Consider the following 72,089-nt stretch of genomic DNA (forward strand, 5'->3'; position numbering starts at 1 on the left):
TCACAGATGCTACACCTTCCACTGACCACTGAACCTGATTGCAAAGGGCAGGGAACTTGGCATCTTACTGGGGGTTTGCCCTACAGGTCCCATCTATCCCAGCCAGCGTGACCCGTGCTCAGGGATTATGGGAGTTGTGGCCCAAAGCATCTGGAGAGCACCAGGTTGTATCTTCTTGGGCAGAGGGCAACCTATAAATCTCCCCCTAAAGTCCAAAACACTGTTTGCATAGTATAGCATGTACTAATTATGTTTCTCGCTCTCCTTCCAGCCCCAAGTCCCTTTCTATCGAGAAGGTCATTTTCATGCTTATCTTATTTTCTTCCCTCGCTCTTACATCCCCTGTTCCTACTAATAATTTAAATGTAATCCGCGTACATTAAAAGTGTGTAATGCAATACCCCTTAGAGCATAATCCTGTTAAAATAAAATGAATATAAATGAAGAAGCAGATTGCACCATGTGGATCCCTACATTTGAGCACCAACCTCTCCCTCTTTGCATCGCATGCTCTGTGCAGAAAAGGAGGAGGCTGTTGCTGTAAGATACTTCGTATCTTTATTGAGTCAGTCAATGCAAACAAAGGGCCTTGCTAGACGAGGCCTTAGCACGCTTTGAGACCCGGTTTCCCTGCTGTGCGTCCAGATGACGCACAGGGGAATCTGGGCCCAGGCCACACTGAAGCCTGCCTTAACGTGCCATAAGCTAATTCGCTTATGGCGTGCCTTTTCCGCAGCCCCGGCCTGAGGCCGGGGCTGCGGAACGTCTAGCAAGGTCCGTGGCTTTTTGCGGCTACTCGAGCAGGGAAAAGCCACGGACTGGGCACAGCGCTCAGCGCTGTGCCCATCGGGCCGGGGGGATCCCAGGGGGGGAGATAGGGGGGAAGGCCGGACCGGCAGGAGAGGGAGATGGTGGAGGACGACACGGGACAGTGAGGGAGAGGGAGGACGGGCGACACGGGACAGTGAGGGAGAGGGAGGACAGGCAACACAAGACAGCGAGAGAGATGGCGGAGGACGACACGGGACAGCGAGGGAGAGGGAGGACGGGCAACACGGGGGACGGGGACGGGGAGGGAGGGCGAGGAAAGAGTGGGCAGGAGGCATGGGAAGGGATCAGGACCGGATGGGGGGGTTGAAGTAAAAAAAAGTCTCTTACTTTCTCCAGAGTCTTCGGGCGCACGTGGCCCCTTTAACAAAACAAAAAAAATGGCCGATGCTGCAGGGCTTCCGGAGTCCCTGCACATCGGCCGTCTAGGAGGCGGGGCAGCACTTGTTAAAGTTAGCGTGCCATCGCCCCGCCTCCAGGCCAGCTCAACCAGCCTGGTCTAGCAAGGCCCAAAGTCTGGGTTGATGCTAGTTGCAATTGATGAGAAATTCACATATGAATGCCAATTTACCAAATTTGGAATGTCCAAACCTACAAATGAACTGGAATGCAGTTATGGTGATAAACAGTGATCGTTTTTATCTCAATTTTATTATTGTTAGCTGCCATGAGCACTATTTTGGTGGGAAGGTGGGATGCAAATGAAATCAATATTCACACTTTTCTTTATTTTGTAATGCAGTTCTCAAATCAGAAACTGCATTAAAGTGTGTATGCTAAGGAAAAGGGCACACAAAAAGTGTATATTAGGGGAAATCACTTGCTAACACTGTATATATTAGGAAACGGCTTTAAAATATGCATATGAGAAAATGTGTGAATTTTAGAGATGTGTAAATCAGCAAAACCTGGGTTTGCTGTAGTTTGCTGAATTCCATCTCAAAACTTGTTCTGACTCTAGTATATATCAGATTGCGAGCTTTGTATTTTTTTCTTTTTCCATGAAAATCCATTTGTATCTATTCAAATATACGCATCAATTGCGCAAATTTTGAAATTAATGCATTCTTTCTCTATGATTAAAGTGTATTTGTGCACATTTTTGAAACATACTTATTTTGAAATGTAAGTATTGTTGAAATTTATGCATGCTGTTGAACACTTTGGGTGGGGGTGGGGGTCTGTGAAGCACATTGCAAGCTGAAAAAGTGCAAGGAATGGAAATGCTGTTTGAGTTTGGCTCGACGGATCCTTGTGGTGCCCCTGATGCAGCACACATTCATGAGCTGAGTGGCGGCTCAGTTCCCGAACCTCGAGAAATGTCTGCCTTTTAAAAATGTTTTTCATGAATTTAAAGCCACCGTTTTGCGCAAATCACGATTTCTATAAATATTTATACCTGCGATTTTGCGTGAAAACCGTGTGCTTGCTTGACTCATAACATGACAAGTCGGGCAAGCTCAGGCATGCATGAGCCAGACTCTGGGGGGCAAACAGGTGAAAACCTAATGAGCTCTACCCCACAAACAGATTCCTCTGTCATCCTTAAAATGTAAAGGCTTCAACTTTAGAGAGTGTCTAATTTCAGATTCAGTCCAGAAGGTGCGAACAAAGTAAATTCTAATCAAAAATAAACAGAAACAAATTTCATATATCCCTACCCTTAATTATTTGCAAAGTGTTCTGCCCTTACCTGGAGATGCCATGTTTATTTGTACATGAGAATGGATTGATCCTTTCAAACTAGATCTGAATTATGGAGTATAAACATATGAATATAGCTCATATTCAAATAGACATGGTATCTCTCAGTGTAAGCTTTGCATGACAGTGAGGCATGGGAAGACAGTGAAAAGTGGGGGACCACTGCCATGCCAAGTAGAGCTTTGGCAATTGGGCGGTATAGAAATGCAGTAAATAAATAAATAGTTTGGACAAAGCAGTCAGTTCTCAGTCCATGTCGGTCTGTCTGGTTCCATTTTCAAATCGAACTGATCTTTTAAAAACATACTCATGCCTGAAAACCTGCATTATTTTTTAGGGGTGTGCACAGACCCCCCGCTCCGCTTCACTTCCAGATCTGCGATTTACGGATCGAGCCGCTTCACCCCGCCCCCGCTCCGCCCATGTCCGCTCCGCTCCGCTCGGAGCTCCGGATCCGGATCGGAGCTCCGTTTCCCCCCCATAGGCTTGCATTGAAAGCTAAAAAAGTGAACAACTTTTTTTCTGTTCAAGTTAGAAACTTCACATTTGGCACCATGACACCTCATGGGGGTATACACATGCATGCCAAGTTTCAAGGGAATCCCATCATCCCCTGATTTTTGGGGATTTTTTGAAAATCGGGCACCCAATTCAGACCCCTTGGGATAGTTCCGTCAATTTGCATGTTAGAAACCTCAAACTCGGCACCATGATAGCTTATCCACATGTCTACATGGACGGCAAGTTTCAAGCCAATCCCATCATCCTCTGATTTTTGGGGAATTTATGAAAATCGGGCACCCCATTCACACCCCTTTCCATAGCTCTGTCATTTTGCATGTTAGAAACCTCAAACTTGGCACCATGAAAGCTAATCCATGTGTCTAATCCTACTGTATGTAGGGAAATGGGACAAGAAGTGTGTGTATGCTTTGCCCAAACAGGATTTGAAATGCTCAATCAGTGGCTGTTGCACTTCACAAACAGTGCAATCCTATGGGCGAAAACCGCCGTTTGACCCGCGCTGTCCCTGTTTGTTGACCCGATTTTTAAAAAAATATAGCACGTGACCCGAACGACGCAGAGAGGGGAGAGTAGTCTCAAAATGACCCCCATCCACGACTGTCTAAGCACAAGAACGATAGCTTCAAAAACAACCCAGTTATCTATGGGCGAAATATTTCAAGATGGCGATCGGAGCGCTCCGCGGAAAGAGAAGCGCTCCGAAAATGGTCGCTTCTCTTCGCCTTTCTTCTAGGGGTCCGTGGTCCGCTTCTACTCCGCCTCTGGGCAAGGCGGAGCAGGCCAATTCGCTCCTGCTTCTGCGCTTCTAATAGGAGCGGAGCACATGCCTATTATTTTTGAACACACAAAAATGAGTGTTTTTGTACAATTCCCCCCCCCCCTAAAATATACACTTTGGATGCTGAACGAGCACCTCAGTTTATTTCCTTATTTGTGACATTTGTATATAGCTGAAAGTAATAAAATCCCTGAGATTCAGAATACGATTCAGAAATGGCCTGGAGGAGGGTCAACAAACAGAAGCTTAATCCTGACAAGGCAGTTATCCTGTGGATCAGTGATTCCATAGTTCAGGGAGATGGTATTCAGCCACTTCTGGATGGTGCTGCATTTCCCCTAAGGGAGGAGTTTCTCCTAATGCGGGTATTCCTCAATCCAGTTATATTTTGCAGCATAGATTGCCTTTCACCAGCTGAGACCTCTTCTGAACAGTGATAGTCTGGCCTGAGCTATCCGTATTCATCCTGACATGATTACTGACATGATAACATCCTGTCTGGATTACTGCAATTTAAAATATTTACAGCTGGCCTCTGAAAACAATACAGAAGTTTAAGCTAGTGCAAAATGCAGTGGCAAGAGGTTTGATAGGCACTGCTCAGACAGATTGCATCTCAACAGTCTTAAAAGACCTTCACTGGCTGCCTATTCACTTCATAGAATCATAGAATAGTAGAGTTGGAAGGGGCCTATAAGGCCATCAAGTCCAACTCCCTGCTCAATGCAGGAATCCAACTTAAAGTGTACCTGACAGATGGCTTTCCAGGTGTCTCTTGAATGCCTCTAGGGTGGGAGAGCCCACGACCTCCCTAGGTAACTGGTTGCTAGGTACTGCTCTAACAATCAGGAAGTTTTTCCAGACGTCCAGCCGGAACTCTGGGATGATCGAGAAGATATCCTGGCCCTCCTCTGTGTGACAACCTTTCAAGTATTTGAAGAGTGCTATCATGTCTCCCCTCAGTCTTCTCTTCTCAAGGCTAAACATGCCCAGTTCTTCAAGGCCCAATCCAAGTGTAGGTGTTCACTTTAAATGACTTAGAACCCAAGTACTTGCTGGAGTGCCTCTTCTGATACCAACTCACTGCATGCTAAGGTCGTTGACCAATGCCCTTCTCCAACTACCTGCACCAGGAAAGATGTTTTTCAGAAGAAACATCCCAGTTATTGAATTCTCACCGTCACCACCACCACCACCCTTTAGGCACCAGGCAAGACCATTTTAAAAAATTATTTACCCAGGCATTTTCAAACATGTTTATTATCTTCAGTATTTCTCTGGCTTGTAACTGCTTGTTTGGGATGTATTTATTTTCATTTTACTTGTTTTCACTTTTGCCAGCTACCATGAAATCATTGATAAAAGGGAGTAGATAGATGTTTCAAAAAGGTGATAAATATTACAACATTTAAGAAATCTGTGGAGTTGGAAGTAACATGTTGTTTGACACCAACAGGGAATTTGGGCAAGTTCAGCTTGTTGTGCAGGGTGACTAAAGCTGCAGTTCTTCACATTCCTTCTGCCCAACTAATTGAAGGCACACAAATTCTCTCCTTCTTTGCAATCTCCTGACTGTGCTTGAATTTCGGGAAGGAAAGTTCAGGCAGAAATCCATAATATCCAGCCCCTGAGTTGTACTAAACCATGCCCCCAATAGGTGTCTTAAAACTAGACCCCTCTGAAAATTCTGCATCCTATTTGTGGGAAGAAAAATTCAGAGGACAATTTCACCAAATTTCTCCAGGGGGAGAAGAAATTCTCCAACTGTTTCTCACAAGTAGAGTTCATTATTGGGAGGGGCTGTAGCACAACGTCTTTCTCCTTTCCATACATCTATGGTGTAGACATGCCCAGAGTGGCCACTATATAAATCTAATTGAAGTGTGGGAAGCTGAGGAAGCTACAAGCTGCCAGAGAGATGATTGTACAATGAAAGACAGGGCAGTTGTGCACACTCTTCAGCCACCTTTTAAGTAGGCATGTGCTCCGCTCCGATTAGAAGCGCAGAAGCAGGAGCGAATTGGCCTGCTCCGCCTTGCCCAGAGGCGGAGTAGAGGCGGACCGCGGACCCCTAGAAGCAAGGCGAAGAGAAGCGACCATTTTTCGGAGCTCCTCTTTCAGGCGGACCGCTCCGATCGCCACCTTGAAACATTTCGCCCATAAGATTGCATTGCGGAAAAGAATCACAGATAACTGGGTTGTTTTTGAAGCTATTGTTCTGAAAATTCTTGTGCACAGAGAGTCGTGGATGGGGGTCATTTTGAGACTACTCTCACCTCTCTGTGTGGTGCGGGTCACGCGCTAGAATTTTTTAAAAAATCGGCGGGAAAAATACCTTTTCCGAAGGGCTGAGGGGCAGAGTCAACTCCCGGTCATGATCACATGATCCCAAAGTTGGAGGAGGGGATAGGCAAAACGGGTAACTTGGGATTCTGGGAAACTTCTCTTTCTTAATCTGAATGGACTTTTCCCAGTGTTTTTTAAAACAGTAGCCCCACCAAATGCACAAACACAACCTGAAATCATATACTAAGCCAATAATAAGAGATAGAAACACAGCACTGCTACCCACCCTAACTTTGGGGAACAACTGAAAAGATGTGGTGCAAGGGGATGAGCTCCCCTAGGGCATCCCATGTGGATGTGCCCCCACTCTCTCCTGTACTTGGAAGGCCATCAGAGCCTTCCAAAGAGAGTAACCCGGTGGAGCAATGCCTATCATGAGTTGAAGTGAGCGGTCTACTTCTCTTAGTGGTGGAGCAATGCCTATCATGAGTTGAAGTGAGCGGTATACTTCTCTTAGTGGTGGAGCGATGCCTATCATGAGTTGAAGTGAGCGTTTACTCCTCAGAGCTGTTGGTGAAACAATGGCTTTCATGAGTTGAACTAGCAGCTGCTTCCCCCTCCCTTGGGCACGTCCCCCTATTGCTGGTAAAAGACAGATATAGCCTTTTTAAAAAAGTTCTTCTTGTTGTTTATTCAGCAACACTGCTGCTTTTAATTCCACCCCTCCTTCGTTTATTTATTTATTTATTCCATTTTATATGCATTACTGGCTTATTCTTGGCTCACTTCCTTATGCCCCCAGAAATGTCTGCTGCCTGCCTGCCTTCCCTCCCTCCTCCCCTGCCCATCTCGCAGGGATGTTGTGTGTGTCTGGCTTTGACTCAGGGGAGAAGTCCTTCCTGCGCTCACTTAGAGTTTTGGAAGTTCCAAATCCATTTTTCAAGTTTGGAAGAAGATTCGTTTAAGTTGATCTCTACTCCCCAATTCATGGCATGTTGGGATTTCCTTTGAAATGGCCCCATTAAGCTGTCTGCAGGTTTAAGCCCCGCCAAAAATCAGGGGATGATGGGACTGCCTTGAGTCTTGGGTGCGTGTATCCCTGGATAAGCTTTCATGGTGGTGAGTTTGAGGTTTCTAACGTGCAAATTGACGGAGCTATGGAAAGGGGTGTGAATGGGGTGCCCGATTTTCCTAAATTCCCCAAAAATCAGGGGATGATGGGACTGCCTTGAGTCTCGGCGTGCGTATGTATCCCTGGATAAGCTTTCATGGTGGTGAGTTTGAGGTTTCTAACGTGCAAATTGACGGAGCTATGGAAAGGGGTGTGAATGGGGTGTCGGATTTTCCTAAATTCCCCCAAAATCAGGGGATGATGGGACTGCCTTGAGTCTCGGCGTGCGTATGTATCCCTGGATAAGCTTTCATGGTGGCTAGTTTGAGGTTTCTAACGTGCAAATTGACGGAGCTATGGAAAGGGGTGTGAATGGAGTGTTGGATTTTCCTAAATTCCCCAAAAATCAGGGGATGATGGGACTGCCTTGAGTCTCGGCATGCGTATGTATCCCTGGATAAGCTTTCATGGTGGCGAGTTTGAGGTTTCTAACGTGCAAATTGACGGAGCTATGGAAAGGGGTGTGAATGGGGTGCCCGATTTTCATAAATTCCCCAAAAATCAGGGGATGATGGGATTGTCCTGAAACTTGGCGTGCATGTGTATACCTCCATGAGGTGTCATGGTGCCAAACTTGAGGTTTCTAACTTTCACAGAAAAAAAGTTGTATACTTTTTTAGCTTAATGCAAGCCTATGGGGGGGGGGAAAACGGAGCTCCGATCCGGATCCGGAGCTCCGATCGGAGCGGAGCGGACATAGGCGGAGTGGGGGCGGGGCAGAGCGGCCCGATCCGCAAATCGCAGATCTGGAAGAGAAGCGGAGAGGGGGGTCCGTGCACACCCCTACTTTTAAGTAAGGTAAGGTAAGCACAAGAACCATGAAGCAAATCTATGGGAAGCTATCCGAAATTTCTTTTCCTTTGAATTTCTTTTCAAAGGCAATTTATTTTCTATCGAATTGAATGAGAATGATCGTAAAAAATGTGGGAGAAATGTTCAGCACAGCACTACTTAAAACAGTAGGTAAGTGCAACAAAAGGTATGCAGGTCGACCCCCTCTGCCCTCCTCCACAATTCAAAGACATCCTGTGAGGCAGGTTGTGAGGCAGGGCCTTCAATAATATCCCAAACATTCCTCACGCCTTACCCATATAATGCAAATTATGCTGTGTCACAAGCAGAGCTGAGGACAGGACTGAACTATTCTAAAGATGTCCTTACTTCAGGACAGGGAATATGTTTAATAAAACAAACCCAGATTTCTGCAGCTGGTGAGATGTATCATATGGAACAGTGGAATGATGAAAACTACCCAGAGGTGTCATCCAAAGTGACCTGGAGGGGGTAAAAATCCTTCTTTGTACCAAATGATTCTATGCAAATTCAACCCACCTCTTACTTTCATTCCTGGGAGGGAAAGTTTTCCGATAAATTTATCGTCAAACATACACCCCTTTCTATTTTATTTCCACATATAGAGTGCAAGCCAGAGAAAGGCCATTTAGTGCTCACTGAAATAAATGTGATTTAGGCGCTTGCTTGAGTACTTTATTTTCCGGCCCCAACAAAAAACAAATTGGATCTTATCATCTCAAATAGATCTAAAATAAAACTAGTTGATGGATGAAAACATTTCAGTGCAGGAGGAACCATTTATTTTGATTTTGTATCTAAAGATAGTACTTTTTTTTTGTCTTTCATTAACAAACACCTCTCGCTAGTCATTGAAAACTGTTTTCTACTGCAAAACAAACCTGTTTTCTGTCAAGTTCATAGTTCCTATGAAGTAGATCTGTATAACAAAATATTAAGGTTATCTTTAACAATCTTCATTATTAAAAATTTGAAGCACTTTACTTTTAGTTTGTGCCCCACACAATAAATTATGCTTCTCCCCTCCCCCCATGGGGGCCTTAAAATCCTGTTAATAGGCGAGTAAGGCTCTATTGGAATGCAGGGTGGGGGGAAGGAAATGCAAATTCAAGAAGGCTGGGGGAATTGCATATTTTCTCCATCCACTCCAGTTGGGGGGTTCATTTTACCCCACTGCATACATGAACATTAAAGCAGCAGGGTGGAGGGAGGACAGAGGGCATGCGTAGGTCCTGGTGGGATTGAGTTCCACCTAGACCTGTGTCCCCTTTGTCCTTTGCAGTGATGGGGTGAAAATGCACTGGGAATGTCCATCAGGGCCTGGGAGAGCCAGATGTGGGGGCATCCGTTGTCCTCATGTGCCCCGGCGGATTTTTGTCCCATCGCTATTCCTTTAAATATGTCTTAAAATACTCAATACTGCCCCAAATTCTTTGGGGATAACATCCAGTTGGTGGTTAGACTGAGAAGAAGAGTGATAGGAAAAAAAATTCCACCCTGTAAAGAGACTTTGTGCTGTAAATTTTCCATTTTGAACATTTATGCCACAGTGTACTATTATAATCTCTGAGAAAAGAAGATTATAATGAAAATGCTGACAAAGTTCTAGCTGTACTATTGCTTGCAACACTGTAATATTCAAACAGGATGATAATCCTTCACTGACCTTGACATGTTTATCATCTTCAGCAGTTCTGTTGTTCTCCCTGTAAAAATCTGACAGCTTGCAATAACAAATCAACCTCATGCATCAAGGCTGTATTGAATACAAGTTTTGATATAGAACACAAACCTTACTACATGCTGCATACAAAACAGTATTTGAGGAAATTCCTAGTCCATAAAAAGTGAGGGGATGAATTCTTCCCTGTGGGTGAAATGGACAATGCAATACTGTGATGTTGCCTAGGGTGACCATATGGAAAGGAGGACAGGGCTCCTGTATCTTTAACAGTTGTATAGAAAAGGGAATTTCAGAAGGTGTCATTTGTATGCATGCAGCACCTGGCAAAATTCCCTCATCATCACAACAGTTAAAGCAGCAGGAGCCTTGCCTAGCATGACCAGGGCAGGATCTACACTATTGGTTTAAAATGTTTTGTAACAGTAGTGACAACTGTTGGGGCCCAGGACACATTCCATATACCATTTTCAAACTCCTTTCAAAATGTTATATCCTGCTTGGTGTCGATCTGGCCCAGATATTGAAGAGGGCAGGGCTACTCCAACTTTCACAGTTGTGATGAAGAGGGAATTTTGCCAGGTGCTGCATGCATACAAATGACACCTGATGAAATTCCCTTTTCCATACAACTGTTAAAGATACAGGAGCCCTGTCCTCCTTTTCACATGGTCACCTTAATGTTGCTCTATGGTGTAACAGAAAGTTACTAGACATGGTCTTTTTATACCTTAGCTCCAGTGCCTACCAAAGGCTTAATTAATTTAAGGCGAACTTTCTTCTCACTGGGATGCTTGTGTAGCTGAGGTGCTAGTGAACACTCATAGACACTTCTGAATAAAACCTGGCAAAGACGTTCCTCCCTCCATATCACTGCTTTGCTTTTGCATTCGAAATATGAAAAAAAACACCACCTTGAATCTTTCAGCACATCTCACTAGCCGTAGAAAGTAATGTTCCAAAAAGAAAAGAAAAAGAAATGAACAAAGGAGAATTTGTTGTGAATATCGTGGTCCCTACGAACTAGTTCTGCAGAAGCTTTAATTAAATATGCAATAAAATATATTTACTAGTAGTGCTGTGTTGAAAATTTCTCCAACAAAAAAATTGACCATTCTCATTCAATTTGATAGAAAAGAAATTGCTTTCAAAAAGAAATCAAAGGAGATTTATTTATTTTTTTGATAAATTCGCATGGGTTTGGTTCAGGGTTATTGTGCTTACCTTATTTATGAGATGACTGAGGAGTGTGTGTGAGTGTCCTGTCTTTCATTGTACAATCATCTCTCTGACTGTAGCCTCCTTGGCTTCCTACACTTCCTTCCCAAGGGAAGACATCATGAAGTTTATTCCCCCCATAGGGCCTTTTCAGATCAGGAAGTGCAGGCAACCCAGGAAACTGTAGAGCAATGGTGAGATGTGTAGTAGAAAGAAAAATATAGACGGTACCATCAGACACCTCACAGTGATTAGTTAAGGTCAGAAACATCGCCGACACACATTCAAAATAAAATATAAACTGCCCTGAGAATGAGGCATAAAATGGAAGCCCCTTTCACGGGGGAAAGAAAACTTTCAGAATATTCCTGAGATTTTTATTTCTGTCCTTCTAGAACTAAAAAGACACTTTTCAGAATTTTCTCAACATTTTATTCATTATTTTTGGTGGTGCTGCATTTCCTCCCCTCAGTGCCCTGGAATGATGCTCGGTATATAGGGCACTGTGGAGAATGCAAAATGGGGTACAACCCCTCCCCCCCAAAAAAACCCAAGGAAAAAGAGAGAGAAGAAGCTGTTCTACAACCGTTGCCAATGGTGATGCCTACCTCTGAGAAACTGTTGGAGAATTTCTCCTCCCCCTGGAGAAATTTGGTGAAATTGTCCCCCCAATTTCGCTACCCACAAATAGGGTGGAGAAATTTGATAGGCCACTTTCACACAGCTCCGATATTCACATAGAATGGTTTGAAGTCTGAAGAAAATTGCCCCCCTCATTGATTGAACCTTTGCCTATGCCGATACATGATACACTATGCAAAAGCTGTCAAATGGAACAGCTTCAACAACCTATTGAAGCTTCTGCGAGGGTGATCAACCTTTTTTGTCCTTGAAGGCTGCCTGTGGTAGTGGGTTGAGGACAGGTCAGATCATGGCCAAGCGGCTCTGGGGCTAGCTGTCTGTGATGGACCCTCTCCTCTGCCCCCAAAATTTGTGCACACATGCAATATTTGTACAAGCACACACAGAGTTAGCAATGTGCAATACTAATGCAAAAAACATTTTTCAATACATATTTTAGTAGAAATTATCCTCCATACTTTCCTGGAAACAAAAGACTAGTATATAATCCATGGTAGAGAACTCAACTACAAACGCAAACTTCCCCTTTGACAAAATACTGTACACAGACCCAGAAAATATACACAGACATTAGAACTCTCTCTCTCTCTCTCTCTCTCTCTCACACACACACACACACACACACTCAAGAAAGAGACATTGATGGACTCACTGCCTTATTCAGACACAACAGCCAAGCATCACATACACACATACAGAGCACGTTTTGCTACCTGACAAGGAACAGCAAATGCCTCCCATTTCTCACTGGATGGTCTGGGCTAGTCACTACCTCTCAACCCAACGTATCTCACAAGATTATTTTGAGGGTAAAAATGGGGAGATGTTTAGTTCCTGGAAGAAAACCAAAAATAAATAAAATATGATAAACCTATAAAGGAAATAATTCTATACTAGAAAAGCATAATTGTCTGACGCTATGTTCATAATAAGACTCCCTAGCATGTAAAAAGGCTACTGTATCTGTCATTGCATTACCATGTACACTCATTTACATGCATGTACAGTAGAGAAAAGATGCATCCAGTACCCCACTTGGAAATATATAGTCTCCTGGGCAGGATCCTGAAAACTGGGAGTGTTATCAAAAAGGGGAAAATCACGTTTCCTTACCATCGCTTCTCCACCCCACATTTGTCCCTCATTACTTCCTCTTCTACCTGGAGGGGAAAGAGGAATTAAACAAAGACCATGTGGACCATTCAGGGGGCATTTTAATCGGGCTACTTTTCCTGCACACAGCAGGAGATCGCGGCACATTCTGGTTTTTTTGTTAAAAAAAGTCGGATTAAAAGGGGTCTATTTTGTGATGGGAAAATGAGCAGAAGGAGCAGGAGGCAGATGAAGATGTCTGAAGGGCACGTGCACATCCATAAGTGGGCAGTAGTGAGCATGCAATAAAATGGCTGATGAACCTCTGACACCAATTCTTATAAGTCATACTAAACATTCAAATCTGAAAAAAACACATTTTTGCTTCTCATTTTCCCCGCCCATATGCCCTCATCTTCTGCATGAATATCAATTTAAATACATTTTATGAACAGCAAAATCAATGAAGAGTGTTATGACACCTTAAAGACCTGAAAATTCATTCCAGCATAAATTTGGTTTATAGCCCATTTCATCAGATGCATGGAGTAGTATGGGGATGTTCCAGTTTATATACAATACATATGATGTGGGGGTGAGACGAGTAATTATTTCTTGCACAATCTAACTCCCAAACTTGAATGGGTGTATCAGATAGTAATTACTCCTGCACTGAGCAGGGCGTTGGACTCGATGGCCTCATAGGCCCCTTCCAATTCTAATATTCTATGATTCTATGGTATTCAACAGATCAAGAGAGAATACAAAGGCTTTGAAGGACCCCACTCAGTGATAGATTTACAAATCTTTACCAAGTGTTTTGGGCTTCAAGAATTAATGTATGGGTGGTGGTCCTTTAATATTGGTATTAAAGAATGCATTTTTATTGCTCAAATAGTCTAAGGACCTTGCTAGACCTGCCTGAAAATCCGGCGGGGAGTCGGGGCAACGGCGCACTACAGCTAGCGTGCGCCGTCGCCCTTTTCCACACGTAAGACGCAACGGGGCAAGGGAAAGCCCTGTCGCGTATGCCATTTTCTAGAGATCTTAAAGGGCCATGTGCGCAGGAGCACACCACCGGAAAGGTAAGTGATTTTTTTTAAAAAAAATAATGCCCCCCCGTTCCCCCTGCCCCTGATTCCCCCAATGCCTGATACCTCCCGCCCGCTCGCTCGCCCGTCCCCCCATGCCCGATGCCCTGTCCCCATCCTTCTTTCCCCCCATGCCCAATGCCTTTTCCCCCGTCTTCCCCCCCATGCCCGATGCCCTATCCCCATCCTTCTTTCCCCCCATGCCCGATGCCTTGCCCCGTCTTCCCCCCATGCCCGATGCCCTGTCCCCCATCCTTCTTTCACCCCATGCCCGATGCCTTGTCCCCCGTCCTCCCCTCATGCCCGATGCCCTGTCCCCCGTCCTTTCCCCCCATGCCCGAAGCCTTGTCCCCCGTCCTCCCCCATGCCCGATGCCCTGTCCCCCGTCCTTCTTTCCCCCCATGCACGATGCCTTGTCCCCTGTCCTCCCCCCATGCCCGATGCCCTGTCCCCCGTCCTTCTTTCCCCCCCATGCCCGAAGCCTTGTCCCCTATCCTCCCCACATGCCCGTGCCAGTGTCCATCCTTCTTCCCCCGCCCCCATCCCCCATGCGCCATGCCCATGCCCATCCTTCTTCCCCTGCTCTCTCCTGCCGGGTCGGCCTTTTCCCTGGCCCCTATCTCTCCCCTCCCCGTGATTCCCCCTCCAGCCCGATGGGCACAGCACTCCTATGAGCGCGAGTAAGCGAGCAGCCGGGAAAAGCCACGGACCCTGCTAGACCTTCCGCAGCCCCAGCCTGAGGCTGGGGCTGCGGAAAAACCAGGCCATAAGCGAATCCGCTTATGCCGGGTTAAGGGAGGCTTTAGCCTGGCCTGACCCCGGAATCCCCTGTGCGTCATCTGGATGCACAGGAGGGAGACCAGGCCTCATACCGGGCTAACGCCTGGTGTAGCAACAGCCTAATAGAAGAAAAAGCTTTAGCTAAGATGAGGCAGATCAGAAACATTCCGAAATGCACACAACTTATCATTATTTAAAGTCCAATAAAAAAGTGGTAAGCAGGTTCCTCTCAAAATAACAGTAAATATCAAAGATTCATATTTACTTAATGGTTGCATCACGTCTCCTTTTTTAATACGGTTTTCTTCCGGGGTTTCCCCCTCCATTTCCTTAGTGAGTTGAGCAATGGGCACTTTCACCATGTCTGTGTATTGTCGTGCTCTTTCAGCTCATGTATCTTCTTACGTGGAGCGCTACTATGCCACTGAAATCTCCTGCCCTGCCCTGCCCTGCCCCCTACGTTCTCCTTCCCCCTACAGCTATTTTTTTAATGTATTTATTTCTGTGCAAATACAATAGTGCAGCATCCTGAAACTGCACAATTTTGGTAAAACAACACACTACACTTACCCCTAAGATCATATTAAACAAACTCCAAGGAAGGGAGGCCATTTGTTGGAAGCAGGAGGGAGTGCAAGGGCCAAGACTGTTGCTGCCCCTTGGCTTGGGAAAGGTTTACAGGGAAGGAGGAGCAAATGTTTGTTTTGCTCATTTCAAAGGGTGGGCAGATGAACAGTCATTTTAACTAATTCCTTTTGCAAAGGTGGTCAGGTCCCCTCCTTTGCTCCAAGGTAACCAAAATGTTCACATCTGTGATTTTTTTTAAGATAAAGAGATCAAACTTGGCATGGTGATAACCCTTAAGAAGAGCTTTAGCCACCCCAAATTTGAATCAGATCCATCTTGATTTTAAAGAATTTTTAAAATGGAAATTAACAAAAATGCTTACATCGGTGTAATTTATAAAGATAAAGAGATCAAATTTGGCACAGTGATAGCTCTGACGGAGGGCTTTAGCCATGCCAAGTTTGAATCAGATCAGTTCATCCCTTGAGTTTTTAGGATTTTATTTTAATTTCCACCCTTAAACCCTTTCCCCATAGTCCACCAATGCGAAAATCCATCTATCTGTAATTCTGGTAGGCTGAAATGGTGTAATGATGCAGCCCTTGCATGTCCATGGACTGGTCTACCTATCCTCATTTGATCAAAGTATTGTTGCACTGTAACACTTAGGAGAAAGTGGGAAAGAGAGAGAGGGAGAGAGAGAGAGAGAGAGAGAGAGAGAGAGAGAGAGAGCACACAATGCTTTCCCTAGGATTCTTATAAACTGAGTTGGAGGACCAAAATGTCATGTTTCTCTGAAAACTCCTGCTTTCGATGGGAGGCAAATGACGAGGCCTGCTAGGTAATCCACAAAGCAACAAACATCTCTTCCACCTAATCTCTTGGAAACTTCTCCCTAGGCAAAACTATGCAATCTAAGTGAGACAATTGTCCAACCAAGCAGAACAGAAAGCCTTTCCCCAAACTCCCGCAACTTCAGAGAGCCTGGTGCAGAGGCAGATTCTGGCGCAATTCTAGCCGGATTGACCTTCTCACAGTGTGATGAAGAGGAAATTTCTCCAGGTTCTCCATATATACAGATGACACCTGCTGAAATTCCCTTTTCAATACAACTGTTAAAGATATGGGAGCCCTGTCCTCCTTTTCATATGGTCACCCGATATTTCCACACTTCAAAAAGCTTCACCTGTTGATTTCTATACATCACTACACTCCTTTTAAATGGACAAGAGCAAGCCAGGTTGTTGTTTTGTGGGTCAGCTGGCAACCCTAGTCATACATCCTGATAGACTGCAGTCCATCTTCAAAGTATTTACTATGTGCACAACTATATCTTAGCACGATATTATTATATCTTCATGCTCAATCTGACCACCACCCTGCTTAATTTCACAATTATCAAATGAGGTTTCAACCCTTCCTGTTGCACATTTTTTTCCCTTGCTCAGTTCTGTACTAAACAAGGCTATTGCACATCTAATCAAGCCAGGTGGTGTTTCCATGACAACCCATTCTGCACATGGGCTGATCATAACTGCATCTTTTTCTTTAGTGGAAGAATCCAGGCAGTTAATGAAGCAAGAGAAGTGGCATCTAGAAAAGGAAGTGAATATTCTGCTCTAAAATCCGTTCAAGTAATGAGAGGATGCCCTGTTCACCACAAGAGGCAGAACAGGTCCTGGTTAGTTAATCACAGTTTCTGATTGGGTGGAATCCTTGGTGAAGATAGGTTCAGGGAAGCAACAGACTCAGTAGTGAGCTACACTGTGCAAATCCAGGGGATGAAATAATAACAATAATAACCATAACAGATTTGGGAGAGAAAAAATGCAACTCTTGAAATAAAATTCTTGGCAATACTTATTACATTGGGTGATTAAATATTAATACTAATTTACTGGTGGTGGTGGTGGTACTATTGCTACTACTATTAAATCTGATACCACTTTGCCACAAAGATCCAGGTGTTTTTTTAATAGAAAACAATATATATATATATATATATATATATATATATATATATATACACATACACACACATACACACACCTCTATAAAAGCAGAATAAAAATGTTGCATAAAATGAAGTTACTGGGCAATATCCAGCTGGGTCATTTCGCTAGCGGAAACTAGATTCTGAACTATGCTCAATAAGAGAATCTGACTAAAGTTACAGTTGCACAACCTGTTATACAAGAAGTTGTGTAAAGTGGTTGCCCTTTAAACTGTTGTGTAACCAATAGCAGCACAATGCTTGAACAAGCTGTTGTGCAACCAGTTGTGCTTTATACTTGTGCAATCTTTTGTGGCACTTTACTCTTGCACGATCCAGGGATGGACAGACTACCCTCGTCCACGCTGCTTCTCGGACCCCTGCCAGAGGCATGACCCTGCTCGCTGTGTGCGCCAAGATGCCAGGTGGTCCTTGGGCACCCACCAAGCCACCATTGTGCTAAATTGGGCAAGTGTGGCAGTATGCATACTCCATTCTGGGGGGCTGAACTGGCAAGGAAACACTGATCTTCTAGCCCCAAAGGATGCCCATGTCATCTTTAGCAAAATCCATTGCACTACCGGTTGCGCATACACTTGTGCAACCAGTTGTGCAAGTGGTTGCACAATGCTCCGCTAGCACTATTTGAGTTTGCGGAATGACATCGTTGAATACTGCCCCTTGTTTCACCCAGTTAACATCATAAGCTTTGTCAGATGAGCATTTTATTGCACAGTTATTACTCCCCACTTACGGATGTTTGTGGGTCCTTTTGATGACAACATCCACCTCCCATGCATCTTCCGCTTCTTGTTGCCTCCTTTCCGTCACAAAATAGACCCCTTTAAATCCGATGTGTCACCATTTCCTGCTGTGTGCAGGAAAAGTGGAATGGCCACTGAATGGGTCACATGGTCATTGTTTACTTCCTCTTTCTTCCCCTGTGTGAAGAAAGAGGAAGTATCATGGGACAGAAGCGAGGGGGGAAGCGACAGTAAGGAAACACAATCTCCCCCACCCCATCTGATGATGCTCCATGTCTACTTTGACTCTAAAACTGTTCTCCTATATACACTTAATAGAGAGCAACCCCCTTTCACTCATTTCCAAGTAAACATCCACAGAATTTCACTCCCTGGGTTTGTATTGGGTGGTGTTTTTTTTATGTTGTTGACTGCATATCAGGCTGAGATGTAGCTGCTTTACCTAACTGTGAAACTTACCATGACCTGCTGTCTTCATGTAACATGTTGATCTAGAAAAAGAAATGAAGTACTAGCAATGATGTCTTTATCCTTGGCTGAACTCATCGATGCACAAGTGCTTGAAGGGAAATGTGAATGTTAGATTTTCTTCTCTCAATGCCAGAGCAGAGATTTTGCCTATCTCTGTGTCGCCTTCAGGCTACCACCAGAGACTGCTGGAAGAAAATCACCTACTGTGTCATTGTTGTTGTTGTTGTTGTTATTGTTGTTGTTGTTGTTGTTGTTGTTGTTTTAAAAGTAAGGGGTGCCCTGTGCCCTGAATAGATACAGCATGGATTTAAATTGTGCACATAATCTTAGTAGCTTACCCAATTATTATTTTTATTTGAAAAAAAGAAAGAAGAAGTCAGAAATGCACAATAAAAACACCTCTCTCATGCAAGAATCCATAGACGACAGAGACGACAACAGAGACCTTTAGCAAGGAATGATACCCAATGAAAGAAATCACCTCTTCTTACGTAGTAAAGGGTTTTTCATGCGATTTCTTTTCATGTGTGAGCTTTGGTGGTGTGGGGAAAAAGAAATTCATGACTACAGCATATTGAACTGAATGGAAATTTCCAAAGCTTTTCTGAGATACTAGGAGCAGACTTCATTGTGTGTACCTTTCAACACGATGTTTGTACGTGTGTGTGTGTGTGTGTGTGTGTGTGTGTGTGTATACGTACCTTATGCCTTGTTTAGATAATATTAGGTTGTAGAACAGTTTTTTTTTGAAATCTCAAATATCCCAAAATCTCAAGCTTGCTTTGACATGAAGAAAGAAATCCTTTTTGTGAATTAATTAAATTAATTGTAGTTCACTTAATCAGCCACTCTCTCTCTCCCAGCCTCAGCGCAACAACAATGTTATCCATAGTTATATCAGTGTGTTTCGTGTTCCCTTGCTGCTACCAGCTTTTTAATTAAAGCAGGACTTATTATGCTGGTTTGCACGTAACGCTAACTCATAGTTTATTTAACCCATGGTTTGTTGCCCTAGTGTGCATGGTTTTTCTAGCAGATGACTGAAAAACAGTGGCATCTTTTCTCAATCCCTGGGTGTTGTTTCCCTTCTATTTCACCCACTCCCTCTCTATATTCCAAATACCTTTATGGTGGTGTAGTGCTGGCATGTAGAGTGACTGTTGGTTTTATTTTTACCTGTCTTTTCCTCTACCACTGCAGTTTGGCAAAATTACCCATGAACAACCCATGGTTCTGGGTTTGCACATGACAAGTCATGGTTTAAACAACCTAGAGTTTGTAACCCAACATACCATGGGTTCTATTTCTAGGTTGAACCTAACACACCATGGTTTGTTAGCGTTGCTGCACACACATCACAACAACTAAAAATCAAAGAAACATACCCTAGGTTAGTGTTATGTGCAAACCAGGCCATTCATTCCACCACACCATCTCAAAATCTTCCAGTTTATCAGAATTTTTAACAGAATTATTCCTCTGTCCTACTTTTTTTGTAAAAAAATAATAATAAATAAGGGTCAATTAAATAAAAGAAGTGGCTATTTCAGATTGATATGCTGCACATAACTTTTTTATTTTAAATTCTAAAATGCAGGTCTGTAATGGATGATAAAGGCCTTAGCTAGACCTAAGGTTTATCCCGGGATCATCCCGGGGTCATCCCTGTCTGTTCCCAGGATCCCCTGTGTGTTATTTAGATGCACAGGGATGACCCTGGGACAATCCCGGGATAAACCTTAGGTCTAGCTAAGGCCCCAGTCTTTGTAAGCAGCAGTATTCACTGAAGTCACTGACAAGCCACTGTGCAATCACTGTTAGGGTTGTCCGTCTAGCTCTAATCACATCTAGGCCATAGCTAGACCTAAGGTTTATCCCTGGATCGTCCAGGGGTCAAACCTGTTCATCTAGGTGACACACAGGGGATCCAGTGCTCAGGCAGGGGCGAACCCTGGATGATCCCAGGATAAACCTTAGGTCTAGCTGTGGCCCTAGTTATCAGTGATTATGGGTGGAGATGCACATTCAGATGTGTTCCCTTATCCACATCCAGTTGAAAGTAATGCAACATGGCTAAATCCATTCAGATCTCATCCCAATCCACTAAGTAATACCCATGCAGAAGCCTGTTTCCATATATGGACTCCTTATCTGAATTGGACCTCAAGGCAGAAGCTGAATAAGCAGTTACTCCAGCTTCTCATGATACAAAGTACCTGAAAACTGTGGTCAGAGGCTACATGCAGCTCATTTATTGAATTAGCAAACTTATTGTGTCCATCATGAATTTTAGGGGGAAGTGAAACTACATCACTATTCGTGATACAGCTGACAGGTTGCTGGGGTTGTGGCTTGCTATCACAGTTGTATCTCATATTCTTAGGCCAACGAACTATAAAATCCCATAACCGTAAAAACATAATCAAATCAACAGAACCAATTAAAGCAATAAAACAACAAGCCAATGTATAAAATAATTTAAGAAAAACACTACCTTCATTCTGCCTCCACCAGCCACAAGGCCTTCATAAACTTAACTTAATCTAATTAAATATCAGAAAATTCTAGATTCATGGTCACCTGACAAGTTCAGCTGTACTTTCTATGGATAGTATCCAATGCTAGTCCTGTATAGAGTAGCCTCATTGAAATGAATGGGACTGAAGATAGCCATGACTAACTTAAGTTCCATTCATTTCAATGGGTCTACTCTAATTTATTTATTTATTTATTGTATTTCTATACTGCCCAATAGCCGGAGCTCTCTGGGCGGTTCATGTTATGCAGAGCTAACATTGGATACTACCCCATATGTGCTCCAAAGGGAACTTTCATCACTTATCAAAACACAAAAGGGAGGAGGAGAGGGAAGAAAGAGAATTTCCATTTTAGAGGTCATAGATATCAAAAATGTTGACCTTTTCAGCCTGAGGGCCAAATTCTATTTCTTAGAAGCTCTTGGGCCACATTCCAGTCATGGGTGAGGCCCAAGGCAAAAGGAGCAGGGCCAACAACAAAGATGGCAGCCTATTTTAGTGTAAAGCTCTTACTTAGGGTGACCATATGAACAGGAGGACAGGGCTCCTGTATCTTTAACAGTTGTATAGACAAGGGTATTTCAGCAGGTGTCATTTGTATATATGGAGAACCTGGTGAAATTCCCTCTTCATCACAACAGTTAAAGCTGCAGGAGCTAGACTAGAGTGACCAGATTTAAAAGAGGGCAGGGCACCTGCAGCTTTAACTGTTGTGATGAAGAGGAAATTTCACCAGGTTTCCCATATATACAAATGACACCTGCTGAAATTCCCATTTCAGTATAACTGTTAAAGATACAGGAGCCCTGCCGTCCTTTTCATATGGTCAGTACTGCCAGTAACTAAGGGCTCATCTACACCAAGCAGGATATCCCACTATGAAAGTGGTATATAAAATAACAACAACAACAACAACAACAACATATTTCTTACCCAACTCTCCACTTGGATCAAGGCAGGGAACAGCAGTGAATATAAAATACATTAAAAACTGATTAAAAACATAGCAAACATGATTAAAACATCCTTAAAACATCCTAAAAACCTTCTAAAATTTCACTGGATAGGCCTGGCAGAAGAGATCAGTCTTGATAGCTTTCTTGAATGCTAAAAGATTGTTAAGTTGACAAATCTCCTCTGGCAGGCCATTCCACAGTCTGGGAGCAGCAGAAGAGAAGGTCCTCTGGGTACCCATCAGCCTAAACGGCAGGAGCCACATTTTATAGCAGCATTGAAATGCACTGACAACTGTTGGGGCCTATTGACACATACTATATACCGCTTTCATATTATTATTATTTATAATAATATTATTTATTACCATCTTTCTTCAATTGTAAAACACCATCGATTGTAAGACACACAGTAATTTCAATACCATCAACAGAAAAAACAACCCTAAGACACACCCACAATTCTAAGACGCACCCCATTTTTAGAGATGTTTATATGGGGGGGGAAGTGCGTCTTAGAATCAAAGAAATAGGTAATACATTTATTTTTTACCTGCCTTTCCCTTTGGATTGAGGCAGGGAACAACATTAGTACAGGAATCAACACATCTCAAAATTCTTTAAGAGCTTCGGTTATTGGGCGGTATAGAAATGCAATAAATAAATAAATAAATTTACATTGATCTCGATAGGCCTGCCAGAGAAGGCTCATCTTCAAAGCTGCCTTAAAATCAAAAAGAGAGTTAATTTTACGAATCTCTTCTGGCAGGCCGTTCCACAATCCGGGATCCTGCTTAGTTTAGATGTGTCATGGGCCCCAACCATTGTCAATGCACTTCAGCACCACTATAAAGCAGTAGAGTGACTCCTGCCTTTTATATAACACTTTCATACCACTTTTGTAGTGGAATATCCTGCACTACGTCTAAGTCTCCTGCTAGACCTACCTTAAAATCTGGGTGAGAGGAGGGGAGAGCCCACGATGCAACTATCGCAGGCTTTTGCCCTAGTCTAGATGTCAGGTGCAACGAGCTAAAGGAAAGACCCGTCACGTCCGCCATTTTTTAAAAAAAGATTTAAAGGGCCGGCTGTGCAGGAATGCACAAACAAGGAAAGGTAAGTGGTTTTTTTAAAAAAGATTTCCTTGCTCCCCCTGCCCCCAATGGGCACAGCACTCCTGGGGAGCACTGCGCCCCGTGCGCGGCTTCTCCTGGCTATGCGTGAGTAATTGCACTAAGCCGGGAAAAGCCAAGGAATGGGCTACACACTCGCGGTCTCAGGCTCAGCCCAAGACTGTGGGAAAAATCGGGCTGAAAGGGGTAGGCTATATCCCGGGGCCAGGGAGGGTTGATCCCTCCCTGAGCCCGGGATCCCCTGTGTGTCATCTGGATGTACAGGAGCAATCCGGGGTATCAGCCCAGGATATAGCCTGGTCTAGCAATGGCCTTAGGAGAGGCATTTCAACCTTTTAAATTTGGGGGGAAATTATGCAAAATTTGGAAACCACCAAATGATTGGTGGGGGGGGGGAAGTGTGGGGTCATGGGAATGATGTGTGACCCAATGGGGAACCTTGAAGGGATGAACTGGTAGCTGAGGAGGGCCAAATTTGCCCCTACCCAGGCCTGAGGTTCTGCACCTTGTTGTAAACACCTGGCAGAATCATACAATCAGATTTAATGTGACCTGACTAAGATCAACTATGCTGGTTTTAAATATAAATTTTTACAGTTAGTGACATTTAAAGTGGAAGGCAGTGGTCTTCTGTCACCTACTTTGTGTCAAACATTATGAGCCCATCATGGCGGCATTATATCCCTCCTGAGCATTTAGACCTCGTAGGACACACTTGGCATTTGTTGCAGTGTTTTGGAGAACAAAGAATAAAAATCAGGGAATAACACCATGAAAGTGGTATACGGAATGTGGAATGTGCCCCAATGGTTATCAGGGCACTTCATATAACACTATAAAGCAGTAGTGTAGATCTAGCCCTTCAGGTGGGACTTAATTTGTGGGGGGAGAGGAGTCATGCCATCCAGCTCAAACTATTAACTACTCCTAGTGCACCACCAAAACTTAACCTTCAGCCTGGTTAATATAAAGACTACCATGTTTCTCTTTACTTCTGTTCTCTGCCTCCCAGAGGTCCTGTGAGTTCCATTAGGGCTGGAGAGAAACTTGAGAAACTGCTGGATTTTATATTTTTAAACATGGGGGAACAGCTGCTTTTGCTGTCCCAGTAGCCCTGAAATCTTGCCTTGAATCTAGTGATGCTGTTTTAATTATTACTGCATAACCCTTCCTACATTCCATCTTAAGGATGTTATGAATGGACTTTCGGACAATGACATAGTGGCCAGTTTCTTCTCCCCACTTCTTTGTTTTGTTTAAAGTCCATCCTGATGAAGAATTCTGGAGAACTTGAAAGCTTGCTGATACTCTTTGACATTTTGGTTGGTCCTGATAAAACCATTACCATACTGCAGCTTTTGAACCCCGATGTGCTCGGCTGTAGTTAATTTGACCATGTGCCAGAATAAGTGGTGATTATAATCTTTGCAGAAATACCTGAATGACGAGGACACAGAACTGAGATAATAATAAAGCAGTATTTGGAATCATGTGCTAAGTCCACAGAGTTAAAATAATTGTGTCCTGTGGCTCGGGTCTGACCTCAGACCCACTACAGTGCAACTCCTGAGAGGATTTTATGGAATTATAACATTTTCTTCTTTGAGCACACTGTGACTTAGTGCCTCCCACAGTAAATCAAATGCTGCCTCTCCCGGTTCTAATAGATGTTTCCACACATGAAAAATAGAGCTGCAATTTTGTTGACACATCTGAGTTTCAGCCACTGACATCAAGACTTTTTTTTCCTGAAGCCAGCTAATAACCACTGAGGTTTGGTTGCAGGTTGAATGGGGAGGATTTTTATTTTATTTTTTTGCCATTTCCATGGCTTTCTGTAAAACCAAGGACATTTAAGGGCAGCAAGCTTCTGTCAAGTGGTCATGTAGCCTTTATGTTTCTTACTCTGCTGACTTTGACAACTGTACATGTGTTACCAGAACAAAAACAATCTTGACTTTTTGCTTCTTTCAGTAAATTGAAGTGGAGATTTCAGGCTGCTTCCAGAAGTTCTACTAAGGGCAGTTTTAGGGCTGCCCTATCATCTGAAGCTGAGATATTAAGACTCAGCGTGCAGAGCCTTGTATTAGATGCGGGATGCCCGGAAGCCAAAAACAATAATTCCATCAGTTAGGAAACAAATTTCATTATGCAGACATTGCCTATCTAGCTGAAGCCCAAAAGAAAAAGAAAAAAAGTTCAAATCTGAACATTGGGTGTACATGTGCCATATCAGAACATGTAGATTTATAATGTCTATTTTTTTTCATTCCAAATTATATAACTGTATGAGCTGGGGATGCCCAGATTTCAAGAAATGCCCAGATTTCAAGAAATCCATCCCAAGGGTATTTTGTGGATTGTGTGGTCTCGTTCATTCTGGCATCTGAATGTTGATGTTGTGCAGACTTCTACTGTTACTTTCTACTGTTAGTTTTACCCTACCCTGTGCCTGCTTACCCTACCCTGTACCTGTTTGCATTCTCTTCCCTTCCTTATTGTTTTACTATGATTTTATTAGATTGTAAGCCTATGCGGCAGGGTCTTGCTATTTACTGTTTTACTCTGTACAGCACCATGTACATTGATGGTGCTATATAAATAAATAAATAAATAAATAATAATAATAATAATAATGGCATCTGTTCACAGATAGATTTGATTCGCCACCCAGAAAAATACACAAATAATTCCGCAGGGAGGTTCACAATTATTTATGTAGTTTAAATTAGTATGTAAGAATTACGATATTGCCCTCCATTCCATACATTTTTTTTTTCAAATTTTATTTTATTTTGAATTTTTTGAAAAATAACACTCTACTTCCTCCCCCACCCTCCTACATGCAATAGTCCAAGCATCCAGTAATTATAATAAATCACGGCAGAAAAATACAAAATACATAATTCACATGAACCAAAGAGACCGATATGCTACAGGCAAAGTGTTATGAAATTGAGTGTTACCAACCTACATAATAAATTTATACCAAGCCATAGCGAATGTATCATGTTCCCTACTTCCTTTTGCCAATTGTAACTTGTGTGTTAATTTTTCAGTTAAGGCGATCTTCCAAACCCAAGTCCACCAGGCATCCAATGAAACTCCTTTTAGGTCCTTCCAAAATTGAGCAATGAGTAGTCTGGCTGCCACCAACAAAAATCCAGCCAATGGCTTAAAGGAGCAGTTTTTGTTGTTTCCCAGAAATAGTCCTAATAGTGCCAACTCTGGTGTTCTCTCCAACTGCTGTCCAAGAATCTTATCCATTTCACCAAAGACTTCAGTCCAAAACGTTGCCAATTTTGCACAGGACCACCACCTATGCTCCATTCCATTCAACTTTCCCCTATGTGTATGCTCAGGGGTGACATTCCAGTGGTGGGTGGGGACAAGGGGAAAGGGGGCAGGGCCAAAGCCAAAATGGCGTATACCCAAAATACCAAATCTACCAGCTTATTGTAGCTTGAAGCTCTTAAGGCCAGTAGCTAAGCCTAAGGAGAGGCATTTCAAATTTTTAGAACCGGATAAGGGCTGCATAAAAGCCAGGAAACTAACGAACAACCAGTGGTCTGGGGAAAGGGCATTGAGTCAGGGGAAGGGGGGATGTCCATTTGGGGAAACCTGGAGGGCCAGACTGGGAGCTCAGGAGGGCCGGATTTGGACCATGGACCTGAGCTTCTGCAGCTCTGCTCTAAATTGACTTTTCGCTCCACCCCTACCCACAAGGGTCTATGTTGGCACTGGGTTCACCTACAAAGCAGTAGTGTGGCTCCTGCCTTTTATATATCCCTTTCATATCCCTTTCATAGTGGAATATCCTGCTTGGTGTAGATGAGCCCACTGTTTCTAAATTCCCAACTCTTCCCACTCAGTAAATATAAATGTCCACTCCTACCGCTCTACGTTCCGCTTCAATGAGCTGTTAACTTAATTATCAAGCTCATCCAAAGTAGTTTCTCTGCTCCAGGAAGATATCAGCCAGTTAGATTTTTTTATTTGTTTTTTTAAATGTTTTATTCAGCAAAACTAATAGATAAAGCAATTTTTGCTCAGCTTTGCCCACACCTCTTCTCCCACACAACATACAAAACCTGCCAGAGGAGGCTCTTCTCCAATTTGTTAATTTTTTAACAAGTTCACAGAGGAAGATGAGAAAGTCCATTCAAAAGAGTTTAAGGGAAAAAGGTAATATGCAATGGCCTGGAATAAGCTGCATATATCTAAGCACACTGCACTCTCTTTTTCATAGTTCCACCATGTACCTGTGGACTGAGATCTTTCTCCCATCAATTGGTGGTCCCTCCTATACGCACACCACTCAACTCCTGTTTGCCGGATTCTATAGCCTGCTCTGTTTCTGTTTCTTGGCAATCCCTAGCTATATCCAATGGCTTCAACTGTGGATCCAGTATTCTTTAAATCAAAAGCTGGCAATCACAGACCAGCAAATAATTAGACTGGGTTGGCGCTCTTTAAATTATTTACTGTAAGAAAATCCATCAGGGCTTTTATTTCTTAACAAATCAATCCTGCTTTCTGTAAAAATTGAAGCGGTTTAGCCAGAAAAATGTCCTGGCCATAAAAATGTTCCGGTTTAAAATGGTTATCCTTTGCACAGTGCCTGTAATTTTTGGTATCTCGTTTGTGTATCTAACACATTTTAGTTAAACGGAGCATTGTATTTCAGCAATGGTTTTGCCCTCGACTTCAGCAACATCAAGAATTCAACCAGACATAATTGGCTTCCAAAGACAGCAACAAATATTATGGTAATGAAGGACAAACAGAGATTACTCCAACATGCACACAAATAAAGAATTGTTGACAAGTTGCTTAAGGTGTTTGCGAAGCTATAGGCAGCTATTTATAGAAGAAAATGAGCAAATAAAAAAGAAATGGGTTTTTTTGTGTGTGTGTTGGGGATTTAAAAATAAAAGAATGTAGCTGGCCCTGACGCTGAGGAAATGCATATTAAAGTAGAACAAGTGAGTATTGTGTACAGAGAGAAAATGCAATGTGTATCTGTGCATAATGTATCACGTTACTGATGCAAGCTGCCATGTATTCACAGTTTTTATTGTATGGGTTAGAAATTCCTTGTTTTATTTTATTTTTTCAATCCACTTTATTTTGGTAGAAGATAAATCTTCCAAAAATCTAGTGCTGGCCTGAATCCTGCCCCTTGTTTTCAGGAAGTTTCTCCCTGCGAAACAGGCGGTTTTTTCTGCCTCTTTCACAGGGAGAGGGGGAAATTAGGAGTATTTTCACCTTGAGGAGATGGCCACGGTTTCAGCACACCTTTTTTTAAGTGTAGGCAGTTGCTGACAAAACTTCTTGCTATTTTTTTTAGTTTTTCAAATGCCTCTTCCCTTGGCATTTGGATGAGCCCAGCCGTTCTTAGTGAGTACCTTTAGGAGACCATTTGACCCTACCCTCTCTAATAAGCATTTAGGAAGAACTCCTGGTCTCCAGAAAATGGTTAAAAGAATAAAAAGAAAAAAGGAAGACCCCTCAAGAACTGGCTACATTTAGAAAAGTATGTGGAAACACTGTTCCGCTCCCCAAGGAGAAATTTCCTTTCCCCCCACCCCCACCCCTAACGAAATGGAGCGGTTGAAAATTTTGGCACAGCACTACTGGAAACTATAGCTGTGTGCAAATGGCTGCTCAAAATTCAGCGAAGTGGCCTTTTATTTCTATGGGGTAGGAAAAGAAAAAAAATCTCAGGACTGCTCTAAGAAAAATACCTTCTGAGAAATGTTGGCTCGCCTCTGCTTGGCATTCTTTGGGGTTCAGCACTTTCCCTAGGGTCTTCCAAATGTTACATTTCTGAGAGGTGATTTTGGATGCTTCCTGTGGGAATCTACACTATTGTTATTAGAACGTTATGAATCAGCAACTGTGACTCAAATCATCACATGACCTGTATCTTCAGTTGTAATTGACTTGTACTTACCTCCTTGATTTCGTTGTCCCAGTTTGTTGTTGCTGAGTACTAGCGCTTATTTAGAAATCATGTGCCCTGTTCTAACGACGTTCGCTCTTCTCCAAAAATGTTGAATTGAGTGATCAGCCAATTGCTACCCTGGTTTCCACATGTTGGAAATTATGAGCATGAGCAGATGAGTTAGCAAAGGGGCGACAGGAAGGGAAGAAAAAAGGAAGTGGGCGGAGCAAACTGAGAAGCTCGCCTAAACACAGAGGAGACAGAGAACAGCTACAACGGAAGAACAAACAGTGTGCCCTGGATTAAGGAATTTATAACGTAAAGGGAAAACGTAAGTACCTCTAGATCCCTATAGTGTGCCCCGTGATTATCAAAACCAGCACAGACAGCAACGTTAGAAATGGACAATAACCACGTTATTAGACTAGTGTAGATCCAGCCCCTGTCTCTAATACAGGGGCTGATAATACCCCTCCTTCCTTGCAAGCCCTGTAGTAAGTGTGAGGGGGCAATGTTTGTGTCCACTTTCAGAGAATCAGTGGAGATAGTGCTGAGCCAAGGTCCAGATTCCTGGAAGTTTACTTCCCCCATGAAAGAGGCATCCATTGTTCTGTCTCATTGTTTTATAATGGCTGCCAGAAAGATAAAAGACAAGATACTTGTGCACACGTCTTGTCCTTCACCCAAGGTAAACTCAAGAAAGCCAAACCGAATCCATGAGAAATTCTCCAGAATTTCTTCACCAATGAATTTGTTTTCGAAAGCAATTTATTTTCTGTCAAATTGAAAGAGAATGGCCCCAAACATTTGGGAGAAATGTTTGTCACAACACTACTAAAAATGCTTCATGGTGCCTAAAGACGGCCTGTGAATGTTTGATTGGACTGATATTTAGTTTGAAAGAAATTGGCAATTAAAAATCAGTTTGTAAAAATGAGATTAGACGGACAATTCTTTTAGGCAATTTACATTTCATTAACAGAAACTGCCTTTTCTGTATAGATTTCTAAATAATTAAAGCATCCACCTCAATACATAAAATATTTAGAAATCTGTTTCAATAGCCTTAATTCAGGAAACAGCTGCTCAAAGGTTTAATTGCATTGGAGATTTTAATAGCTCTGGATGTGTAAACTTAAAAAAATAAAGAATTTATCTTTTACAAAAAGTATTCCAGGAGGAATGCATTTTCAGATAACTTTGTTATCCAGCCATAAAAGAGTCAGAATCTACTTCAGGTGCCACCAGAGACAGTGTTTCTGCTCCTCAGGGATAGTTCCAACTGAGGGGAAAATGCAATGTAATATTTTATTCATGTTGAATATTACTTTACTTCATAACACTTTTTTAAAAAGATGTCATTGGACCTAAGTAGAGTTTAGACTCTACAGTTTTTAAAATCATTGTGGATGCCAATGAATTTCATCCAATGCATATGAATTCCTTTGAAAATTTGAAATGTGCTACATAAAAGTTAAAAACACTTTTTACTGGGGCCTAAGTAGATGTGACAGGGGAAATCCCTGATTGGCTCACTGGGTATCTTTTGCTTTAATTTAGTGTAGCTGCACAAGGGCTGCTAGTTTTATTGAGGGACAGATACTGGGCACCTTTATTTGTACTGGGAAAAGGATTTTATGCACGCGCACACACACCAGCATGTGCTACCCTTCTCCCATAGCAAGCAGCTATAAGCATATTAAAAACTCAGGTATAATACCATGGCATTTGGTTCATTCTCCCCAATGGAGCTAATAAAGGGCTCCTTCACACCTACTTTTTCCCCCTTGATTTCCTCCACAATTTCTAGCTCAGTTTCATTAGCGTGTCAAACTAATTGCCCCTTTCACATGGGTTTGTGGTAATGTGCTATACTAATGAAACCTCTCTTTGTATGTTTGCTCTTCCACCCTGCCCCTTCTCCTTCCACTTCCAGTTCATTGGTTGTAACATTGTGATGGGCTCCCTCAACCACCACCCCCAACTCTGGGTTTGTTGTCTGGAGATTTACTGATTTAATGTTTCATTGTCTGAGTTCTATTTCTGCGAGCAATGAGAGTGGGGTTGGAGCAGTAAAAGTCCATTGAACCAACTCAGCACAAGTCCGTTGGTTCGACATGGAGCTGGAGGAAGAGAACCACCCCGCCCTCCCCTTTCATCAGCAAGTTCTCCCTTCAAACCACATGACCCCAGCAAAGGAAATAGCTAGAGGATTATTATTATTATTATTATTATTATTTATTTATATAGCACCATCAATGTACATGGTGCTGTACAGAGTAAAACAGTAAATAGCAAGACCCTGCCGCATAGGCTTACAATCTAATAAAATCATAGTAAAACAATAAGGAGGGGAAGAGAATGCAAACAGGTACAGGGAAGGGTAAGCAGGCACAGGGTAGGGAAAAACTAACAGTAGAAAGTAACAGTAGAAGTCTGCACAACATCAAGTTTTAAAAGCTTTAGGAAAAAGAAAAGTTTTTAGCTGAGCTTTAAAAGCTGCGGTTGAACTTGTAGTTCTCAAATGTTCTGGAAGAGCGTTCCAGGCGTAAGGGGCAGCAGACGAAAATGGACGAAGCCGAGCAAGGGAAGTAGAGGCCCTTGGGCAGGCGAGAAACATGGCATCAGAGGAGCGAAGAGCACGAGCAGGGCAATAGTGTGAGATGAGAGAGGAGAGATAGGAAGGAGCTAGACCGTGAAAAGCTTTGAAGGTTAACAGGAGAAGTTTATATTGGATTCTGAAGTGAATTGGAAGCCAATGAAGAGATTTCAGAAGCGGAGTAACATGGTCGGAGCGGCGAGCCAAGAAGATGATCTTTGCGGCAGAGTGGTGAACAGAAACCAACGGACTGATGTGAGAAGAAGGAAGGCCAGAGAGAAGAAGGTTGCAGTAGTCCAACCGTGAAATAACCAGTGCATGAACAAGCGTCTTGGCAGAAGAGACAGACAAAAATGATCGAATCCTGGCAATATTATACAGGAAAAATCGACAAGATTTAGCTACTGCCTCAATATGAGGAATAAAGGAGAGCGAGGAGTCGAAGATAAAGCCAAGGCTACGAGCTTCCTTGACCGGAGTAAGCGTAACATCATTGACAGTAAGAGAGAATGAGAGATGAGGAGAAGGTTTAGGAGGAAAAACAAGCAATTCAGTCTTTGCCATGTTAAGCTTCAAGCGACGATGAAGCAGCCAAGCTGAGATATCTGAAAGACATGCCGAGATACGATCGTGAACATCAGGAGAAAGTTCCGGAGATGACAGATATAGTTGTGTATCATCGGCGTACAGATGATATTGGAGGCCATGAGATTGAATAAGCTTGCCCAAGGGCAACATGTATAAGGAAAACAACAACGGGCCAAGCACCGAGCCTTGCGGAACCCCTACTGAAAGGGGAAAGGAGGAAGACGAGCTGCCATTAGTCAACACGCTGAAAGAGCGACCCGCTAGATAGGAGGCAAACCAGTTATAGACAGAGCCACAAAATCCAAGGTCATGAAGGGAATCTAAGAGAAGATCATGATCAACCGTGTCAAAGGCTGCAGTTAGATCAAGGAGAATAAGAACGGAATAATGGCCTTTAGACTTGGCAGTAAGGAGATCATTGGTGATCTTAGTAAGGGCTGTTTCGGTGGAATGCAGAGGACGGAATCCAGATTGAAATGGATCCAAAGGAGAGTTACTAGAAAGAAAGTCAAGACAGCGAGAGTAGACCGCACGCTCCAGGATCTTTGAAACAAACGGCAACAAAGAGACAGGTCGGTAGTTAGACAGAGATAGCCTATCAAGAGTAGGTTTCTTGAGAATGGGAGAGGATGGCACTACATGGCACTACATGGGGCCTGAAGGGCGCTTTAATTCATTTGGGGAAAATAATCCAGACTTTCCCCACTCTAGGAAAACACAAAAAAGGGAGGGGAAGAGGCGAGGAGTCTGTAGGACAGGCTCAACGTCATTTGAGTGCTATGCTGCAAAAACGCGAAGCAGGCATAATGAGAGTGATAAAACGCTGGTGTGATGGAGACCAAAAGCTACAGAGACAGGGGGCACAATTGAAAACAGGGAAATAGCAAAGGGGAAAAGGTAAGCCCTTCCCCCACCCCTGGAGTTCTACTTCTCCATTCAAATTAGCAGCATTCTGTGGGATATCCAGGGGTGTCTGAATACAGATCCCCCACATTGTGGCTTGCTTGCTCATCATAATGTTAATTCCCTGTGGCCAGGAGCTTTGTGGGCAACACTATGCATTTGAAAAAGGCATCAGTTCTGCGACTGAGAGTGATCCACTTGTGGCAAGAAAATATATGGATTCTGGGGATCATTCCCTCATGGCTAGTGACCCCTGTACCCCAACATACACACACATACACACACACACACACACACACACACACACACACACACACACACACCAGGCTGCCCTGAAAATTAGTGAAGCTACTTCCTGAAAAAATGGGACTTTTTTCTGAGGGCCAAAATAGTCATTAGCTTAAATGTCTGTCTAGTAGCTACTTCTTTTTTCATTTCAACTCTAGAGTAGGTTCCAGGGCCCTGATCCAGATATGGGGATAGGGAGACTGTTAAGAACTAGCTAGGGGGCCCTGCATTTAGACTAAAGTAAAAATGAAAATAAGGCATAGCTACTATACACACATTTAAGGTTATGTCTATTTTGGCCCTGAGATAATCCAGATTGAAATTTCTCCACCCTTATGACTTTGCTACCTCAAACTTCATAAAGCCTGAACCTCCCTTCCATGTTCCTATCACCTTTCTCTCCACTGATGCCCACCTATTGAGCTAGCATGGGCAGTGGAAGGCATCCTGGGGTGGCAGTGGGCTTGAGCAAGACCTGGAACCTAAGGGGTTATGGGAGGAGGAGCAAGGGGAGAACTTCTCCAGAAGCCCCCCTCACTACCAGACATTCTGGAGAGTCTTCACACAAAGCTACTGCAGCTACCGGACCAAAGGTCTCCACACCAGTTTCCTGGGTTCTTGTCTAGCTCTCAGGCACACCACACCCTGTCGCCAACAAGAGCAGGGGAGATGGCACACCAGGCAGGTGCTTCAGGGCTGCTGGCCACTTAGCTCCAAATGGCACCACCTAGGAGGAGTGGCACCACCAGGATGTGGGCAAATGTCTGGACAAAGCCTAGCTGAGAATCAGGAAGAGGTGGAGCCTCTAGCTCCTAGGTGAGCTCTCAGCCTGAACTCAAGCACTGCTGAAGCAACACCTTTCTCTAATCTCTTGTGCATGACCTTCCATGAACTGGGGGAAATGGACAAAAAGAAGTCAAGTCTCTCTCTCTCTCTCTCTCTCTCTCTCTCTCTCTCTCTCTCTCTCTCTCTCTCTCTTCCCCTCTCCCCCTCAGCACTGCTAAAGCTGACAGTACCAAACATCTTTTAACTAGTAACTGCCTGCAGAACCTTTTGCATAGTTTTGTACATTCAGGCCATTCACACATGCAAGAGTGTAACATTCGGTCTTCATGGGATTGCTTTTTGAAGTGACCCAATGAGTACATTCCTGTATCCCTCAACTGTGTTTCCTGAGTATGATATATATATATATATATATCTCCTCTTGTAATCTTCTGAAAATGTCGAATGCTATTTGGAATTGATTTTCAAATAAGAGTTATTCCACATGAGAAAATAAAAATAAAAATATGATTTCAGGTGGACTATGCACCACATAGCAGGATTGCACAACAAAATAGGTCAGACTCTGTGGCAGTGTTGATTAATACACACACCATGAGTGTGTACTGAACCATGGAGTGTGGCAGAGGCATACAGAAGTACATTAATCCAGCTATCATGGGGCGAGACAAAATTGTTTTGGTACATTTTTTTACCATGATTTACACAATTTGCACCTTCTGGACCAAACATGGAGTCAGATGCAATCTGCAGTGAAGCTAGCAATATGATTCAAGGACAGAAAAAAATGTGTATATTTGAAAAATGCACATAGGAAATGCATACTTTTGAGAAATGCACACCGATACACTTTAATCAATGGGAGAAGAATGCACACATTTTATAGATGCATGTAATAGATGCATACTTTTTTCGGGGGGGGGGGGAAACATATAAGAAAATATTCACAGATTTTCATGTGAAAAACAAACCAAAAACCAAAGCTCACAATCTGATAGGGACCTGAGTTGGACTGACCTTTGGGATGGAATTGAGTGGACTTTGGCAAGCTCAACTTTTGCTGATTTATTAATTTATTTATTATAGCACTTTTATCCCATCCTTTAGCCAAAGAAGGCTCTCAAGGTGGCTTACAAAAATATTTCTTAAGACAGTCCCTGCCCACAGGCTTACAATCTAAAAAACATGACACAAAAGGAAAGGGGATTGGGAGGGAAGAGGAAAAAGGAAAAAGAAGCAAATTTAGGAACTTTAGTTGCAAAGTTCAGCAGCTGCTTCCTTTCCTAGGCACGATGGAGAGGTGCCTGGCTGTCATTTCCTTTTCCTCTGATGACCTCAGCAGTGACATTTACACGTCCTTACTTGGGGCACCCTGTTGCTGCTGTATAGAGAGTAGCTTTTTATATAGAAAAATTATTTACATTTAATTTTAATGATTACATATCCCCGCCCCACCCCTATGTGCAAAAATGTTTTTGCATTCATGAAGGCACACAATCCTTTATGCATGTCAAAAGCTATTAACAGGGTCCTTTCTGGGCACAGGATGAGTATGGAGGGTGGGGTGGAGGCAGTATCCTATGTGTATCATGTGTGGTATGAACCATTCTGTTAAAAGCAGTCATAAGGAGGTTCAAATGTATTATTGAAATGGTATTATTGTGAGATACCTTCCTGGTTGCTAAGCATAAGCCTTGTTTGTGTGGCAGAGAGCTGAGGATGGAGGAGGGCAAGCATTCCTTACCTCATCTCAGGTTGACTCAGAAATTATCCAAGCTCTTTCCCAAAGATATCAGAACAAATTCAGATCATTTTCTGAACCCATCCGAAGGCTGGAAAAAGACCCACAACCACCCTCTCGCCACTAACCCCCCTTCCCCAAAGCACAATTAATTTTAATGGGTCTACTTTAACAGAGACTCTAAAAGAAAATTAATGAGAGACATTAGTCTATTCTAAGTATGACTAAGGGCATGTCTAGACGATGGGATATCATCAGGGATCCCCCCAGGATCATCCCTGTGTGTCCACATGATGCACAGGGGATCCCGGGGGCAGGGAGGGATGATCCCTCCCTTGCCCTGGGATAACCAGGACAACTTTAATCCCATTTTTTCCTACGATCTTGGGATCATCCCAAGACCACGGAAGGTGTGGGCCACTATCCCGGTTTCATCCCGGGTCCTCGTAAGTATCTATAAGGGGTGGGGTGGGAGTTGCAGGAAGGTTTGGTTTTAAAAAAATACCTTTATCACTGGAGCGCTCCTGTGCTCATTTTCAATAGAAAAAAATTAACAAAATGGCGGGTGCAATGTGTAGACTGAGGGAGAGGATCTCGCAACCACCATATCATGAGATTCTTCCCCTCCACCCCCCTGGTGTAGACACGCCCTAAGTCTGGATTCCTCCTCCTCCCTCCCTTCCATATATGAATCCACTCAACTACATGGGTGAACTGATTATTATTTTTATAAAGTTCAGCCAAAGGCTGAGTAAGTCATACTCCTGATAAGTTTTAATCTTGTCAGGATCTCCTTGTCTTTGTGATATAGGTTACATTACAAAAGTTACATCCTAGCCTGTATTGAGGCCCTTTCCTGCTTGAGATTGCTTCGCCAAATGATTTTTTCAGCAGCTGCTGCTTTAAAAGTTACAGTTTGTAAAAATGGTCCATTTCTGACCTGAATGATGTGTATTGGTCTCTTTGGTCAGGTTGCCATGAGGGTGGTCTGCTGGCCTTTGTCATGTTCACACTTGAAGCAAAAGAGTCAGGTGATTTTTAATGACATCCACGGATGGAGGTTGAAGGGCACAAAATGGCACCCTCTACTGTTGGCTTTACTTACAGGGAAAGGCCCCAGCCCAGGAGGGCAGTGGTGGTGGAGTAGGGGGAGAAGGGAATATGAGAGCTTGGACACAGAACATTGCTATTTAGAAACATAAAAAGAAACAACACGGAAAGCGCTCATAAATCCTGCAATGCCATTCCTATAAGATGTGAAGCAAATTATTCTGACCCAGCACAAATGCATATTCACAACACATTAAATATAGCCCAGAATAAATCCTGAGCCCTTGAAATAGAAGTACAATACAAAATCCATGGAGGCAATAAGCAACATAAAAATAGTTTATGTACACATTAATGGCACTCATTGATTAGCCTTCCAGGCAAGTCCACAGGCACATATCATCTTATCATAAATAAAGACATTATATTTTGCTATGAAATTTCAAATATACCAGGCACAAGGCAATATGAGCATCTCACAGAAAAAACCAAGATCTCATTGAAATGAATGATCGTGGTATGAGAGTATTATGCTATCCCAAAGAATCTGATGATAGTAAATGGTCCTTGAAAAATAAATGTACAATGGAACATACTCCTATGTAAGTGTGCATTGGCTTGCAGCTGGGCTGAACAGTCCTAACTTGGGAGTGGGGAGGGGCAGAGAGATCAAAATGTGGTAGACTTGTCTCTTCCAAAATGGCTTGCACCATTTGGGGTTTCCCCCTCCTTTTCAGGGTTTTTGTTTCTCTTTGGTAATTTCCCTCCCATTGATTTCAATGGAAGGGAATTTATGAATGCTAGCTCCATAGAATCTGGGGATCCTATGGATCTAAATGTCCTCCCAATTCATCCACAGCCAATCTGAAATGCCCGTTTTTGCCTCTTCTGACAATGGTGCTTTGAAGTCAGAGAGGCAAGGGCAGTGGAGGTTTCTAGAGAAGCTGGGTGGGGGCACCTGAGGGTGGACCTCTCTCTTCAACATTAGTGATGGAGATCCAAACTATCCCTGTGGTCCCTGGGACTCCCTCCATAGGATTGCAGCCTTAATGTATTGCTAATCTCAAAGTGTTTTCAACTGAGAGGGAAGACGAACTTGGTAAAGGAGAACAGTTTAGTCAATTCTCTTGATTTTACTGCTCCAGTCAAGCGATTCAGCTACATTTTATTATATAGCTAGAAGGAACAGATTAATATGCACAAAGGAATATATGCACAGATCTCTAAAGAAATTAATGGAAATGGTCTTTTAGGTGACAAAGTGGGGTTAGATCATGTCTTTTGGATTTAGCACATAATTTTACCTTTAAAATTTTATAAGAATATAATAAATGTCCAGCTTGCATTTCCACCACCTTTTGATCTAAACTATATTATGCTGGTACTTTTGGTCATGCCCCCCTTTGATTTCATACCCACCCACCACTGGAATGAAAACTTCCCTGAAACTGAATCCGGTCCTAAGGCTGAAAGAGGTTCAATGCTCCCTGGTTTAAAATGAAATGGCTTGGGATCCAAATACCTGAAGGAAGGCTTCCCCTTATACTAATTGCCTGTGCCTTAAGATCTGCGCTTGAGCCTTTTCTCCAAGTACCTTTCCAGGAGAGGCATATTATATGGCAATAAGTGACAGAGCCTTGTCAGTGGTGGTGCCTTGACTCTGGAATACGCTCTCCATTGAGATAGGACTAGCTGCAACATTACAATCCATTCAGCACCAGGGCTAGATCTACGCTGCTGCTTTATAGCAGTATTGAAGTGCACTGATAACTGTTGGGGCCCATTACACATTCCATATACCACTTCCATATGCCTCAGCTAGACCTACTTTATAATCCAGGACAGAGGAGGGAAGATCTCATGTTGTTTTTAACGTGAGATCCCTCCTCCGTTTACACGTGAGGTTCGACGACCTCAAGAAGAGAGGCGTCATGCCCACCATTTAAATTTTTTTTTAAGGAGAGCAGTGCACGAATGCTTGTGCGCTGAAAGTAAATGGTTTTTTAAATTTAATTTAGTTTCCCCGCTTCCCCCACCTTAACCCCGATGGGCGCAGCAAGTGCTGTGCCCCGTGCGCGGCTCCCAGCTCTGTGCGAGGAATCTCGCAGAGCCAGGTCAAACCACAGCAAAGGGCAAAATGTTCCACGGTCTCGGGCTCAGCCCGGGACCATGGGAAAAGTGGGCTCAAAGGGGAGGGCTCCATCCCAGGGCAAGGGAGGGATGATCCCTCCCTGATCCCGGGATCCCCTGTGCATCATGTGGATGCACAGGGACAATCCCGGGGTTCGCCCTGTGCGTCCGATATCCTGCTTTTTATTCTGCATTATCCAAAACGTACTGCAACAAATGCCATTGTATGTCCTATGAGGTATAAATGTGCAAGAGGGATAATAGTGTTACCATGATGGAATTGTAATGATTTGATACAAGGTGTCCAGCTGCTCTTTGGATTTTTATTATTATTATTATTATTATTATTATTATTATTATTATTATTATTATTAATTGGCTAGTGACCAAGCTCTGACAATACTGAAGCAGGCCTTGAATAGGAGGATGACATGTTTCTTATAACATCTGCTTGTATAGGAAATCCTCAGATTGTGAGAGGGTGAGCCATAAGTGGTAGTGGGAGGGTGGGTGACAGTAAATGTCATCTCCATATAGTTCATAATAGGAGGTGAAAAAGGATGAGAAATATGGTTCTTCAGTACACTTCAAGAGCAGTCTTGTTACTGGTGCAATCCTTTCCAGAGATATAGGTCTTAGCTAGACCTAAGGTTTATCCCGGGATCATCCCGGGGTCATCCTTGTTTATGTAAATGACACAGGGTATCCCGGGAGCAGGCAGGGACAACCCTGGGATAAACCTTAGGTCTAGCTAAGGCCATAGACTGAGCTATGGGTTGCCCACCACCCACCATCCTTACAATTGCATAATGTTGTGAAGCAGAAGTTTGAAAATATGCTATTCTTTTCTTTTCATTTTTTTGCAAAGAGAAACAAATTGGATTTGGAAAATAAACCAGCTAATGTATTTTTGTGTTTATATATGTTGTTGTCATCACTTACGGTTTAATATCCCATTATGCTGGAAGCCTATGAATCTCAGCCCACTCTTATGAATTGCCTTCTGCGCTCTCTCTCTCTCTCTCTCTCTCTCTCTCTCTCTCTCTCTCTCTCTCTCACACACACACACACACACACACACACACACACACACACACACAAATAAGGAAAATAGAGGTGGTCTTTCAAGCCTCATGAAGATTTAGATTAGCTTTGTGGTGAATAGCTGAGAAATGAATGCCACCCTTAGCCAATCTCTCATCCCTAAAGGTGTGGATGGAAGTCAAGGAAAGATGTCAGCCCTGAATGAAAGCCTTCAGGAGCTTCACAAAAGCGAAGTCAAAATCACAGAAGGTCACTCTAAAGAAAGAAGCATTCTGGCAAAACTCACTGTGTTACTCAAAGCCTTCAACTCTCAGCCCACCCCCACCCCAGGCTTTGTTCGAAAATCACTGATGGTCAGCTCCATTAAGGTGCTCAAAAAGTGTAGCATTACATCGAGTCTGAGGGCTTCTTTAGATTAAGGGGAAATTGTGTTTCCTTACCGAGGTTTTGCTTCCTGCTTCTCTTTGCACAATTGTAATGGGGTTGCATTACATGGCCGGAGAGGGGCAACCACGTGATCTATAAGGGAAAACTTCCACTGCTCTTGCTGCTCATAGGCCTAAATGGGACAGTGCCTTCTAGTGGGTGATTTGCAACTTCTCCTGCACATAGTAGGAAATCCAGAGATATTTCAGCAGAATCAGACTATCAAAGGTATTTTGAAAAAATGGAATTACTGGGGGAAGGCGTGGGAGGTATGCAGGAGGTTTGCTAGACCTGTAGGATAATCTGGCCGGGAGTCGGGGCGTCAGCCCACTGCAACTAGCGCGCACTGTCGCCCTTTTCCACATGTAAGACGCAACAGGGCAAGGGGAAGCCCTGTCGCGTCCACCATTTTCTTTAAAACTTAAAGGGCCATGTGCGCAGGAGCTCACCGCTGGAAAAGGTAAGGTTTTTTAAAAAATAAATATAGGGCCCCCCCGCTCCCCCTGCCCCTGATTCCCCCCCACAATGCCTGATGCCCCCCCTGCCCGCTTGCTTGCTCGCTCGCCCGTCCTCCCCCCTTCCCCGATGCCCTGTCCCCCGTCCTTCTTTTCCCCAATCCCCCATCCGCCATGCCCGGTGCCCGTGCCCATCCTTCTTCCCCCCCTCTCCTGCCGGGTCCGGCCTTTCCCCCGGCCCCTATCTCCCCCCTCCGTGATTCCCCTCCCAGCCCGATGGGCACAGCGCTCCTATGAGCGCTGTGCCCAGTCCGTGGCTTCTCCCAGCTACTCGTGAGTAAGTGAGCAGCTGGGAAAAGCCACGGACCCTGCTAGACCTTACACAGCCCCGGCCTGAGGCCGGGGCTGCAGAAAAACCGGGCCATAAGCGAATCCACTTATCCCGACTTAAGGGAGGCATTAGCCCGGCCTGACCCCGGAATCCCCTGTGCATCATCTGGACGCACAGGAGGGAGACCGGGCCTCACACTGCACTAACGCCTGGTCTAGCAACGGCCATTGTCAAATGGACCTGTGAACTTCTGTGAGTAGCCAGTCATGAGAGTGCCTTATTTCACTCATGTGATTCATTGACATGTTTGCGCTAGCTGCAAGAAAAATAAGAGCAGCCTTTCTAAACCATACCACTGTCAAATCCTAAGAGGGTTAAACAGAAGGAATGTTTTAAATCCTGGTCATTTTATTATATTCTTGTATTATTGTATCAAATGTTATGTTTTCTGTTTTATACTAGTGTGCTTTGTGTTTGTATTGTGATGGCCATTGGCTACAAACAATAAAATCTTGAGATGAGATGTTTGGGTTTCAGCACAATCACCGTGCAATATTATTTATGTCTTATCAGAAGTAAATCCCATGGTGCTCAGTGGGGCTTACTCTGAGGTAATTGGTTCCTTTTAGCCTTAAGCACATTTTGAATAGGAACAAGATAGTGATTGGAACACTCCAATGCTTGCACAGGAGAGATTGAGCATTAGTGGCTAAAAGGCAGAGCTATGGATCAGAAATAGGGTGGCTTTGGCCCTTTCTACACCTAAGGGTTATCCCAGGAAAATGGAGGGATCGTCCCTGCCTGCTCCTGGGATGCCCTGCGTGGCATTTGGATGCACAGGGATGATCCAGAGATTATCCTTGCATTAAAAGGCAGGTGTAGAAACCGCCCATGTGTCCTTCTTTACAGGGGACTGTCCTCAGTTTGAAGGACTGCCCAGTTAAGTCTCATTTAAAGATAAGGCTCAGGGCCTTGAAGTTGCCCATCAACAGCTAGCGCCTGGGAAGCAGACTCAGCAGGCATAGAAGTCACCTGGTCACAGCTTTCCATGATCGTTTAACAAAAGCAGCAACAACATGATTTCTCATCCCACCCCTTGCCCTAAATTATACTGTGTGTGATGACCAGAAGTGTTGTGTGAGAGAGCTCCATTCAGTTCTACTATTTAGATGTACTGTATTTCTACATAAAGCATATGTGTATAATCCTGTTGTATTTATTTTTAAATTATAGCAATTACTAAACATGCATCTATATGTAAAAAGCCTACCTTACATAAGAGGGCCTTTAAGGCCCCAACTGGTGTAGTGGGGGAGGGGGAGAGAAACACACAATTTCCCCACAGCTGGGGAAATTGCGTGTTTCTCTCCCTCCACTCTTATGGCCTTGGGGAAATTGCATATTTCCCTCTGCTACATTAATGGCAGCCACCATTAACACAGCAGGTGGGGGAGGATGAAGGGCACAACCTGGAAGCCAGGGCAGACCTGTGCCTGACCGCTCTTGAAGGTTCCAGAGCAGTTGGGTGCAGGTGCGTCGTCCTACTGCCAAATGGATCCATCTGGGCCTGTGAAGGCCCAAAGCTGGGGTTTCACTGCTCTGCTAGTCCCAGGCCAATGCTAGATGTAACTAAGAGGGGATTTACACTAGTATACAAAATGTTGTTTTTACAGTCATTGAACATTTTGTTTTTGAACGATTTAAAACGTAGCAGTTTTTAAAATGTTTACTTACTTTTCTCTTTCCATGGGAATGCATTCCTTTTGGCCACACTAAGAAAAGAAATCCATTTGTTCTATTCTGCCAATTTCCCCTCTCACTTCCTCTTCTCTCTGAGACAATCCTCCACCTACAAACAATCCAGAAAGCAGCCTCCCAAAAGTGAAACTAAAAGTGTCTGCAAAAAAGAGGCTTGAAAGAAAAAACGGCTCCAACTTTGGGCGCGGAAATTACATAAACATGCTCCCCAGGAATGCGATTACCTAATTAAGAACTACAGGAAACCCATTTAATGCGATGAAATCAGCCACATCATACCAAATAGAATTACTTATTTCAGAGAAGTTCAAAATAAAAACCAGAGAACAGACAACAATAAAACATCACAAACTGAATGTCATGTGGCAAAATACTACCAAATGCACACTTAAAAACAGTAACACACGTTCTAACTTGACTAGTGTAGGTCAGGCGTCATCATGGCCAGATCAGACATCTTTAGCAATGGGTGCAGCTGGTGCACTAGCTTTAACTGTGCAAATGCACTCCTGTCCACTGATGAAACCCGGGCAGCCAGTCTCAGGGCTGAATCCTGGAGAACACCCAAGCTGTGAAACTCCGGAAACCTCTCCCAATGGTTCCATGTACATATTAAATAGCATGTGGACAAAACAGAACCCTGAGGAACTCCACAGACCAATAGCCAAGAAGCCAAACAGAAGTCCCCCAGCACCACCTTAAGGGTCGAACCCTCCTGGAAGGAATGGAGACACTGTAAAACAGTGCCTCCAAGTCCCATCCCAGCAAGGCGGCCAAGAAGGATACTTTGTAGGGGTGTGCACGGACCCCCCGCTCCGCTTCACTTGCAGATCCGCCATTTTTCGGAGCGGGTCGCTCCGCCCCGCCCCCGCTCCGCCCACTTCCGCTCCGCTCCGCCCGGAGCTCCGGATCGGATCCGGAGCTCCGTTTTTGCCCCCCCATAGGCTTGCATTGAAAGCTAAAAAAGTAAACAACTTTTTTTCCGTTGAAGTTAGAAACCTCACGTTTGGCACCATGACACCTCATGGGCGTATACACACACACGCCAAGTTTCAAGGCAATCCCATCATCCCCTGATTTTTGGCGAATTTTTGAAAATCGGGCACCCCATTCACACCCCTTGGGATAGCTCCGTCAATTTGCATGTTACAAACCTCAAACTCGGCACCAGGGCAGCTTATCCATGTGTCCACATGCACGCCAAGTTGCAAGCAAATCCCATCATCCCCTGATTTTTGGCGCGGCTCTACCCTCTAACGCACCTCCCATAACCCTAATTCACACCCCTTTAGATAGCTCCGTCAATTTGCACGTTAGAAACCTCAAACTCAGCACCATGATAGCTTATCCACGTGTCCACATGCACGCCAAGTTTCAAGGCAATCCCATCATCCCCTGATTTTTGGGGAATTTATGAAAATCGGGCACCCCATTCACACCCCTTGGGATAGCTCCGTCAATTTGCATGTTAGAAACCTCAAACTCGGCACCAGGAGAGCTTATCCATGTGTCCACATGCACGCCAAGTTGCAAGCAAATCCCATCATCCCCTGATTTTTGGCATGGCTTAACTCACCCCAAATTGTCCCATTCTACAACTACGTCAATTTGCACGTTAGAAACCTCAAACTCAGCACCATGATAGCTTATCCACGTGTCCACATGCACGCCAAGTTTCAAGGCAATCCCATCATCCCCTGATTTTTGGGGAATTTATGAAAATCGGGCACCCCATTCACACCCCTTGGGATAGCTCCGTCAATTTGCATGTTAGAAACCTCAAACTCGGCACCAGGAGAGCTTATCCATGTGTCCACATGCACGCCAAGTTGCAAGCAAATCCCATCATCCCCTGATTTTTGGCGCGGCTTAAACTTTTTAACTCACCCCAAATCAAGTCCCATTCTACAACTACGTCAATTTGCACGTTAGAAACCTATCCTTTGGTCCCATGACAGCTTACCCATGTGTCCCCATGGACACCAAGTTTCAAGGCAATCCCATCATCCCCTGATGTTAGGGGAACTTTTGAAATTTGAACACTCCAGTATGTCAGGGATTTAAAGTTGCAATTGCAGACAGCTCAATGGGGCCAGTTCCAAGGCAATCCCAACATGCCACGAGATAACCCTAAATCTTCTGGCACATTTGAAAAAGGGATTATTGAATTTGATAAAGTCTAAGTGAGCGCAGGAAGGACTTCTCCCCTTAGTCAAAGCAAGACACATACACCATCGCTGCAAGGCGGGAAGGGGAGAATTATTATTATTATTATTATTTATTTATATAGCACCATCAATGGAAAGCAGGCAGGCAGCATGCATTGTAGTGCCGCAAGGATGGCTTGAGCACTAACGCATAGCAAACCAACCCATAAGTGGGCGCAAAGTGAGGCAAAGATGGCTGGTTCTTTCTTTCTAAGCCAGCAGTTACGCCTTGAGGGGCACAGAGGAGGACGATTGGGAGCAAACCAGGCACCAGGCGGGCAGAGAGGCAGGCAGAGTAGGCGAGGAGTCAGTCCTGGCAGATGCCCCACCACAGCAGCACCCCGGGGGAGGCGGGCAGGCAGGCAGGCAGGCTGCGGGCATTTCTGGGGGCACAAGGAAGTGATGGCTGGTTTCTAAGCCAGCATTGCAGTTAGTCACGCATTGCAAACGCAAACCATCCCAGCGAGTCGGTCACCGAGGAGGACAGGCTAGCAGAGGGGCAGGCAGAGTGACATGTCATAGATCTAGTATTGGGGAGGAGTCAGTCCCGGCAGATGCCCCAACACAGTAGCACCCTGGGTGGGCATTGGAAAACGCCATCTTGTGGGTCAATACTTCCCCCACCCCATGTCCTGCAGGGTTGCCTGCCTAACCCTTGTGGGGATGGGAGATGGAGAGCTTAGAGTGGCAGTGCCAGCAGCAGCCTTCGGCTTTCCCCTGGAACCAGTCGCCTTGCCCGCCTCTTTCCCCAGCAAGATCGCCTGGTGCTGCCTATGAAGATGCATCTTCATGCTGCTGGTTCCATAATGCCCTGTCGATGAACCCCTGCTTAGGCTGAGTTTGCAGTGGCGACAGACAGCAAAGCGGGGATCCGCTCCCAACTCAAAGTGGTCCCACACGATGCTTGTCTTTCGTTTCTGTGGTGACACCACCAATTGCCCGCCTGAGCTCTCTGGTGTTGCCACAGAAACAGGGGTGTGGGATGAGACTGGGGAGAGAGCCTCGGCCTGCTGCTGCTCCTCCTCAGCCCCCACATCCTGGAGGCCCACCGCCTCCTCCTCCTCCCCCCCCTCCACTGTGCTGAGGACCTCGTCTAGGTCCATCAGCGGGCTCGTGGGCTGAAAGGAGAATGAAGGAGTTGGGGATACTCCTCCTCCTCTAATGGCACTGCTGCCACGTGCCTCTTGCAAACGGGCACTTTTCCCATTCCCACCCTCAAAAAGAGAACGCCGGGCACAAGTTGCAGAAGAGAGTGGCTCTGCCTGCTGCTTGTCCTGCTTCTGTTTTGGAGCAGTCAGCCAAGGAGTTGCCCGTTTGAGTTTCACAGGAGGAGAGGAAGCCCTGCTGGCAGACTGAGCCTTGCTGCTTTCAGCACGCCTGCTTTCTCTTTTCATGATGACTAACAAAATATTAATACTACTAATACTATGTATAAGGTACTACTAAGAATATGTATAAGAAGAATATAATATGTTTAAATGTAGGGAAATGGGACAAGAACAATAAAATATACTACTACTAATATGTATGAGAATATACTACTAAGAATATCTACAAGAATATAATAATATGTTTTAGAATATTACTAATAAATGTAGGGAAATGGGACAAGAAATGGGACAACCACTACTATAAGAAGAACAAAATATGAATACTACTACTAATATGTATGAGAATGTATACTAATAGACTACTAAGACTATGTCAAAGAATATAATAATAATATGTTTAAGAATAGGGAAATGGTGTGCGTATGCTTTCCCCAAAATGCTCAATCTGTGGCTGCCTGTTGAACTTGACAAAAGCAGCCCACTCCGTCGAAGTTACACAGAGAAGAAAAAGAGAATCCAATTTTTTTGGTATATTTGGTATATAGAAGATAGAAGGAAACACAATCAGGATTTAAGAGAGGGGAGGGGGAAAAAGAACCAACCACTACTATAAGAAGAACAAAATATGAATACTAATATAATATGTATGAGAATATATACTAATGGACTATGTGAAAGAATATAATAAAATATGTTTAAGAATATAAATGTAGGGAAATGGGACAAAAAGTGTGTGTATGCTTTCAAAAGAAAGCTTTCACAAAAGCAGAACAGTCAGGCTTTAATACAGGGAAGGGGGGGGCAACCAACCCAACCACACACTCCAAAATTCAAAAATAAAGTTTATATTAAATCAAAGTAAGGGGAAAACACAGGGCAAACTAAGCTACAAGTCAGAAAGAAGCAAACAAACACACACACGCGCCAAACTAAACCTATATTAAATTAATCTATCTCCAAAGCAGGAGCACTAGCTAAGTAAGTGTTCCCTCCACGAACGCCAACCCACAAAGAGACACAAAACAGAAAGTTCTCAGGGTGGGTCTGCCTTAGTCCCCCCTCCAACGCTGGGATTGGAGGAGGATGCTTTCTGAGGAGATGAATTCTCATCAGGATTGGGAGTTGAATGTGCCTGTCATCGCTTCCAAAATAATAATAATAATAAAAAAAAAAACCCAAACCCCGATTTTTAAAAAAATATTGCACGTGAACCACAGCACGCAGAAAGTTGAGAGTGGTCTCAAAATGACCCCCATCCACGACTCTCTGTGCACAAGAATTTTCAGAACGATAGCTTAAACCCCCCCCCAGTTATCCCCGATTCTTTCCCTCAATGCAATCCTATGGGCGAAAAGCCGAAACGCCGTTTGAGCCCTGCGGTTGACCCGATTTTTTAAAAAATATTGCACGTGAACCACAGCACGCAGAAAGTTGAGAGTGGTCTCAAAATGACCCCCATCCACGACTCTCTGTGCACAAGAATTTTCAGAACGATAGCTTAAACCCCCCCCCAGTTATCCCCGATTCTTTCCCTCAATGCAATCCTATGGGCGAAAAGCCGAAACGCAGTTTGAGCCCCGCGGTTGACCCGATTTTTAAAAAAATATTGCACGTGAACCACAGCACGCAGAGAGGTGAGAGTGGTCTCAAAATGACCCCCATCCACGACTCTCTGTGCACAAGAATTTCCAGAACGATAGCTTCAAAAACAACGTAGTTATGCGCGATTATTTGCCGCAATGCAATCCTATGGCGAAATGTTTTCAAGATGGCGACCGGAGCGCTCCGACTGAACTCGGAGCTCCGAAAAATGGTCGCTTCTCTTCGCCTTGCTTCTAGGGGGTCCGCGGTCCGCTCCTACTCCGCCTCTGGGTAAGGCGGAGCAGGCCAATCCGCTACTGCTTCTACGCTCCTAATCGGAGCGGAGCACATCCCTAATACTTTGTCTCACTGGGCAGAATATAGCAAGCAAGTAGGCCTCTTGAGCCTTTAATACGTGATCAAAGTGATTTAAAAGCAATATGGACAATCTGGAAAATCTTACCACTTCATTTCTCTATCTAAAGAAACAAAACAAAAATGTGGGATAATAAGAGAAGTTCTGTTCAGGGCTATTGGCTATTGAAGCTCAGAGGTCCAGTTAAAAAGCTTAGAGTTTCAAAATCTTGAATCAGCATGACCAAAGGCCAAATCATGAAAGGAGGCCTCTCTTTCAAGCAGCAGGTATTCTGTGGTTTTATTCTTAGAGTATTGATCATGCACCACCATGGTTCATCTAAAATTCAGAAGCATATTTGAATCTTTTTGCTACAGAGCTAGCCAAAAAAAAAAAAAAAAAAAGAACTCAATGTGCCACGATCTGATGAAAATCTGCTTTTCCCCAATTTTTGGAACTGTAGTTAGCTTCTGAAACGGATTCGTCACTGATGTAAACATTTTGACAGGAAAGGGCTTGGTGGTGACTGCAGTGCAAAACTCTCCAAGAATAAATGTAGTGTGACTCGTAACATAAGATACAATTTTCTTTGCATAGAAGCAAAAAAAATGAAGTGATGACAGAGTTCAGAAAAACCCATTCTCTTTCTGAAATTGCATTCTGACCTTGTCGTTCAGTAGAAGTCTTTCAAAAAGTTAAACTTGACAGTCTGGGAAAGTTCCATAGACTTTGGTCTGTCAACTGACAACAGCCGTTGTGTAGTTTCCCATTTCTTCTTCACTTTCTTTATATCCACAAAAATGCTCAACAGAGGACTCTCTTTTTCCAGAGCTGACACATGCCGTGTTGCAGTGTCGCCCTTGTAAAGGTGGAACAGGTATTTCTGACAGGGTCAGCCCTTGGTTTGAGTAGGGTGACCATATGAAAAGGAGGACAGGGCTCCTGTATCTTTAACAGTTGCATAGAAAAGGGAATTTCAGCAGGTGTCATTTGTATATATGGAGAACCTGGTGAAATTCCCTCTTCATCACAACAGTTAAAGCTGCAGGAGCTATACTAGAGTGACCAGGTTTAAAAGAGGGCAGGGCACCTTCAGCTTTAATTGTTGTGATGAAGAGGGAATTTCACCAGGTTCTCTATATATACAAATAGCACCTGCTGAAATTCCCTTTACAATACAACTGTTAAAGATACAGGAGCCCTGTCCTCCTTTTCATATGGTCACTCTAGGTTTGAGGAGCCCTTGGCAAAGTGCTTTGTGATAGCAAGCCACCAGCTGTGTGCTCATGTGGCAGCAGTAGCAATGGCTGCTGGCCATTTTGATTACCCACAATGTCACTGCTGTAGCATCATTCCAGTGTAATGTGGGAAAATGAAATGGCTGCCCACTGTTGCCATTGCAACCAGTTCAGCCTACAGTAAGCGGCCCAAGGCACGTGTCAAGACCTGGAAACTCTGCTTTAGGGCTAAGGCCTGGTAGCTATCCACGTGGTCTGGGGCTGATGCCACCTGGAGGCCTTACTTTTCAAAGGAACATAACACAGTCTAGTTAATAGGCATGTGCTCCGCTCCAATTAGAAGCGTAGAAGCAGGAGCAAATTGGCCTGCTCCGCCTTGCCCAGAGGCGGAGTAGAAGCAGACTGCGGACCCCTAGAAGCAAGTCGAAGGGAAGCGCCCATTTTCGGAGCCCTCCGGTTTCCGCGGTCCGATCCGATCGCCATCTTGAAACAATTCGCACATAGGATTGCATTGCGGAAAAGAAAGGGGGATAACTGTGTTGTTTTTGAAGCTATCTTTCTGAAAATTCTTGTGCTTGGAGAGTCGTGGATGGGGGTAATTTTGAGACTACTCTCAGCTCTCTGCGTGCTAGATTTTTAAAAAAAACCGGCGGGAAAAATACCTTTTCCGAAGGGCTGAGGGGCAGAGTCAACTCCCGGTCATGATCACATGATCCCAAAGTTGGAGGAGGGGATAGGCAAAACGGGTAACTTGGAATTCTGGGAACTTCTCTTTCTTAGTCTGAACGGACTTTTCCCAGTGTTTTTTAAAACAGTAGCCCCACCAAATGCACAAACACAACCTGAAATCATATACTAAGCCAATAATAAGGGAGCACTGCTACCCACCCTAACTTTGGGGAACAACTGAAAAGAGGGATGAGCAAGGGGATGAGCTCCCCTAGGGCATCCCATGTGGACGTGCCCCCACTCTCTCCTGTACTGGAAGGCCATCAGAGCCTTCCAAAGAGAGTAAAACGGTGGAGCAATGCCTATCATGAGTCGAAGTGAGCGTTTACTTCTTAGTGGTGGAGCAATGCCTATTATGAGTTGAAGTGAGCGTTTACTTCTCAGAGCTCTTGGTGAAGCAATGGCTTTCTTGAGCTGAACAGGCAGCTGCTTCCCTCTCCCCCGGGCACGTCCCCCTATTAACCCGGTGGAGCAATGCCTATCGTGAGTTGAAGTGAGAGTTCTACTCCTCAGAGCTCTCGTGGTGAAGCAATGGCTTTCATGAGTTGAACTGACAGCGTTGCTTCTTAAAAGACTTGTCACTAGGACCAGTCAAATTGGCAGCTGCTTCCCCCTCCCCTGGGCACGTCCCCCTATTGCTGGTAAAAGACAGATATAGCCTTTTTTTAAAAGTTCTTCTTGTTGTTTATTCAGCAACACTGCTGCTTTTAATTCACCCCTCCTTTGTTTATTTATTTATTTATTCCATTTTATATGCATTACTGGCTTATCCTTGGCTCACTTCCTTATGCCCCCAGAAATGTCTGCTGCCTGCCTGCCTTCCCTCTCTCCTCCCCTGCCCGCCTCGCAGGGACGTTGTGTTGTCTGGCTTTGACTCAGAGGAGAAGTCCTTCCTGCACTCACTTGGAGTTTTGGAAGTTCCAAATCCATTTTTCAAGTGTGGAAGAAGATTCATATAGGTTTATCTCTACTCCCCAATTCATGGCATGTTGGGATTTCCTTTGAAATGGCCCCATTGAGATGTCTGCAGGTTTAAGCCCCGCCAAAAGTCAGGGGATGATGGGACTACCTTGAATCTGGGCGTGCGTGTGTATCCCTGGATAAGCTATCATGGTGGTGAGTTTGAGTTTTCTAACGTGAAAATTGACGGAGCTATCGAAAGGGGTGTGAATGGGGTGTTGGATTTTCATAAATTCCCCAAAAATCAGGGGATGATGGGACTGCCTTGAGTCTTGGCGTGCGTGTGCATCGCTGGATAAGCTATCATGGTGGTGAGTTTGAGGTTTCTAACGTGAAAATTGACGGAGCTATCGAAAGGGGTGTGAATGGGGTGTTGGATTTTCATAAATTCCCCAAAAATCAGGGGATGATGGGACTGCCTTGAGTCTTGGCGTGCGTGTGCATCCCTGGATAAGCTATCATGGTGGTGAGTTTGAGGTTTTTAGCGTGCAAATTGACGGAGCTATCGAAAGGGGTGTGAATGGGGTGTTGGATTTTCATAAATTCCCCAAAATTCAGGGGATGATGGGATTGCCTTGAGTCTTGGCGTGCGTTTGTATACCTCCATGAGGTGTCATGGTGCCAAATGTGAGGTTTCTAACTTTCACAGAAAAAAAGTTGTATACTTTTTTAGCTTAATGCAAGCCTATGGGGGGGGGAAACGGAGCTCCGATCTGGATCCGGAGCTCCGCAGCGGATCGGAGCGGGCATGGGTGGAGCGGGGGAGGAGCGAAGCGGCCTGATACGCAAATCGCAGATCTTGGAGAGAAGCAGAGCGGGGGGTCAGTGCACACCCCTACTAGTTAAGCTATTTAGGCTTAGGGCCAATACGCATGCAAATTCAACACGCATGTCTATCATAAGGGTTCAGTTGTCAAGTGGCCAAAATGAGCTGCAGCTCCCTGTCAAGTGTGCACTCCATGGCATACCTGGATTTGCTACTACATAATGTATGAAACAGCCCTTAGTGCCCAGTTTCCATCACCGTGTTCCCAGGAAATCATGTGAACGAAGTCTGATACACACGACTTCCTTGGAACATAGGCCTTAACTAGACCGGGCTTTATCCCAGGGTGAACCCCAGGATTGTGCCTGTGCGTCCACATGATGCACAGGTAGGGTGACCATATGACCGGATTTGCCCGGATTTGTCCGGGTTTTTTTTTTAAAAAAAAAATTATTTATTACTACATAAAATACAAACCAACATAACAATTAACATACCAATACCTAACAAATTACTTGAATATATAATTATTAACATATAATGCTTTATCATAACATAATCCAACATAATTCAACATAATAACAAGTGCTCCCCCTTCCCTTCGGGATCATTCCTGTTTCCAAAATCTTAACGCCTCTTCTGCTGGTGGTTTCCCACTTCCCTTAGAAAACACAAATATTAGGAACTGTTTCCAAATTTCCTCAAAATCGTTCGTTTTTGCTATACCTCTTCTCACTTTAATGTTACATGTTAATTTATCATTAATAGCAATCTCCCATATTTCTTTATACCACTCTTCAATACAATAATCACCTTGAATCTTCCAGTTCCTAGCTACAATAAACCTTGCTGCAGTCAGCAAATTCATTATCAATTCCTTAATTTCTTTTCTACAATTTAAATCTTCATGTAGTGAGAGTAGTGCAACTCTTGGTGTTCCTTCTATCTTCATTCCAACAATTTCTTCAATCTCAGAAAACACCATCTTCCACAACTTTTGCAAATATTTACATTCCCACCACATATGTAAATACGTTCCTTTTCCCCCACAACCTCTCCAACAATTTGCTGAATGCTGCTTATTTATCTTATTTAATCTAACCGGAGTTAGGTACCACCTCCATATAATTTTATAATAATTCTCTTTTATTCTCACTGACATATTTCTCAACACTCTTTGTCTCCATAGTCCTTCCCAACTCTGCTGTCCTATCTGTAACTTCAAATCTGTCTCCCAAACCAATTTTCCTGAACTATCCATTAACCCTTTCTCAAGTAATATTCTATATATTTCACTCATTAACCCTTTTGTCACTGTATTTTCTCCCATATCAATATCTTTTTTGACAATTAGTTCCTCAAACTTCGACAACTCTCTACAATCTCCATTTTCTCTTACCCAATTTTTAGTTCATTGTTCCAATTGCCAATAATTTAACCAAGTTAATTTTTAAACTTTTAAAACCTCTTCCAACTCCTCTCTTGTATTCATCCCTCTTAACCATTCCCTTAATTTCATTTTATTTTTCTCTATTAAAACTTTACTTAATCTACTCTTTAAATCCTCAGGAAAATTCTTTAACATTATTACCAGTGTTAAAGGGGAGCTGCTCGAAAGAAGCTCCTTTTTATATTTACTCCAGATTTCCCAATGGAACTTTAAAAGCAGATTACCTATATTTTCAGCCAATTTCCTACCTCCTTCCTTAAAAAATACATTTTCCAAATTCAATTCTATATTACTTGTGGTTTTATCCTCCCAAACATCAACCTATATTATGTAGCTAATAGGTTAAGACATATTGTAGAAGCAATTTTAGGAGTTGTCCGGGTTTTTGATGACAAATCCGGGAGGGGGGAGGGGAAATCCGGATTTTCTCCAAAGAGCAGCTCTAATGGGAATTAACAAAAATGCTTATAACTCTGTCATTTTTTTAAGATAAAAACATGAAACTTTGCACAATGGTAGCTCTTAGGAAGGGCTTTAGTCATACTAAATGTGAAACAGTTCCGTTTATCCGTTGATTTTTAAGGGATTTTTTTTTAAAAAAATAGGTTTTAAAATTATTCTTTTTAAAATTGTCATTTTAAAAAATAAAGAGATGAAAGTTGGCACCATGATAGCATTTAGGTAGAGCTTTAGCCATACAAAATTTGAAACAGATCTGTTCATCCATTGATTTTTAGGAATTTTTTAAAATGTGAGGATTTAAAATAAATAAAGAAAGAAATGTTATTTTTAAAGATAAAGACATAAAACTTGGCACCATGATAGCTCTTAACAAGGACTTTAGCTATGCCAAGTTTGAAACAGATCTGTCCATCCATTGAGTTTTAGGATTTTTTAAAAAAGTTTGAGGTTTTAAAATTATTTTTCAAAAATAATTTTAACATGGCGACCATGTTGTCCTCCTTTTTGGTTTCCAAAATATGGTCACCCTATGCACAGGGGATCCTGAGATCAGGGAGGGATCATCCCTCCCTTGCCCCAGAATAGAGCCCTCCCCTTTGGCCCCGCTTTTTTTGCGGTCTCGGGCTGAGCTCGAGACCGCAGAACATGTGGCCTGTTGCCACGGTTTGACCCAGCTCTGTGCGATTCATCGCACAGAGCTGGGAGCCACGCACGAGGCGCAGCACTCCTCAGGAGCATTGTGCCCATCGGGGGTAGATTGAGGGGAGCGGGGAAATTAAGTTAAATTTAAAAAAAGACCTATCTTAAGTGCACGAGCGTTTGTGCGCTGCTCCTCCTTTAAAAATAAAAAATGGCAGGTGCGACGCCTCTCTTTCTGAGGTCGTCGTGCTTCACGGGTAAATGGAGGTGGGATCTTGTGTTAATCGCAACGCAAGATCTTCCTTCCTCCATCCTGGATTATCAGGTATGCCTAGCTAAGGCCACAGTGACTGTATGAAAATACACACATGACAGCTTCTGTCTCTTCTGAGCAGAACACTTTCAAGTGCAGAGAAACACACAGGATTATACTTTGGGGCGTTTGCTTGTTCAGTTACATTTATGGTGATATGCCAAAGGCAGAATCTACCTCGTGGTGGATGCACCCATCTGGAAATGGGATCCATCATGCACGGATTTTCCAAATGTTCATCATGCACCTGACAGTTGGATGTATTGGCAGCCCTGACAATTTCCTGAAATCACATCGCCAGTCTTTTTAGAATCTACTGTCGCAGCTTATGTGCCATGCAAAAGAGATAGCAACAGAACACAACATAAATGTTTTAGTTCTGATTTATAAGGTAGCCCTACTTGCCCCCCCACACACACACACACAATTGGCCAAATTCCATGCTTGTTTATCCCAATGTAAATCTGATAAGTTCAATGGGGATTTACTCCTAAGTAACTGTGCACAGGACTGCAGCATTAATCAAGGATTTTCTATTTATTTATTTATTGCATTTGTTTATTTATATCCTAACCTTTCTCAGAGTGGCATTAAATCTCACACCAAACCTGTGAAGAGGGTTAGACTGATAGATAATGATTTGTCAAGGAGCTTCATCCCACGTACCTGCTTCCCTCGGATTATCCCTGTAGCGCTAAGCTTTCATGGTTGTGGTTGTTGTTTTTGCTACTGGGCGACAACGATCCTTTGCATACGAGGAATTGAGTTTAAGGGGGGAAATGTAAAAAATCATTAAAAATCAACAGATGAACCAATTCAATTCAAATTTGGTATGCTTAAAGCTCTCCCTAATATCTATTACTGTGCCAATTTTGGTGTCTTTATCTTTAAAGGTTACGCAGATATAAGCATTTCTTTAAAATCCTGCTCCTGCGCCCCAGCAGCAGCTCGGTAAATACGCTCAAAAAGTAGGGGCTAAATATGGCGAATCTTTTGGCTTTATAGCACAATTAAGGGAGGATGCATGGTAGCACATCACAATCAAAGCAGATTATAAAGTGGAAAACTTCTGAGTCCTTTGTATGCAATTTGCAGTGATTGCACAGTATAACGCTGGTGTGATAAAGCTCAAGGACAACCTGTGGAGCTAAATAGCAGGGCAATAGCAGGTTCCCCACATCCCAAACCAATTCTCTAACCTCTGCACTGCATACTATCCATGCTTGTAACTGGAATGTCAACAATACTAGAATAAGCATTCAAAATGGCTATTTTCCACTTTAGATCCCATCTTAATAACCTTCAGAAGTGGCATATTTCAGAATAAGAGGTGTTTTTGGAGGGTTTTGGATGTTATCCAATTCACAGAGCCTTTCATTCAGTTGGGGCCTTGCTAGACCTACCTGAAAATCGGTGCTTCAGGCGCGGCGAGGCAGTTGCTCAGTGTTGTTCTGCTCTGTCAAGTCATTTTATGGTGTCCCACCAGTTTCCATCTTCTCACTGGCGTTATTCTCCCCCAAATACACACACATGCATAGCCATCCCCTCACCCCCATATGAAGCATTATGAGATATGTCTCAAACCACCACCTATGGAAGTGTGTGTGTGTATGAGAGGGAGACCAATTTATTTATTTATTTGTTTATTACATTTATATACTGCCCCATAGCCAAAGTTCTCTGGGCGGTTTACAAAAGAAAGAGACATCCATTTGCAATTGAAAGAGACATCCGTTTACAATTAATTTCTCAAATTGTGCATGGTATTTCTCAAAATATCTGTAATCGTGAATATATTTTAACTTCAAGCCTTCCAAAAGAAACAAACAATGCACCATGCAGCCTATGTGAAAGTTAAGCTATATAGAGGGGCCAAAGTAAGGATGCTCAGCAATCGTGGCAGAAAGTGAATCCCCTGGAAGAGCTGTGCAATGCTCTAGGAGCAGAGATGCCATGGTGGGAAAGGAGAGGTAAGACTGGACCTCTGCACTCCAGGATGCAAGATAGAAACTAAAGTAAAGTGGCTGCTCTCTCTCTCTCCCTCCCTCCCTCTCTCAGAATAGCAGAATAACATAATGTGAAAAATATTTTTGGGAGTTTAAATCCTCCTGGGTTTTGCCGATCCTTTTACCTTCATATTTCCTCCCACCATTTGAAGGAAGCAGAATCTATCTATCTATCTATCTATCTATCTATCTGAAACCAGAAATATATTTTCCTCATCTCATCATGGAGATACAGTAGGTCTCTGGAAGAAGAAAAAAGGGAAATGGCTTCAGATTATTTCCTGTTAAATTTTACCTGGACAAGATATGATGAGTTTTAACCTTAAGGGGAAAAGAGAGAGAGAGAGAGAGAGAGAGAGAGAGAGAGAGAGAGAGAAGGAAATGTTAGCATATGGAGATATCTTACTCCCTGCAGAGGCCCCTTTTTCCCTTGTGCCAACACCACTGTTCATCCCGGAGGCCGATACAGCTTGCTCCCTGTACTTTACTTGGGTTGCTCCAGGGGATTATGTAGAGGAGTCCATGATTATGGCAAACATTTCTCCTTCCTCCTTTGAACGTTAGTGCTTTCCCAGTAACGTTTAAAGATGCAATTGCTGCATTTTGCCCGGAATACCCTCCAAGTGACTTGATATTGCCCTCGGCATTTTACAAAGCTCACCAAGGTTGTGCTGCTTCTGTATGCCAACCAACTTTCTTCTGCCTCTTCATTTCTATAAATGGCAGGGATGCACTGTCCTATGGCGCAAGCTATGGAAGGGTAGATTCAGTCAGTCATATCAATGCCTATGGGATGGCGGCTTTTGCAAACATCACACGGTGGGATTCCAGTGGACGTAACAGCCTGTTTAAAGGGGGTCAAACATCCAGGAGCCACTAAGTCACAAATATGTCTTGATCATTCCAGAGTGAGCATGCTACCAGAGAAGACTCATTGCTGTGTTGCCATCAGATGTGAATCTGCAGGACAGCAAGGCCTCTCCTAAAGATTTTAGTGGTATATAGGCTAGGGGCGTTGCTAGACGTACCGGGTGTTCCGTCGTTGAGGAGCGGTGAAAGCGGCTTTTCCCGTTCAGCCGTGACGCCTCATCATCCACACCTGCCTTCGATTTGTGGCGGAAGTTTGCGCCGGTTGTGCTGCTGCCGCCGCGAGAACGGTTGCGCAGCCACACCGGCCTGATTGCCGCGGCTTTTTTTTTCGCTCGCTGCACGGTTTGCGCACGTCCGAAAGACCGCAAACTTGCGCAGCCGTCAGCGATGCCGCCGCCGGCCCTGGCGGCGGCAGCGGCGGCAGTGCCAGTGCCAGCCGAAGTGCTGCTGGTGCTGTTGAGGGTCAACATTGATGCGCTCACTTCCTGATGGGGGTCGTGGCGGGTGTCATATGACCCGAGGTCAATCGTCTGCATGGCCACTCTGTGCCTACATCTCCCATCATGCCTCTGAGGTGTCGGCGGCGATGATCGCCTCTGTGCCCTGTGCCCCATCCCAAGGAGCCAACCCACATCTGGCCGTAGCCATGGCAGCAGCCCACAAACAGCTCTGCCCTCTGCCAGCCTGGTACCCACACTAACAGGCAGCGTACAGCACCGCCATTATGCGGCCACGGTAGCTGCCCACCGCAAGGAGTCACCAGCCACTTTTCCGGTCCTCCGTTCCTGCGCAAACTGTCACTGGGGAAATAAAAAAAAAAAGCCGCTCCGCCGCGCTGCCCCAGCTGCCGGACTGCGCGCAAATGGCGGAGGCGGCTTGACCGAAGCCGCTGACCACTCCCCCTTAGCACGCCTTTTCCTGCCCAGTGCGGACCGCAGTGACCTCACATCCTCCCACACGTACTCCGAATTACCGCGGGACAGCAGGAAAAGGCGTCCTAAAACTCACTTTTTTAAAGTCGGGAGAAAGAGGCTTCACCGCGGGATAACGGCGGATCCTCGTGAACGTCATCTGGAAGCCTCGACGTGACTGCGGAAGGTAACGCGCGCTAGAGCCTCGTCTAGTAACGCCCAAAGATGACCTTTCAGGAGATGCAGCCTAAAATGAGAATTATGTCAGTACAGGGTAGAATAATTTCTTATCTATATCTATATCTATAATATTTAAGCTACTCAGTTATATTAGCTGGATGTAAACAACTGGTGTAGTGGTTTTGTGATCAAAAAATCTTATTGTACTATACTGGGAATTTTCTGAAGTCAGTACAGACTAACACAGGACTCAGAGGGAAGGACGTATGTCATATGATTTACAGTAGCTGACAATAAACTCAAGAGGACTTTTGACTTTGACTTGAGTAGGGGAAAAGATCACACTGTCTTGTTTGCTGTGCTTTCACCTCTGAGAATTAAAAATAGTCCATAAGATGTTTTGGAAAGTCTGTGTATGGCGACAGAAAAAAGAGATATGTTTGGTCAGAAACCATCTATGACAAGTTCTAGCCTAGAGTGAATTTCTATAGCAGAGTTATAAACTCCAGCAGGAAGGGGGTTATAATGGAAATACTGACAGGCATTTAACTATAGCATTGCCTAGGAGGCCTGTTGTAATAATTGGATTTGGGGAGGGAATGCAAAGCTAAATTTACAGATTCTTTCAGCCTGAGGGGTAGCCATTTATTCCTGTCTGAAACAGCTACAACACAAAAATGTAGCATCATTTCTGGGGAGGGAAGAGAAAAGGGAACCGGGGGTGGCTGGGTGGGAGAGAGAGACATTTAAAAATGGTTCCTTCTGTAGAGCACTCAGGAAACAACAATTACTTGAGAGATTAAGTGATGCATGAGGTATATGAGATATTGTAAACTCCACTGAGGAGATGTTTGCAGGAGATCTTGGTCTGTAGATTGAAGTAATGTTGTGTAGAAAGTCTGATGGCTCTGTCACCTGAGATTCCCAATGAATAAATCACTGGAGTGATAAATTAAAACAACAACAACACCCAACAACCACCAAGCACATTAAACTTGAGATGTAACATGTAAAGTCTTAACCAGTTATCCTTTGGTAGAATGTTATGCTTCTATCCAATGAAAACAGTGTCCTACCTACACACACAAACATACTGACTTTTTTGAGTTGACAAAGCTCAAACACACCTTGACGTCTTGTCCAAATGGAATAAATTGTTAGATTCTATCATAGAAATAGGTGAGGGGAATTCATCAAGAAATTAAGCTCAATAGCAACATTGGTGGCACTTCACATGATAACACACTAAGCCTTGCAGTGGTGCATTTGTGCCTCAGGAAATCCCTAATCACTTCAGAGCATTCTCAAATATAGTTATCTAATATCTATCAAGCAACATCCATTGTGGTATCTCATGATTTACATATCTTTCCTGTTCACCGAGAAAGCCTAGTTTACCCTAAAGAAAACCTTTGCCACATTTATCTTTGGTCCAACACCATTTTTTGGCACGGGCTGCTTTAAGAGCAGAATAGGGAATGTTTTCTATATGTATTCCTGAAACTAATGCCAGAATTTGAAAGAACTGTGTGGGAAGTTGTATTTGAAAACATCTCACTATTTCAAGTGTTGTCCTTCTCCTTCTCTGTCTTCTTTAGTGGGGGGGAGCCTTATACTCCTACACACACACTTCTTTAAATTGTGAAGAGTTCCAGGAACTCAGTATTTACCCAGGTTCAGTTTCCTTGGGAAGGAGGCCACCGGAAGCTTATTGGCATTTTGAAATATTTTTGTTGATTTAGAAATATACAAGTAGATCATAAGAGGAGGCACAGTTTACACCCTTCAGCACACAGGCAGTGCCTACTGCTCACTAGGCAGAAGTCCACAATATTCCCTAGCAGCGCCCCCGTCACCAGGCTTTGAGGGGTACAGTGTTGAATCTCAAGTGAGCTTGGAACCTGTCTACTTGTCATAGGTGGATGCTTCCTGGAGTTCCATTTCTCTCAGTTCTTAGCCTTGTATTTCATGCTGCTGAAAACATTCAAGGAAACCTCTTACACATTCAGCTAGGAGACTGTGGAAGGTGTTCTCCATCTGTCAATGAGCATCGTAATTGCTTACAGAAGCTGGCTCTCAACAGGTCACTAACAGTAACTGCAAGTGATTCTGACTTCATTGGCTGACAAAAACATGTATAAAATATAGCGGGGTTGTCAATTACCATGGAAAAGGAAAGCTCCAGGGGATGAATATCTGATTTCTTTATCTAGTAATAAATCCAACCATGCCTTTATTCCCTGGGAAGGGAGAATCAGCAAGGTTCTCTGCCTCAAAACTCCTTTCACTTCATTCCAGTTCCTGAATGAAAGCATGGGGGCGAGGGTTAGGGGAATGTTGTTGTTTTGTTTGAATGGGGAAAATGCACATTATGGGTGCACATCTTTTTTAGAATTACTTTTGCGTACTTTTCCTCTATTGACGTGTGACAATGTGTTGTTGTTCTTTCAAAATGCACATTTTAAAGTGTGCATTTCATTATCGAATGCATTTTGCAAATGTAATCACAACCTCAGGAATATGCAATCTTTTACTGTATTGTATTTCTTTATTTACAGTCAACAGACCAATATAAAACAAGAAGATACGCCATTATATAAAACAATACAAAGTAGGGATAAAGAAAGAAGAGGGAGTGTTTCAAAACCAATAAAGATACTAGATTGTTATTTTTTGGTTTTTGAAAAGGGAACAGAATTGGGTTATTGGGGCCTAGCATAGTGAAAAAAGGGAGGGATATATAGATAATAAAATTGCTAATCTGTGGATTTAAGCACAATCAGACATCCATAAGAGATCTGGTGTGGATGGCCAAATTCAGGAATTTGGCCACTTGCTCAGTGGTAGATTTACTGGAGCCCTGAAGTAGACTAATCAGAAGTGACTCAGGGGAGCGTCCAGGGAAATGTTGCATAATAGGACATAATAGGTCTTTTCTTGCCTGTTGGTAAAAATTGCAATGGAAGAGCAGATGCAGAATGGATTCCACCTCAATGTTATTACATAGGCAGTATCTGTTTTTGGATGGAATTTTCTTATATCTGCCCTCCAGCAACTTGGAGGGGAGGATGTTAAATCTTGCTAGGGTGAATGCCTTCCTGTATTTGGGAATGGTTAACCAACCCAGGTATGGCATTCCATCTTTGCAAGAAGGGACTGGAAAAATGCACTTTCAGTCAAGTTCAGAGGTGTGAACAAAACACAATGTAATAAAAAAATGGATCAAAACCATTTTTACATCCATCGCTATCTATTCAACATCTTCTCAAAACTCTATCAGGGACATCTCATAGAGATTTATTTTTACAGGCCATAGAACATGGTGCGTTTAGTAATCCTGGGACTTAGCCCTCAGCTAGACCTACCTGGTGTAGCATGTCAGAGGGCTGAAGATCTCATGATATTTTTAGCATGAGATCTCCGCCTCTATTTACATGCGGCATGCAATGACCTCAGAGGGAGAGGACATCACGCCCACCATTTTGGGTTTTTTTGTTAAAGAAGTACATGAATGCTTGTGCGCAAAAGGTAAGTCTTTTTTATTTAAAATGATTTTCCCGCTCCCCCCCACTCCACCCCGATGGGTGCAGAGCTCCTGAGGAGCGCTGCACCCCATGCGCGGATCTTGGCACCTCGCGAGTAACTGCGAGGAGCCAGGACAAACCATGATGCCCGCACACGCGTTCCGCAGTCTTAGGATCAGCCTGAGACCACAGAAAAAGTGGGCTCAAAGGTTAGGGTGAGATCCCAGGGCAAGGTAGGGATCATCCGTCCCTGCTCCTGGGATCCCCTGTGCATCATGGGGATTGCCCCGGGATATCGCCCCGTCTAGCTATGGCCTTAGCTTCTGACCATGGAGCATCTTCCATGGCTGCTGTAGTTATGGATCACATTCTTCTGTTTTTATGTATTATTTTGTGTACAAGTGCTTCAGAAATGTGATGCTTCTGAAATGTTCTGAACTCTGACAGGTTTTCCACCTCTTCTTCACCCATTTCCCCATGATCCAGAAATAGCCAATTAAAGATCCCAACGGTAGTGCTTTTTTTGTCCTCATGGAATCATTCAAAAGAACATTGCAGGAAGAATTTCCATTGGCACACACATTTTATTTTCATTTAATTATTTATTACATTTCTATACCACCCAATAGCTGAAGCTCTCTGGGGGATTCACAACAATTAAAACCATACAACATGATTTAATGCAAGATTGGTGTTTCACACCCACACCCACACACCGATTTTTTATGAAGTTAATTATTGGTCTCATTTATATCTTCTGTTTACAGTGTTTACAGACTGTAGAGTAACTCATTTGATCATTGCCGCCATGCTATGGAGTGCTCTTTTATAGCTTTTTTATTTTTTATTGTGAATTTAACAAAACAGAACCGAAAACAAATTGTATGTGGGGGGGAGAACAAACATGCATAGGAAAGTCATTTTTTTCCCATCAGATACACCATTCATTAAAAAAAAAGGGGGAGTTACGCATAGGTTTCAAGAAAAGCAGACCAAATGCCCATATATTTATCCACTCGCAAATGGCATCTATATACCATCTATTCAAATGTTGATAGCATTGTTAAGTACTCAGTCCATTGCATTATGGGAGGTGAACATTTATCCTTGCAATGTAATAACATCAGTCTTTTAGCTGTCATAAGGGCTCAGAAAATCCATTTGCACTGATCATGAGTGCTCTTGACCAGGGTGCTAGCCAGCCAGCTAGCCACACCCTTTCCCAGGAGGCTCTATTCCGACGTGCAGAAGTTCAGGCCCAAGGTCCCATTCCAATCCTCTAGGAGTTCCAGTCCAGTCCTCTGTAGTTTAGGTACTGGCTATAAGAGCTTTCAGCTCTTGGGGGAGTATTTGGAGCCCTGCCCCTTTTATATTTTTATTTATTTATTTATTTATTTTATTACATATGTATACTGCCCAACAGCCAAGGCTCTCTGCGCAGTTAACAATTAAAACTATGGTATATATAAACATCAAGATTTAAAACTTTTTTAAAAAAAAAAACACCAGTCATATAATCCAGAATAAGTTACAGATCAGGGAAAGCCTATCTAAAAAGATATGTTTTCAGGAGTTATTTGGAGTATGTTACATTTTCCACCTCCCGAACCACATGAGGGAGGGTGCTCCAGAGGGTGGGTGCTGCTACAGAGAAGGCCTACCGCCAAGTTTCTTCATGGAGACATTCTGTTCAGCCATAGCTAGACAGGGCTTTATCCCAGGGCAATCCCCGTGATCGTCCCTGTGCATCCACATGACACAACGGGGTCCTGGGATCAGGGAGGGATGATCCCTCCCTTGCCACAGGATCTAACCCTCCCCTTTAGGCCCAGCTTTTCTGTGGTCTCAGGCTGAGTCCAAGACTGCAGAACGTGTGGCTGGGTGCCACGGTTTGTCCCGGCTCCTCGCAATTCCTCGTGAGGAGCTGGGACCCGCGTGCAGGGCGCAGGGCTCCTCAGGAGCACTGTGACCATTGGGGGTGGGGAGGGGGAGGGGGAAAGTAATTATTTTTTTAAAAAAATCACTTACCTTCCATGCACGAGCATTCATGCGCTGCTTTCCCCTTAAGAAAAAAGAAAGAAAATGGCGGGCACGACACCTCTCCCTCTGAGGTCGTCGCGTGCTGTGTGTGTACTGATGGGGAGATCTCGCAATAACAATATCATGGGATCTTCACCCCTCCACCCCGCTAGACTGCTAGGTCTAGCTAAGGCCTTCATCTCGGAATGGCCAGCAGGACCTCCTCTGATGCTTGTAGATGCCATATGAGTGTATATAAGGGGAGGCGGTCTGCTAGGTATCCTGGTCCCAAGCTTTTAAGGGCTTTATAGGATAATAACGGGCAGCCAATGCAGTTCTTTTAACACAGGTTTTATGAGGGCAGAGCTAGGTGTCCCCGTGAGCACCCTAGCTGCTGCGTTCTGCACAAGCTGCAGCTTCCAAACCACACACAAGAGTAGCCTCACATAGAGCACGTTACAGTAGTCTAATCGTGAGGTTACCAGTGCCCGACTGACTGTGACTAGGCTTTCATCTTGGGCCCCACCTCCCTTTGCAATACATAACAGTGTGTGATTTGGATTCCCAATAGTGTGGGGAATGCTAAGTGCGCTCAACCAAATGCACAAAGAATGCCACTTCAGACCTTTGGGCTCAATGCACAAAAGTCATTTGTGGAGTTAGCAGGGTTGAGGACACTGGAGGTGGGGCAGAGATGTTGGAGAAATCCACAGTGGATTCAAATGAGTATGGATTTCTATGAATATCGCTTGTGGATTCCTCGGAGAATGGGCTTTTTCTGAATCTTGCAGGGTGGGTTTTTAAGTTTGAGGCGGATTTATGTAAATTTGCACATTAGCACAAGTGAGAAATAGTGCTAATGTGTATTAGCGCAAGTGGAACTGAATTCTTGTACACCCCTAAAAGAATCCTAATTACGTCAATGAGCAGACAACGGAATGAAAAATGCATGACAATCCACAAAACACTGATGTAATGGAGTTAACAAAATCCATACTTCCCTTGGGTGTGGCTAGACATTTGGGTTGGGTGGGGGCTAGACATATTTTGATACTTGGGTTGGGTGGGAAAATCATATTAGACATTCCCTGGCCAGGGATTGGGGGGGGGGGGAGATAGACAAATGCTGTTTGAACACATGAAGAAAAAGTACTAAAAGGGGCTTATAGGATATGGGTTATTTGCTCAGATATTCTCTCCAATAAAGCTGATTTTGTGTGTGTGTACATTACTAGAAAAAAGTCATAGGAAAGGGGCAGGAAGGAAATTGTTTAACGGGGGAGGCTTCATTTCATTATTTATGATTTACTTTGAAAATTGAGGTCATTGATCCAGTGTAGTAACTTAAGTACTGGCCAGAGAATTTTGAGCGATCGCTTTCCTGTTGTTGACATTTTGTGTCATTTCTTCCCCCTAGCACAGATTTTATTACATTATTTCTGTCCTGCAGCCAATTTTTGGTTAATGTTCTGAGCCATGGGACCTTTGAAGGGAATGGAATGACTGATAAAAGAGATGGGTTTGTGTGTGTTGGAGGGGGGGAATACATTGATGGTGCAATAATAATAATAATAATAATAATAATAATAATAATAATAATAATATACCATGTGGTTTGAGAATGTGCAGAAAATAAATATTTAAGTAACAGGAGTTGGAGTTAGAATAAATGCACAAACTGTAGCTGCAGTAATGCAGTAATTTTCTTTTCAGGGATTATAGCAGAGGTACAGTAAAGTGAGAAATGCATGTTACATTTGACACAAGACTGCTAGTGAAAGCAGCATCCCTGTCTTATGGTCCCCTTTCCCCCCTGTATTTAGGGATGTCGATGGAACTCAGAAATGATTGGTTCATAAGTCATGCCTATGAGGCTTGTAATTCCCAAATGTGTAGGAGTTCAGATCTCAATCTGAAGAAGTGTGAATTTAGGGTGACTGAATTTTGGTTTGCACATTGTTTCAAAAATGTGAAATTAGGTAAGTTTGCATTATAATGGGATTCAAACACATCTCTCCCCCATCCGTAATGAAGTAGCCTGAACGCTCAGTAACTTCCTTCACTTTTTTACTAACTGCCTTAAGGAGCTAAAAACAGTGCTCCCACAGTGCATGGTTCAATGGACATTGCAAATTCCAGTGGGAGCAATGGTGCATGATGTTGTGCCTTACTTCCCAAAGGCATTGAGCAGAAAAACAACAACAACACCATGGCTGTCCCCATAGTTAGGGTGACCATATGAAAAGGGGGACAGGGCTCCTGTGTCTTTAACAGTTGCATAGAAAAGGGAATTTCAGCAGGTGTCATTTGTATATAAGGAGAACCTGGTGAAATTCCCTCTTCATCACAACAGTTAAAGCTGCAGGAGCTATACTAGAGTGACCAGATTTAAAAGAGGGCAGGGCACCTGCAGCTTTAACTGGTGTGATGAAGAGGGAATTTCACCAGGTTCTTCATATATATAAATGACACCTGCTGAAATTCCCTTTCCAATACAAATGTTAAAGATACAGGAGCCCTGTCCTCCTTTTCATATGGTCACCCTACCATATAATATTGCCATATAATATAATATACCATATAATATTGCCAGGATTCGATCATTTTTGTCTGTCTCTTCTGCCAAGACGCTTGTTCATGCACTGGTTATTTCACGGTTGGACTACTGCAACCTTCTTCTCTCTGGCCTTCCTTCTTCTCACATCAGTCCGTTGGTTTCTGTTCACCACTCTGCCGCAAAGATCATCTTCTTAGCTCGCCGCTCCGACCACGTTACTCCGCTTCTGAAATCTCTTCATTGGCTTCCAATTCACTTCAAAATCCAATATAAACTTCTCCTGTTAACCTTCAAAGCTTTTCACGGTCTAGCTCCTTCCTATCTCTCCTCTCTCATCTCACACTATTGCCCCGCTCGTGCTCTTCGCTCCTCTGATGCCATGTTTCTCGCCTGCCCAAGGGCCTCTACTTCCCTTGCTCGGCTTCGTCCATTTTCGTCTGCTGCCCCTTACGCCTGGAACGCTCTTCCAGAACATTTGAGAACTACAAGTTCAACCACAGCTTTTAAAGCTCAACTAAAAACTTTTCTTTTTCCTAATGCTTTTAAAACTTGATGTTGTGCAGACTTCTACTGTTACTTTCTACTGTTAGTTTTTCCCTACCCTGTGCCTGCTTACCCTACCCTGTACCTGTTTGCATTCTCTTCCCCTCCTTATTGTTTTACTATGATTTTATTAGATTGTAAGCCTATGCGGCAGGGTCTTGCTATTTACTGTTTTACTCTGTACAGCACCATGTACATTGATGGTGCTATATAAATAAATAAATAAATAAATAATAATAATAATAATAATAATAATAATAATAGTTCTATGAAGGCAGCCATTTTTTTTCTGTACAATGTCCCAAGGAGGGATAGCATGCTGTTGTGTGTCATGGCTCCCAGGGGAACTTACGTCTCTGAGTTGCAATGTGCACAGTGTATGACTCATTTTCTAGCTGTTCCTAGTATGTGACTAGAATCTGTAAAAAAAGCAAATGTTAATGAGCCCTCAGACCACTTTATTATGGAATTTAGTGACAATCCAAATTTGGAAGTGGGCCACTGTTCAAGCCATACATTGATTGAGGAGTTTCATATCAGGTGGGACTGCTTCAGAAATCAGACCCAATCCTGCATTCCTCACCTAATCCTGCAGGTTACAGATGAGAAGAGGAAATGGGGATGTCCTGGGCCAAGTGTAACATGTTGGCCATAATTAGGAAAGGAATTGAAAATAAAACTGCCAGTGCCAATATCATACTGTTAGCTGAAGTCTCTCCATTTTTAACAGGAAACTGTAAAGTAGCCATCATATTGCAGGCAAAATGTCATGATGTCCTGTATGTGAGAATATCTCCTTGTGTGCATCCTTGCATCTGTCTTATCTAACATAAACAAGAGCTCTGGCTCCAGCTGGCTCCAGTGCTGCTGTGTCAAAGTTAACTTCTGTAACTTACTGTCAGGCCAAAGGTATTGTTTACAGAACAGAGAGAATTGTTTAGCATAATTAGCTATGCCCCAGTGTTATGTTCTGATTGGTTAATGCTGCAACAGGGCCCTGCCCCTTGCAAGCTCAAATACTGTACTGTATTCCCTATGTCTTTTGTCTGATTGCTCCCTTTGAAGAGACCAGGCCTTGATTACTAATCAATAAAGCGCTTTTGAACCCTCTGTCGCTGGAATGGTGGAGTCGTGCTTGAGGGCTGTTTGGATTTCGTCCTTGGGTGAAAAGAACATTGATCTAACAATACTGCCTTTATACAAATCTATTATGCGACCACACTTGGAATACTGTGTACATTTCTGGTCATCACACCTAAAAAAGGATACTGTTGAGTAATAAAAGGTGCAGAAAGGGGCAACCAAAATGATCAAGGGGCTAGAACAATTCCCATATGAGGACCGGTTACACGGTCTGGGACTGCTTAGCATAGAAAAATAGTTGAGTAAGGGGAGGCATGATAAAGGTGTTTTTATGCAAGGTGTGGAGAAAGTAGATAGGGAGTATTTTTTTTCCTCTGACATAATGCTAGAACCTGGGGGTCATCCCATGAAGCTGATTGGTGGGAGTTTCATGACAGATAAAAACTTAAATACTTCTTTACACAGCACATAGTTAAACTTTTGGAATACGCTACCACAAGATGTAGTGATGGCCAACAATTTGGATGACTTAAAAGGGGATTGGACAAATTCATGGAGGTAAAAGCTGTCAGTGGTTACTAGTCCTCATGGCTATAAGCTACCCCCCAGAATCAGAGGTATTATGCCTATGTCTGGGGAATATGAGTGAGAGATTGTTATTGTACTTATGTCCTGCTTGTGGGTTTCCCATTAGCCACTGTGAGAACAGAATGCTGGACTAGATGGACTCTTGATCAGTTCCACTCTGGTTCTTCTTATGTTCTTAGTGTCATTCTGAGACCCTTCATGCAATCTGTTGTCATTAATACCCAAAGCCATTTTATGTTTAATATCTCTTTCTGAGACAACGGATTTAGCCTTGTTTGAGTCTAATATTTTAGCCTACTGAAGCACATTTGTGCTGTTCAGTGATATCCTTTTGAGTCTGTATGCTTGAGCCTAGTTTCAGAACTGATAAATGAGCCCATTTCAATACACGAACCCATCATCAATAATACTGTATGCAATCTACATTGCAACAGATGGGTGCATTTTGTTCCCTTAATATTTTATGGCAGGGAAGTAATGAAATTTGTGAGCTGTGACTCTGCCTTGTGTAAAGGAAAAACAGTGCGGGCAATTATTTACGGAAGTACAATTTAAACAGCTCTCACAGAATGCAGTTGCAGGGATAGAGGGTATTTTTTAGCATATGTGTGGGTGAGACATACCCTTGTTTGGCTCTTTCCCTGGTAATTTGAGGGAGTTTTGTTTTAAATGAAAAACAGGCTTAGGTATATGCAAGTTTGACAGGAAGAAGGACAGGAAGAGGGACTGCTTCACGCGTTCTCTTCCTGCCACTTGCCTGGTCAAACTCATTCCCCGAGCTATTTTTCTTTCCATGACAGAGTGAGATGTGGACATCAATTATCTCCCCTTCCCTGCACCATTGGTGGGAAAACAGCCTGGAGAACATCAGAACATCAGAAGTGCCGTGGTGGATCAGACCAAGGGTCCATCTAGTCCAGCACTCTATTCACACAGCAGCCAATCAGTTGTCAACCAGGGACCCACAAGCAGGACATGGGGCAACAGCACCCTCCCACCCATGTACCCCAGCAACTGGTGCATACAGGCTTACTAGTAGCCGTTGATAGCATTCTCCTCCAGGAATGTATCCAACCTCCTTTTAAACCCAGCCAAGTTGGTTGCCATCACCGCATCTTGTGGTAGGAATTCCAAAGTTTAACTATGTGCTGTAAGATGGTATTAAATCCTAGGATTGTATTTAATCTGCTCCATGTGAGGTCTGCAGATTGGGTAAAGTCTTCCGGCCTGCCATTCACAAATCCCTGGACCAGATTGCTTTTTTCCCCCACCAGAAAACTACAGAACTAATTTCAAAACAAGATACAGAAGAAACAATGGTTTTATATGAATTTAGTTGTGTTGGGCGGCCGGAGTGGGGGGGGGGAGGATGAACAGTATTCTGCTTACCAGCAGTAACATAGTGAGCAGTGTGTATGTGTGTGTTTAGAGTGAAGTCTCCTGTGTTGGTGCGGTTCCTTCCTATATCCATAAAAGGACTTGGGGTCCTTTCATGGGCATTCCTCAAAGTTTATTGCCTGGAAGATTGCCTGAACGTCTTTCAAAGATAGACAAAAAGAGCTCTTTCCTTGAAAGATGCAGGTAGTCTCCAAGACATCAAACTTAGGAGAATGCCCATGAAAGCACCCCAAGTCCTTTATGAATATATGAAGTACACTAACACGGGAGACTTTATTCTTAAAAACAACCAAGCACACACACATACATACACACACACCACTCACTAGGTTACTGCCAGTCAGCAGAATACTGCCCTACCCCAACTAAATTTCAGAAATGGGAATTGGGAGTGGGGTAGCTTGTCTGTGGAATCTGCTTGACCTGCAGATACCAGTACTGCTTGGAATTCACACACCGGACTGCAAGAAATCCAGAATCATCTGAGTCCATTGAAGATTTCTCTGCCATCCCTACTGAACAAACAGAAGAAAGTGTATTTACAGTTTTCTGAATGTTGCAATAGAGTTCTCTGATCAAAAATGCACACAACAGTGCCTAAAATTGGGGGAAGAATTTTGCAAAATAATATTCCAAAATATTTGGAAACCACTTGCAAAGAAATGTGTGTATTAGGCAAATGCCTCTAAAAATGCATGTACTAGAAGAAATATGCACAAAAATGCTTGCAAAATTTCATGCAAACTTCTTTCTTTTCTTTTTAAAAAAGAAAATTTCTCAGAATTCAGAATGAGCTGAAGTTGAGAAATTCACAAAGTTTGAGAAGAACTGAACTTAAGAAAAATGAGAACAAGAGAAATCTAATTGATAGCGTTATCCAACCCTAAGCATCCAAGCACGTTTCTGCTCCCAATAACAGATTTCCAAGGCTTTTAAAGAGAAAAAAGGGGGAAGCCAATAACCCTCAGGGGAAACAGACTTGTATGTTGCATCTAGTCTGGCTCGTGCAGGCTTGCATCTCTGTGTGCCAAAGATTTTGCTTTGGCTTTCACAGCGGTCTCAGTGGAATGTGTTTCTAAGGTAGAGTACTTTGGTGAGTATGGCAACATATTGCAATTAGTCTCATAACAATAATGTTTATTGCTATACTAGAGAAGAAATGGTCCATGGAAGGGTAATTGGGATTTACTGAAACAGTGAACTGGATAATCTAAGCTTGCCTGAATGAAAAAAAGGACAGAAAAGAACAAGACATCTAGAACGTTAGCATTTTTACTGTGTTGGATTTCAGTTTATTGGTGACACA

Source organism: Elgaria multicarinata, chromosome 4 (assembly GCF_023053635.1).
Source record: "Elgaria multicarinata webbii isolate HBS135686 ecotype San Diego chromosome 4, rElgMul1.1.pri, whole genome shotgun sequence".
In the NCBI taxonomy this organism is placed as follows: Eukaryota; Metazoa; Chordata; class Lepidosauria; order Squamata; family Anguidae; genus Elgaria; species Elgaria multicarinata.